A 69,739-nucleotide genomic window follows, 5' to 3' on the forward strand; every position below is an offset into this window, starting at 1 on the left:
TGAGTCGCTTTTTGAGCTTGTGTCGTAAAATCGTTTCTGCCGCAGAAAGGGCACGGTTGTCTTGTGCCTCATCTAGTAGTAGTATGATTTCTCGAGCCATGTGCATCTTCATTTTCATGTCCGAAAGCATGGATTTGCTCCAGCGTCTAAGTGCCTGCGATGTCACGTAAAGCTTATGGCCCAGTCTGTGAAAAGGCTCCGTGTGATGAGTCGGTCTGTTCCAAGCCGTGGAGACGGTCTGTTGGAAGTTTGGTAAACGTACCCAGAAGTTTTCGAATTTGAAGGTAGGCGGGCGTCGGAGGGTGGCATGGTTGGTGATAAGCAGTGGAGAGTGGTCAGAATGGTCCGATGATAGTGCATGTAGAAGGCAATTATCAAATCGGAGATCCCAGCTTTGATTGTAGAAAACTCTGTCGAGGCGGACAAGCGTCGGTGTAGTACGTTCGTTACTCCACGTGAATTTTCGGTTTTGCAGGCGGAGCTCCTTTAATCCACAGTAAGCAATGGTGTTTCTGAATCTACTCATAAGGCGCCGGTTGAGGTTCGTATTGTTTTTATCTCTTGCGCGATAGATTAAATTGAAGTCCCCTAGGATTAGCCACTTTGTGTCGTCCGTTGGTTTTAGTCGCCGCATATGCCTTAGGAAACTTTCCTTCTCAGGTCTACGTGTCGGGCCATATACCGCTGTCAGTTTGAAGGTAGTCATGCAGTGTCGGACTGTAACTTCCGCCGATATGGAATATCGACCAATAGTTACGTTTTGCATTTGTACCGCCGTATCATTCCACAGTAGGAGAATCCCTCCTTTGTTGTTAACACATGCAGCTCATAAATTTTCTTTGTTCTAAGTATAAATTAAGTCGTGTAATTACTGTAAAATAACGAGATACTAATTCAATAGAAATTGTTTGCTATCTTGTCTAAAGATTATGTGAGAATGTATAAAATCATTATTAAACAACGCCAATGCAGTGGATTCCCTGCTAGGCAGGGTGCTATTTAACTCGACAGTAAGTGCGACGCGTACAATTGCCCACTTCAATTTAATTTGACAGCCATGCGTATCAGTATTTTAACTTCCGGAGAATTCGCACAAATCTTTCGGAGAATTCTCATCTACGGGGGTGTTTGGGAGGAGGGGGCTAAATTTTAGCCCCCGTCACATCGAATGTTTGGACACTAATTAGGAGTATTAAACCTAGACTAATTACAAAACTAATTACACGACCTCTAGGCTAAATCGCGAGACGAATCTATTAAGCCTAATTAGTCCATGATTTGATAATGTGGTGCTACAGTAATCATTCACTAATGATGGATTAATTAGGCTTAATAGATTCGTCTCGCGATTTAGCCTAGGGGTTCTGCAATTAGTTTTGTAATTAGCTTATGTTTAGTCCTCCTAATTAGTATCCGAACATCTGACCGATGTGACAGGGCTAAAGTTTAGCCCCCTCCTTCCAAACACCCCCTACGTAGTTTCCGAAAAATTCTCTGGTGAATCCGTAAAAATCTCCGGAATTTTCACAACTCCAAAAACAGCATGCGTGAAGAAGTTGGAAAAATCCGAAACTTAATCAAACGACCTCCAAAACTCACAAAATTTGAACCGTAGGCTCACAACAACATACCAAGGCTATTCCCAAATGCTCACTTCAACAAGTCCAAGAATTGATTACCAGATTCAAAATATTTGGAGAGGAGCGCAAAGAGTTCAAGAACTTGAAATTGAGTCAAACGGGATTCAAAACGAACGAAACTTCAGCTGTAGCTTCACATATACATGGTGAATCTTTGTCCAAAAGATCTATCCAAGAAAATCAAGACTTCATCATGAATTTCATATGCTTGGCCAAGAACACAAGAGAAAGAGAGTTTTGGTGAAAACCAAATCGAGCCAAGTCTGAGAGGGATTGGAGGAGGGAAATACTTCAATTGTGAGCAACAACAAAAGTCCCCAACAAATCTCACGAATTTCGCAGCCAAACGCGAAGAACGAAAAATCTCAAAAAATACCTTCGAAAATACCAAAAAGATAATTTTCAGATTCAGAGAGGATGGAATAAGATGGCACGAAATTGATCTTTGGATTACTCCACCATATTTGGTTACAAGCCACTCTTAAGCACAATCAAAGCTAAGATGGTAAAAAGATCAAATCAAAGATCTCTCATCTCTCTCCCTCTCTCATCTCCCAAAGGCTCTCAAACACAAATGAGAAGCCCACCACCTAACAATCTCTGAGATGTGGCTGCCCTAACAGCCCACTCCTCATATATATAGACATTTCATAAATGTCCAAAATACCCTTACATTAAGCATACAATCCAAATACCCCATAGGGGTAAAAACGTCCAACTTTTTATCGGTACATCGGACGGACCCGATACTTTCACGACTTCGCTTCACCTAGAGGCAAGCTTCGCGATGATGCCACGCATCCTTCGACTCGACGCTGTCTAGCCGCACCGGACTCGTCCCCCGGTTTTGAGGTCAAACCGGTCAAACCCTCTTGCACACCCCGCAAGCGTGACTCGGGGATTTTGAGGTCAAACCCTCTTGCACGCCGCACACGACGTGACTTACCGATGTCGACACGTGTCCGGTCTCCGCCAAGCCTTCGACGCCTTCAAGTCTTTCGCTCCCGGCTCCCGGGCTGCCTACTCGACTCGCCTCCGTCACGTTTGACTCGACCGACGCCGTCTCCATCCTGTCCGTGTACTTTTGCTCTTCCGTGCACCATGTGGATCACCCATAACTCCGTCCGAACTCCTAGGGTCCCTCGGTCCAAGCCTACTCGTGTCCACCTTTCACAACCATAGTACATCGGCATGAATCTTTCGCTTGACCTTCACCTCATGCCGTCGATGGCCATGTCGCATCCTACACCTACACGTCACAAGTCAAGAGACACAACACAGAAGATATGTTTTACACACACCACAACACAACATCTCCGGTTAGCCTTTAGCATAAACATTCACATATGAAATATGGACTCAACCGAAAAACCTCAAATTATCTAATCAATCACTTATCATAAATAGACTAAGACACTCCCCCAACTTATCTCGTGCGAATACAGGGATCCCTGGTAGCATCACTGCATCCATCGGCAATTGTTCAACCTCGTCTTACTCGTTCTGCGTGATACTTCCATGTCCGGAGCCATTCCAAAGAGCATCGGCAAACCGGCAAACCTGGTTGGTTGGGTTTGTACGACACCGATTTGTCAGGCCCCGTACCTTCATCCATTGGAATTCTCTCAAAGTTGACAGACCTTTCGGCATACAGTACACACCTGGAGGGGCCAGTTCCTACAAGCAAAGGGAAGCTGCAGAATCTATATATCCTTGATTTGTCGAGGAACCGCCTGAACGGATCAATTCCCACCGAGACTTTCAATTTGACACGCCTCTCTTTCTACTTAAGACTTATCATACAATTCACTGTCAGGATCCCTTGGTTATGAGGTTAGTAGCTAGGTGAACCTTAACAACTTATATATCTCAGGAAATCAGTTGTCGGGTGAGATACCTGAGAGTATTGGTGGCTGCACCGTCCTACAGCTTATGTTGGACAGTAACTCATTTGAGGGGAGTATACCTCAATCTCTGAAGAACCTAAAGGGTCTCAGTGAACTCAACCTGTCCGTTAACAAGTTGTCTGGTACAACTCCTGATGCCATAGGAACTATAGATAACCTACAAGAGTTGTATTTGGCACACCACAGCTTGTCAGGGCCAATCCCCACATTTCTACAGAATCTAACATCATTCTCAAAAATGGATCTCTCCTTCAACAACAATCTGCAAGGTGAAGTGCCCAAAAATGGAATTTTCACAAATTGGACTAACTTTATAATCACAGGAAATAGACAAATAGAATACGATATCTTCAATTTAACATGACACAGCATGTTTTCATGTTAGCTCAGAAGACATCAGTAGAATACGATATGTTGCAGATGCATGCAGTTACTTAAATAATTGAAGCCATACATGCTGTATGAATTAGGCTCTTTTTGTTCCTATGGACTAAACTTTAGTCCACTGTTTTTATGCACTTTCCCTAAACATCCAAACAGGTGGACTAAAGTTTGCCTAAAGACTTTAGTCCTCCAATCTACAAAATTGGACTAAACTGGAGCAAAGGGTGTGGGGATACTCCTACCCCTCATTTACTGCCCTTCCTTCCACCCGGCTCCCTCCAGCCGCCTCCCACCCCCCCTCCCGCCAGCGACGGCGGACCGCTTCCTTCGTGCCGTCGACGACCCGCGCCGCCTCACGTCGCCGTCGGGAGCCCGCGCCGCTTCTCCTCGTCCTCGTGGTCCTCCTCTACCACGGCCGGGAGCGACGCCGTGCAGGTCGCCATGGCGCAGCGCAAGGATGCCGCCGCACGCCGGGAGAGGCGCTGCCGCCGCGGCTTGCCCGTCCGCGCTGGACCTCGCTCCACCGCCGCTTGCCCGGCCGCAGCTCGCCGTGCTCCGACCCGCCATCGATCCGAAGCTGGCCGCCTTGTATGCAAGACTGCAAACCTCTTGGGTCTCCGCGGATTTGCCAGGTCTGTAGAAGACAATCTTGCTCTTGGTGCGCTGAGTTAGGAATGGGCTCATCACCTTGTTTGCCGCAAGGGACCACCACGGCACATTGATGAACACCTGCAATTGATCAATGATCCGACCAAATCAATTTCCCCGATTCAGAAGCTCATTCAACACCTGAGTGACATAGCTGAAATCACAGTAGCCTCGCAGCAGAAGTATCTGAATGCCATTTTGTGGCCAGAAGCATGTGGGGGAAAAGCAGTTACACAAGACTGGCAAGCAGCAGTGTGTAAAAGAGGGAAACGGGAAGGGGGTGAAAATGATTTCAGCTCTGCTTGCACCGCCATATGTGGTTATGGTACTAGATTACTGAACTTTACTAGGCAGAAAGAAGCAAGACGAATGGAGAATGAAAGATCCTATTAAGGGATAAGGGAAGATAGGTGAGAGGTGGGAGGGGTAAAAAAGTCTTTGTTCAACTACATTAATGGACTTTAGTTCATGGAACCAAACAGGGTATGGACTAAAGTTTAGTCTTTGGACTAAAGTAACCATGCCCCACCTTAGCATCTCTTTTGGATCCCTATTTCTTTTCATAAGTGTGAACATGCATGCACATGAGCTATTTAATGTTTGTATCTGCACATCGACATAAATCATAAATGAAAAGCATTAACTAACCATTGACATTTTTGGATGGGAAAAGCATTAACGACTTTTGTGTGTTTGCGAGAGGCCGCGGATCTTCCTATCTCAATCACGGCCCATCCCTGTGCAGTGTGCCTTGACCTTTCGTCTCTCCACCTAATCACCTTCTTTCGGACCGACCATGCCAATTGTCAAAGAGCTGACAACTTTCAAAGCTGGCGAGCAGCCCTACACATGTCCCTGACAGTACGTGTCATGACCACGGCGTCCCGTACAAATCGCATCAGCAACAAAGCCCCATTTCAGTTGCCGATGACCGACAGAGGCCAGCCCACGAGGTCGAGCTCGAGCACCTACCTACCAAAGCAACCGGAATGGCAACGCGCACAGGAACAGTGAGCTCGCTGCTGCTTCTGCTCCTGTCCGGCTCGATGTCCGTCTGGACCATCTCGACTCTAGCGGTGGCGGCCGCAGAGGCCGACGACGAGGCCGCGCTGCTCGCCTTCAAGGCCGCGGCGATCGGCAGCAGCGGCCACGGCGACCTGCTTCCTTCGTGGAACGGCAGCAGCAGCACCAGCGCCGGCGGGTTCTGCGGCTGGGAGGGGGTGACGTGCGGGGCCAGGCATCGGCGGCGAGTGGTGGCGCTGCGCCTTCCCTCCCACCGGCTCGCCGGCGTCCTCTCCCCTGCCATCGGCAACCTGTCGTTCCTCAGGGTCCTCGACCTGAGCTCCAACAGCTTCGCCGGAGAAATCCCCTCGGCCATCGGGCGCCTGCGCCGCCTGCGGTCCCTCAACCTGAGCAGCAACGCCTTCGCCGGCGAGCTGCCGGCCAACCTGACCTCATGCGCCGCACTAGAGGTGATGACCCTCCAGACCAACCAGCTCCGCGGGCACATTCCCCCGGAGCTCGGCAACAAGCTGCCGCGCCTCGAGGTGATCGTGCTGTGGCAGAACAACCTCACCGGCGCCATCCCGGCGTCCTTGGCCAACTTGTCTTCGCTGAGGATCTTCGCCGTCGGATTCAACCAGCTCCAGGGCACCATCCCTCCGTTCTTTGAAGGTACCCTGGGCCTCCAACACCTCGACCTTGCATACAATCGACTCTCCGGTGAGCTCCCGCAATCCCTGTACAACATGTCTTCGCTGAAATCGCTGCAGGTTCAGGGGAACATGTTCCGTGGACGCATCCCGGCCGACATCGGCAGCAAGTTCCCCAACTTGCCGATCCTTAGTTTTGGTGTCAACCAGTTCACCGGATCCATCCCTGCTTCACTCTCCAACCTCACCAATCTCCAAGTGCTCGACCTTTCAAGAAACAGGCTTAGTGGATATGTGCCTCGCACACTTGGGAGGCTGCAAGCTCTGCGTACCTTGAGACTGCACAACAACAGGCTAGAAGCAAACAACAGGGAAGGGTGGGAATTCATCACTTCATTATCAAACTGCAGTAACCTCAAGGTATTAGAAATTAATGGGAACACTGATTTCACCGGGCAGCTGCCAAGTTCAATAGCGAATCTGTCGACAACCTTGCAAATCCTCCTCCTGGGTAAAACTGGGATCTCAGGAAGCATCCCCTCTGCCATAAGCAATCTGATCGGCCTTCAAGTCCTCGCTGTGACAGATACTTTTATGTCAGGAGTTATTCCAGAGAGCATAGGAAAGCTGGAAAACTTGGGTTCACTCGGTCTATACAACACTAACGTGTCAGGCCTCATACCCACATCTATTGGCAATCTCTCAAATTTGATTGAATTGTATGCAAATAATGCCAACCTAGAGGGAGCGATTCCAACAAGCTTAGGGAAGCTCAAGAATTTGATAACCCTTAATTTGTCCCTAAACCGCTTCAACGGTTCAATTCCGACTGAAATTTTCAAACAACCCCAGCTCTCTAGATACTTAGACTTGTCATACAATTCACTGTCGGGACCCCTTCCTTCTGAAGTTGGTAGCTTACAGAATGTTAACCAACTATTTCTTTCTGGAAACCAATTGTCTGGTGAGATACCTCATAGTATCGGGGAGTGCACCGTGCTGCAGGAACTTTGGTTGGACAATAACTCATTCGAAGGAAGAATACCTCAATCTCTGAACAAGATAAAGGGTCTGAGTACACTCAACTTGTCCATGAATAGATTGTCTGGTTCTGTTCCTGACGCAATTGGAAGTATCCAAAACTTGCAACAATTAAACCTGGCACACAACAATTTATCAGGGACGATTCCTACAAATCTGCAGAAGTTGACATCACTGACAGAATTGGATCTGTCCTTCAATAATCTGGAAGGGGAAGTGCCAAAAGAGGGCATTTTCAGAAATTTGGCTAACTTATCGATCATCGGAAATAATGGGCTTTGTGGTGGAATACCTCAGCTTCACTTAGCTCCATGCCATATGACCTCTGTGAAAAATAATAGAAAGCGGCGGTTGGTGTCTCTTCCAATAGCTCTGACAGTAATGGGTGCACTCTTGTTCTTAGTGTTTGTTGTTATCCTCATTCTGTTTAACTACAAGAAACTTAAACAAAAGCAGAAGAACCAATTCCAACCACCAATGCTTGAGGAACAGTATGGTAGAATTTCTTATGATGCATTAGCAAATGGAACCAATGGCTTTTCAGAAGATAATTTGCTTGGAAAAGGAAGCTTTGGGGAGGTCTATAAATGCGATTTTCAGGATAACAGAACTATTGTAGCTGTGAAGGTTTTTAACCTCAAACAATCTGGATCTGCTAGAAGTTTTGTTGCGGAATGTGAGGCACTGAGAAGCGTGCGTCACCGTTGTCTCATAAATATCATCACATGCTGCTCAAGCATCGATCACCAAGGTCAAGAGTTCAAGGCACTAATTTATGAGTTCATGCCAAATGGTAGCTTAAATGATTGGATTCATCCAAAATCTGGCATGCCCACAGTGAGTAACACTCTCAGCCTAGCACAAAGGCTCGATATTTCTGTTGATATCATGGATGCATTGGACTATCTTCATAATCACTGTCAACCACCAATCGTTCACTGCGATCTTAAGCCGACCAACATCCTTCTTGCAGAAGACATGAGTGCCCGAGTTGGTGACTTTGGTTTATCAAGAATCCTTCCAGAAAGTGCAAGTAAAACCCTGCAAAATTCAAATAGCATGACTGGCATAAGAGGCTCCATTGGTTATATTCCTCCAGGTAGCTGAAAATTCTATAGTTGTTTCCTTGTACCTTGCTCCATGCTACAGATAAAATTTATGATAAGATATTTTTGCAATTTTTGTAGAGTATGGTGAAGGCGCTGCAGTCTCAACTATAGGTGATGTGTATAGTCTCGGTATATTATTGCTTGAGATGTTTACTGGAAGGAGTCCCACAGATGACATGTTTGGAGACACGGTGCATCTGCATAAGTATGCCGAGCATGCCCTTAGAGAAAGAATCTTGAATGTTGCTGATTCAACCATCTGGCTGCATGTAGAGTCAAAAGATAGCAATATAAGGAGCAGAATCAAGGATTGCTTGGTTTCTGTTTTCAGGCTTGCCATATCCTGCTCAAAGCAACATCCAAGGGACCGGATGATGATGAGAGATGCCTCAGCAGAAATGCACGCAATCAGAGATTCATATACCACATGTTTTCCTGCTAGCTTGAGATCACAAAAACTGCAGTAATTTACAAGAGCAATGATCTCAGCTATAGGTAGAACAGGATACACGGTATATGTAATCTGTTACCTGAAATAAATGAAGCCATATATGCTCAGAGCCGTCATTCTTTCTGTAAGAGAGGTGAAAACTAAAAGGTAACATTATGCAAATTTTACATACTTAGACATGCAATGTTTGAAGCTACAGAACAGCATAGGAGAAAGCATAGCAAACCGACACTATTTCTGGGATATTTAAGTTAGCTATACATGGACCAGCATGCAAGAGAACTATGTGCATTTTTCAGTTCAAACCTACCTAGCCATGCGAGCACTATGTGGCCTTTTTAGTTCAAGCCTAGTCATGCGAGTAGCAAGCAAATAACATTCTTGCCCAGATATTTGCCACACAGTTCATTATGCAATAGCTTACAATCAAGTTCATTCACACAGTCAGACCATTATATAACAGAAATCACAAAAGACAAAACCATAGAATAGGTAACATTAATCACAAAAATCCATGAGGAACTAGTGGCCCGTAAGCACCGCCACAATTATCGCAAGGCACACAGAAACCATCATCCATCCATCCAATTTCATTCACACTTCAATGCTTCTGCAATCAGATAAAATGCACCACAACAACCAGCAGCGCCCAACAAGTACCAGTGGCGAGAGGGAGGCAACCTAAGGGGATGTGAACCTGGTGACAACCTTGATGCCCTCGGAGATGGCGTGCTTCACGAGCTCAAGGACAATGTTTACACTTTAGCTCCGTTAGTTCCTCGAGGAGAAGTAATAATCCCTGTGTGCGGGATCTACATGACATGGCTAATGGGAACAATAGGACACTTGTAAGTTGTAACAAAGTATCTTCAGTTGAATTTTCTTTAGTCATGAACATTGTTATTCTTGTGAAGCTTCATGTAACATGATTAGTCGTTGAATTTGATATCTTCTATCATGCATGTATAAGACCAGGCTGAGCTGGAGACACTTTGTTTTCAATTTATTTCTCATTCTCAAATCCAACTAACCAAATACTGGTGGATAAGCTAATAAAATACATGGGGATAAGGCTAGCCATAGCACGCTGGTTTGACTTGTATGCCTGGTCAGCATTAGCTCAACACTCAATCATTAACTATAAACAATCTTACACTAACACGCTACTCCACTAGTTTAATTACTAAAACGTTGTCCATCTATAGTGATTGGGCTTTGTCTGTAGTAATTGGGAAAAGAGAAACAAAAAAGGCAGGAAAAAATGATACTTATACTCCCTCCGTTCCAAATTGTAAGTCATTCCAAGAATCTTGGAGAGTCAAAGTATCTCAAGTTTGACCAAATTTATATGATAATATAATAACATTTATGATGTCAACTAAGTATCATTAGATTCTTTATCAATTATATTTTTATAGTATATCTATTTGATGTCATAAATCTTTATATTTTTCTCTATAATTTTGGTCAAATTTGAGATGCTTTGACTCTCCAAGATTCTTAGAATGACTTACAATTTGGGACGGAGGGAGTACATAGTTACAAATACTAGGCCTGGAGTGGGAAGTGTGGGTCTGCGTATGTGGGACCAAAAAGGAACTGCTACAACCGGAAAAATGTGGAATGCCAGCGTGTAGAAAATGCCACGCGGACTCTGTCCAAGTCAAGAGTAAACGCTATGCGGTGATCACTATAATATTTTGCAAGCAAATGCACGTGTCATGATGATACGATCAAGGCTTAGTATAAATAGTAACACCAGCAAGGCAGAATCAACTTACCAGATAGCACCCAGACACCAATCACTGCCCTTCGATCATCCTCGCGTATAGTACAAAGCAACCGGCATGGCAATGGGCTCACTGAGCTTGCTGCTGCTCTTGTTGATATCCACCGCATCAGCAGACGACGAGGCCGCGCTGCTGGCCTTCAAGGCTGCGGCGATCGGCGGCAACAGGTACGGAGACCCACTTGCTTTGTGGAACAAGAGCAGCGCCGGTGGGTACTGCAGCTGGGAGGGGGTGAGGTGCCAGCAGCGACAAGTTGTGGAGCTGAGCCTGACCTCCCGTGGGCTAGAAGGTGTCCTCTCGCCAGCCATCGGTAACCTGTCATCTCTTAGGGTTCTAAACCTGAGCAACAACGCGTTCCACAAGGACATACCCGCGAGCCTTGGGCGCCTGCGCCACCTCCACACCATTGACCTAAGCAGCAATGCTTTCTCCGGTAAGATCCCTGCCAACCTCAGCTCCTGCCCCAACCTAACCACCCTGTTATTCTACTCCAACCAGCTCAGTGGGTCCGTACCTTTCGAGCTTGGTGACAAGCTAACACGCCTCAAGAATCTCATAGTGTACAAAAACAACCTCATCGGCGGCATTCCAGCGTCGTTGGCTAACTTGTCATCATTACTTGTGCTGTCTCTCTCATTCAACCAGCTCGAGGGTACCATCCCTCCGGGCCTTGGTGGCATCCTCAGCCTCCGGCACCTCGACCTCGCCTTTAACAGACTCTCTGGTGATCCCCCAGCCTCACTGTACAACCTATCTTCATTGGAGATGTTGCAAATTCAAGGAAACATGCTCCGTGGAAGCATTCCTGTGGACATTGGAAAAAGGTTCCCCAGCATGTTGATTCTTAGACTTGCTACGAACCAGTTCACCGGGTCCATCCCTGCTTCACTTTCCAACCTCACAACACTTAAAGAACTTGAACTTCAAGAAAACGGGCTCAGTGGACATGTACCTAGCACCATGGGGAAACTTCAAGGGCTGCGACGTCTGAACCTGCAGCACACCAACCTAGAAGCAGACAATAAGGAGGGGTGGGAGTTCATGACTTCACTATCAAATTGCAGCCAGCTCCAGCATTTACTTATCGGCAGTAACACTGCCTTCACTGGGCAGATTCCTAGTTCAATAGGGAACCTCTCAACAACCCTGCGAACCCTCATGTTGGCCGACACTGGAATATCAGGGACCATACCCTCATCCATTGGCAACTTGGTGAACCTTGAATACCTCCATATGGCGAATAATACCATCTATGGTGTGATTCCTGAGAGCATCGGTATGCTAGGAAACTTGGTTATGCTAGCTTTATACAACACAGATTTGTCAGGCTTCATACCTCCATCTATCGGAAATCTCACAAGGTTGATTAGCCTTAATGCATACAGTGGCAATTTGGAGGGGCCGATTCCAGCAAGTTTAGGGAAGCTGAAGAATCTGGTAGCCCTGGATCTATCAATGAATCGGCTAAACGGTTCCATTCCCATAGAGATATTCAGACTACCACTTCTTTCTAGGTACTTAGCTTTCGTATACAATTCACTATCAGGACCTCTTCCTTCAGAAGTTGGTAGATTAGGGAACCTTAACGCCCTGGCTTTGACTGGAAATCAATTGTCCGGTACGATACCTGATAGTATTGGGGAGTGCACTGTGCTACAAAGCCTTTGGTTGGACAATAATTCATTCGAAGGAAGCATACCTCCATCTGTAAGAAATTTGAAAGGTCTGACTACACTCGATCTGTCAATGAATAAGTTATCTGGTATTATTCCTGATGCCATCGGAAGTATCAGCAACCTTCAAGTGCTATTTCTTGCTGACAACAATCTTTCAGGACCAATCCCTACACTACTGCAGAATGTAACGTCACTGATAGCATTGAATCTATCATTCAATAATCTGCAAGGGGAAGTGCCGAAAGAAGGCATTTTCAGATATGTGGCTAACTTTTCAATCACTGGAAATAGTGAGCTTTGTGGTGGAATACCTCAGCTTAATTTAGCTCCATGCAGCACAATATCTGTTAAGAATAATAGAAAAGGGAGGTTGCAGTCCCTTAAAATAGCTATGCCAATCATCGGTGCACTCTTGTTATTAGGTATCATTATTGTACTCTTTCATCTGACCAATAAGACTAGAAGAAGGCAGAAGAGGCCATTCTTATCACCAATAACTGAGAAACAACATGAAAGAGTTTCTTATCAGGCACTAGCAAATGGTACTGATGGATTTTCAGAAGCCAACTTGCTTGGTAAAGGAAGCTTTGGGGCGGTCTACAAATGCACTTTCCAAGATGAGGGAACTATTGTTGCAGTGAAGGTCTTTAACCTCGAACAATCAGGATCCACTCGAAGTTTTGTGGCTGAATGTGAGGCTCTGAGCAGGGTACGGCATCGGTGTCTTATTAAAATCATCACCTGCTGCTCAAGCATTAATCACCAAGGTCAAGAGTTCAAGGCATTAGTTTTTGAGTTCATGCCAAACGGTAGCTTGAATGCTTGGCTTCATCCAAACTCTGACATGCCCAATCTGACAAATACTCTAAGCCTAGAGCAAAGGCTAGACATTGCTGTAGATGTCATGGATGCTTTAGACTATCTTCACAATCACTGTCAAACACCAATTGTTCACTGCGATCTGAAACCAAGCAACATCCTTCTTGCAGAAGACATGAGTGCCCGAGTTGGAGATTTTGGCATATCTAGAATCCTTCCAGAAAGTGCAAGTAGAACCCTGCAAAATTCAAATAGCACAATTGGAATAAGAGGCTCCATTGGTTATGTTGCGCCAGGTAACTGAAGTCCCTTTGTTGTTTCCTTTTAATTAGCCCCATGATATAGATGAAATTCATGATTAGGTATGTTTGCAAATTTTGTAGAGTATGGTGAAGGCTCTGCGATCTCCACTATTGGCGATGTGTATAGTCTCGGTATATTATTACTTGAGATGTTTACTGGAAGGAGCCCCACAGATGACATGTTCAGAGAGGTGGATCTGCATCAGTATTCCAAGCAAGGGCTTAGTGAAAGAATATTGGATATTGCTGATTCGACAATCTGGCTGCATGTAGAGTCAAAGGATAGCATTATAAGGAGCACAATAAAAAATTGCTTGGTTTCTGTTTTCAGGCTTGCCATATCCTGCTCAAAGCGAAATCCAAGGGACCGAATGATGATGAAAGATGCAGTAGTAGAGATGCACGCAATCAGAGATTCTTACCACAAGTTTTCCTGCTAGGTTGAGAAGACACACCACTTAGGTCATTTGCATGAGAAATGATCACAGCTGGAGGTAGAACAGAATATGCTGTAGATGTAATCAGTAACCTGAAATAAATGAAGCCTTATGTTCTCTGATCTGTAGTTCTTTCCATATGTGTGAAAACGAAAAGGTAAATTTTATGTCATATTTTCCTTCTTAACGCATGCAAATATGCAGTGCTTGAAGTTCTGCAACAGTGGGTATAACATCCCTCAAATAAAATGTGAAGCAATAAAAAAACAGATGATTGGTCTGAAAATTTAATGATATATGACTACGGTTCAGAATAACCACCTTGCACAAAACAACAGCACTGCCCACCGAAATTTGATCGCTAATCAAGTAGGCAACGTCCAGCTCAAACTGACATTATGGCAATCTGGGTGTGCACAAAAGCCAATAGTAGCACTAAAAGATGCTTAAATTCAGGACCATTCTGTTCTCTTTTGACTTGCAAGAGAGATGCAGAGGTGGAGATTACTGCAATTAAATTACCAATTAGCAGATAGGAGAATATCGAGAGGAGAGAGAGAGAGAGAGAGATAACTCAGCAGAGAATCACAATAGCAGAAAATCTATACGAAACAAGTATCACCATGGATGTCCACAAGAGTACCTAGGTTAAATATCTTTTGCATGTTCTCAAGATTTCAGAATGCAAATGTTGCCCAAATTTATCGTTCAATTCACAAGCATTGCTTTTTTTTCTAGAATACGCAGGAGAGTTGCGTATCTTTTCATTTAACAAGAAAGTTTTGTTACAGCGCGGGCCAACCGGGCGCGCACACATGGGATAGTGGTAGATGTTCGGTGTTACATGGTTACACGACACAACGGTTACGAAGATCAACAAAAGTACAAAGCTAGCTCCCTAGTGGCTCGGTACTTCCGGCCAACTGAAATGCGTTAGGATGCTGGCCCAGTCGCACACCAATGCGTCGCTTCCTCCGCTATAACTCGGGTCAACTCTGCGGGATTCTTCTCTGCTGCACGATCAAAGATGCGAATGTTGAGATTCGTCGTATCCATGGAACCTGATCACGACCGGTTGTGTTGCTTGCCGCGCCGGCGGTCACACGCTCACCGTTCCAGCGCTGCTCGTGATCTGCATGAGTTGATCATTAGTCAGATCGTTAGCCAGCGGAAAGATGTCCCGTAGCGCTGCAAAATGTTGCGGCTGCATCGTTGTCTTTAGAAACTTGTCAGAATCTTTTGCGGCGACATGGTCGGCATCTGCATCGCGATCGATTATCCCTAATTTGCGCATGGCGAGCACCTCACCCTTCTTTGAAGGTCGGACAGTGATGTTCAACGGCTTGATAGCGAGGCGGCCGCTTCGTCTTGGTGTCGGCACCGTGCTCTCAGCTGGCGGCCTGTCCACGAGAGGGAGCTGTATTGCTAGACGGACGGAGCTTATGAAAGCCGCTGTCTTTTCTTTGGCAATCGTGGAGGAGCCTGGCGCCGCCGTCGGTAGTGGGGTGGCCTGAGCAGCGGTTAGAGTCCGTGGCGTGTTTCTGAAGCGCTTCGTGATTGCGACGCCGTCGGCCCCCGGTTCGCCAAGGGTGTCCAGGAACCATTCTCCGTGGGCGCCTGCGGGGATGGCTGACCGGCTTTAACGTGCCTTTCGCGTTCCGCACCACAACGTGCCCGGCAGCAGTAGGTTCGAATTGGCGTTGCAAACTTTGCTAACTCGGGAATCACACGGAGAGAGGCAGCGGACCCGGTCGCGCTCGGGGTGGCCACTGGGGCCGGTTGGATCCGGAGGACCGCTTCGAATTTATCGGGTCCACAGCACGGCTATCTGAGCAGCGGCATGGCGGCAGGAGCTGTTCAGGCGCTAGCTCAGGGCCATATTCCGTAGGTCCCCGTGACCCGCCAGCACGCTTGCACCGTGGCGATGTGGGTGAGGTAGGTGATGGGCTCGGCGCAGACTGGGGTGCACCGGTCGTGCACGTCGCGTCGCGGCACAGGCGGGGGCACGGGTTGCTGCAGCGGAGCGGCGCATTTCAAATTGGCGCCGAAATGGCTTGTCACGTTCGTTGCCCTCGGGGATCGAGCCAAGGATCGTTGCCCCGCCATCGTTGCCGTTGGTGAGCGTCTCCTGGTTGCGGAGGGGTAAGCTGCGCCTGCCAGCGGCGCCGTGCAAGACGGCGGCGGCCCAGACGCAAGCCCCCTGGAGCGCTCCCCCGCCGACGCACCCTCAACAGCGGCGCAACTGTCCGCCACGCCGGCTCTGGTGAAGAACCCATGCAGACGAGGCCCGCAACCCCGAGACTCACCGTAGCCACGGTCAGGGTCGCCATCATGGCCGGAGTCGCCGTCGCTCGACGGCGGTGATGGTCCCGGCGACGGAGACGGAGAACGGGAACGAAAGTCGGCGATGTGGCGTAGGCGGACGATGATGTCGTAGGTGAGGACCTTCTTTTGCCGTAGGTATGGGGGCGGATTACCAAACACTCGCCGCATAACCGGATCATCGTACTCGATCTGTTGCTCATGCATGCTCCGCGATCAACAACTTCACCTTTCTTGGTATGCGTCTGGGGTCATCCGTCCATGCCTGGACTTTCAGCTTGCTCATGTCCGTGCGCTCTTCTTCCACTTGTTCAACTCGCTCGATCCAACAGGACGTAGAGAGGAGCTTTCGAGCGGTGCGAGCGCAGCAGGCATGTGCCGGCACGCCGTCGAGCTCGGAGACACGGAACTGGAGCGTCTGCGCGTCTGCCCGAACAAGGCGCGTCCACGGCCGGAAAAAGAAGCGAAGCTCGCCGACGGGGACACTGCCGGCGCTCATGGCCGCATTCCCGCGCCCGCTGTGTCGTGAAGGTCACGATGAAGCTCTCCGGGCAGAATTTTTTGATGCTGAACTTGTCCACCCCCGTGATTGGTAGGTCGGAAATGGCGCGGCGTAGCCCATCAATCGACGCATCAGGCGGGGCACCAGGCGGGGCACCTGGTGCCGCCGCCAGCAGCGAGAGCCGCAGTCGACCTTCCTCGGCGTCTAACGCAGCGTCCCGGCTAAGGTAGCATACTTCCTCCGTCGGGCGAGAGTCGGGATGACCAGGCGGCGTGTCATCGTCGACGTAGAAGAGCGCTCCCCGCGTGTCGCCGTCATCGCTTCTAGAACCTGACGGCCCCTCCCTCAAGGGCGGCCGCGGCAGGTTCGTGGTTTGATGCGGTGGCGCGAGCCCGCCACGCTGGGTGCGTGCAGGGCTGCCAGCGCCGGAGCGAGCACGGACACGGCCAACCTGGCTAGCGTCTCTAACAGCCGGGGAGTGGGTCCTGCCGAAGGCGTCCCGTCCTTGTGGCGTTGGCGGTGAGCTGCGTCTCTGCCGGATAATGCGTCGTCCGCCACCCTCTGCTGATGAAACCGAGCTGACGGGGCTGCGCGGGCGTTTGCAGTCGCGGGCGAGGTGCCAAAAGCCGTGGCAGCGGAAGCATCTCGTCGGCCGGCGGCATTGCGCAATGAAGTGGGTGGACGAAAGGCAGTTGAAGCATCTGCCTGAAAGTTCCGGCGGAATGCGCTTCACTGGCGGCTGCGCTTGTTCTACCGCCATCCATTGTTGCTGAGCCAGGATCTGGTGCGTCTGCTTTCAGCCTTCGTCCAGCCGTCCTCGTCGGTCTCTGGGGCAGGCGCAGGAGCGGGCTGAGCCAGGACGGATTGAATCCGGCCGTGCTTCCTGGCGTGCTCCGTGATTCACAAGCATTGCAGCTGCAAGAAACAAGAATTTATCATCTCCATAAAAAATCAGTACAATCAAAACCAGTGCATATTGCAAAACCCCACAAATGCACAGACATGGACCAGCATGCAAGAAGAAGCACAAAAATTGCACATCTCTTATAAGCATTAGAGGAATTTCACATTTCAATCCAAGCTCATAAGAATCTTGATACCAAAATTTGCCAATCATGTTGTATAATAATCACCATTTCAGTAACGATGATGACACAATCAGAGCAATCTATCATTAATCTTAATTTTTGTTTTTTTGCATAATAATCATTAGTGTACAGAAATCGCGTACTATCACAGATGCATAATAGGGACCAGTGTCTAATAGCACAAAACTACAAAAGCCAGAATGCCAGATAGAGACCCAGTTACGCACAAACCATTACCCATCAACTTCCATTTCCATTAACTTCTGCCACTTTTGCTAGCAGATAACCTGCGCTACCGCTAGAAACACCACCCTGCTACTGGCCTACTGCAACAAGTACCAGAGGGGGGGATTGGGAAAACCTAAGACGGTGAGACTTGAGAGCACGCCCTTGTAGATGGCGAGGACGAGGCGATGCGGGCGGCCTCCTGGCTGACCTTCTCTCGAAGAAGTCTCCGACGAAGGAACTCGAGATGGTTGGCGGCGAGGTAATGGGCATGGAGCCCGACAAAAAAAAAATTCGTTTTTTTTTTTTTTGAGAAGGTGAAGTTGAGTTTTTTTTTTTTTGAGTTGAGAGAGGGGACGGCCAGAAAACAAGAAATTCTGTCTGGATGACGAGTGTGGGCTGCAAGGCCCAAAAACTTGGACGTCGTGGCCACGTGCGCGCACGCAGAGCAGACCGTTTTGCTTTGTATCGAAAGGCCCGGCCCAAGTTTAGTCTGTTGAAGCATCAAGTTTTTGAAACGAATTTAATTTTTTTTTAAACGAATGTTGAAGCATCCAGTTGTTTATCAGAAAGAAAACATCAAGGAATGGCGGAGAAGTCAAATGGTCAGACGTTGACGATATTTATTTCACTGTACGGAATAATGCCAATGAACTCAAGACACCTCCAAATTGACAGATAATGCAAGGGAATAAGGAATAACGATAATGATGCCGAAAATATGCAATAGACGGAATATTGGTTTTACTCAACGACCATGGAAGGCCTCATGTTGGCTGACACTGGGATCGTTGGAAGCATTCCCTTGGCCATTGGCAATCTGTTTAACCTCCAATTCTTCAGCATATCTGGAGAAATTCCAGATAGCATTGGCAAGCTGGTAAACTTGGTTCAACTAGGTTTGTGCATTACTCACTTGTCAGGGCTTATACCTTCATCTATTGGGAATCTCTCAAAGGTGACTGCGCTTGCTGTATTCAACACCAATCTAGAAGGGACCAATTCCAAAAAGCATAGGGAGGCTAAAGAATCTGTACGCCATTGATATGAAAAGGAACCGTCTCAATGGTTCGATTCCCATGGAGATTTTCAAACTACCACTCCTTTCTAGATACTTAAGCTTGTCATACAATTTACTATCGGGGCCCCTTTCCTTCTGGGTCTATCCGGAAACCAATTGCCTGGTGAGATACCTGATAGCATTGGGGAGTGCAGACACTTTGGCTAGACAATAACTTATTCGAGGGAAGAATACCCCAATCTTTGCATAAGATTAAGGGCTTGAGTACACTCGACTTGTCCATGAATAAGCCATTCCCGAAGGCATTGGTAGCAATCGTGAGCTTCAACAATTGTATCTGGCACACAAACAATTTGTCCGGGACAACCCCAAAAGCTTCAACAATTGTATCTGGCACACAACAATTTGTCCGGGGCAACCCCAAAAGCATTACAAAATTTGGCAATCTGCAAGGGGAAGTGCCAAAAGAGGGGATATTCAAAAATTTGGCAAATTTTTCAATCACTGGAAATAATGATCTTTGTGCAGTGGTGGGATACCTCAACTTCATTTAGCTCCATGCCACATGAACGCTGTGAAAAGTAACATAAAAGGGAAGTTGAAGTCTCTTACAATAGTGCTAGCAACAACAGGTGCACTCTTGCTTTTAGCTTTTGCTATTCTGTGTCAATTAATCAATAAGAAGCTTAGACGAAGGCAGACTAGCCCATTCCTACCTCCAAAAATTGAGGATCACTATGAAAGAGTTTCCTACCATACATTAGCAAATGGAACCAATGGATTTTCGGAAGCTAATTTGCTTGGTAAAGGAAGCTTTGGGGAAGTATATAAATGCACTTTTCAAGATGAAGGAACTACTATTGCTGCTCTGAAGGTTTTTAACCTTGAACAGTCTAGATCTATCAAAAGTTTTGTGGCTGAATGTGAAGCACTAAGAAGGGTGCGTCACCGTTGCCTCATAACTTAGTATCCTTTTTCTTATAAAAAGAATGTCAATATAATATATGAGTCGAATTCTACCATATAAAAGCTGAAAATTTCCATGCTCCCTCACTAATCCACAGATCCCATGAACTAATAAATTCAGCAAACATTCAGACCAGTGGCGGAGCTTGGACGGGACATTTTGAGCTCGAGCTTATTAATAGGTTGCTTATTTTGGTTTTGTTTAAGAATGTGAGTTCTTCGTATTTGAGTTTTGCTTCATTAGAGGCCTGTACTGAACTGAGGGTCTCAGTCTGAATCTGCATTGACAAAGCTCAATCTTTGTGATGAGCGTGCAAGTCAGCGAAAGAAATGGCATGCAGCCTTACTTTTCTTTCAGCAAGACAGAAAACATCATCAAGTGAAAGAGCCATTATATCTTGCCCCCAACGTCATCGACGTCAGTCACCGCGCCGGCGGCTATCTGCTATGGAGCCGAAGAGCCTTCGTAAACCATGACTCCTCGCGAAGAAAAAGATCCATGATTCAACGACGCGTCCACGTCATGCGCTGCAGTCCTTTGACACATTCTAAGTCCACTACTGCCATACGTGTAATTTTTGACATATCTACGTTGATACCTGAGTTCAACTTTCCAACTATGAACATACATATGTTATAATTTCTGTTAAAAATCTTAGTCTGATTGGATATGAAAAATCTAATAAAAAAATGAACGCGAAGAACTGGTGACCAATTAATTTGTCAACCACGCGCGCCTACATCATGTCACGGCTGCTCATGATGTATTAAGTTCAATTGTATAATCTAGATATCATATAATCTATTTTATAGGCTCAATCATTATTAGTAACAATGGCTCATTTGATCGAATTTGCATCTACATCATCCACTAATGCCCACTTATGCTATTATTAGCATACGAGAAAAAATAGTCGTTTGATTGGGTACCGATTCAAAGTCAAATATCAACAGCATTATTTTTTTTTCGAGAATACGCAGGAGAGCTGCGTATCTTTGTATTAAGAAGAAGAGAATAGTTCAAATTACAACGCGGGCCTCCCGGGCACACGCACACGGTTCATTTTTCATAGGTATTACATTTTGGAAACAAACAACCGGAGGGCTGTGGCCTTAATACGTTACTGACGTTGAGCTTCCACTGGTGCCGGCCAGCCTATGATGGATAGCTGCTTAGCGGCTGCGCAAGACCATAGCAGCGCCTCCTCCAAAATACTTTGCACCAATTGTGCCGGTTGCTTGAATGAGCCTCTGGTGAACACCCGATCATTTCGTTCCTTCCATAATTTCCAAGAGGTTAGCATAAAGGTAGAATCCAAGCCTTGCCTCAGCCGAGCATTCGTTGCCTCTCGTTTGTGGATCCACCAGTCCATGATTCCCATTCCATCGTTAGGTGCATGATGTTGCAAATGCAGGAGTGCATCGATGTTCTGCCAGACTTGTTGGGAGTAAGGACAGTCAGACTTGTTGGGAGTAAGGACAGTGAGTGAAAAGATGATCAACTGTCTCAGATTCCTGATTGCAAAGAGCACATGCTGTGTTGTCCTGTAACCCACGACGGTGCCTTCTATCTGCCGTCCAAAGGCGATCCTTGGAGGCCAACCACATGAACAGCTTCACCTTTAGTGGAGCCCAAGCTTTCCAAATCAATTCTCCCCCGGCAAATGTAGCTGCGCCATAGAAGAGAGCCCTATATGCTGAATTGAATCTGATCCATCGCGTGCCATAACTGAACATATTGGTGCAGTGCGGCTACTGTAGCCAATCCAACAATATCAGAAATCCATTGCTTCTGGTTCAGGGCTTGTGCCACAGTTCGCTTCTTTTTGACGCGCGGTCTTATTAGATTGCACAAATCCGGCGCAATGGTATAGGGTGAGCAATCCCCGTTCCATTTATCACACCAGAAAAGGGCTAGATTGCCATCTCCGATTTGGACCTGAAAGAGATGCTGTAGCACCCTGTCGTTCGCAAACTGAAGCTGCAGGTGTTTCTAGGGTCTGCTATCCTCTGTTTTCTGTAACCAAAGCCAGCGTATGCGCAAAGCCTGAGACATGAGCCTGAGATCCGGAATGCCAAGTCCTCCCAGATGAGTTGGTCTACAGGCTACTGACCAAGCCACCAAGCATTGTCCCCCGTGTGCAGATGGTTTAGCTGCCCAGAGAAAGCCACGCCGGCGTTTGTCAATCTCATGGAACACCCAATCTGGGACTTTCAGAGAGATCAGTGTATGTGTGCATGAGGAACTCATTACTGCCTTCACCATAGTCAAACGGCCAGCTTTGTTCATGAGACTTGCCTTCCATGTTGGCATGCAGTTTGCAACTTGATCCACTAGTGGCTGCAAATGTGATTTCTTGAGCCGTCCCACTGTCAGCGGTAATCCCAAGTACTGAATTGGAAACTCAGTAACTCTAGCCGGCATAGTGGTGTTGATTTGCTGCAGTTGTGCATCAGAGCAAGCAATGGGGGCTATCTGACTTTTGTTCAAATTAGTATTGAGGCCTGAAGCGTTTCCGAAGAACTTGAGGATTTCTCTAATAGTGATCATGTCTTGGACAACAGGCGCAGCAAAGAGCACCACGTGGTCAGCATAAAGCGAACACTGATGATGTATGGCCGTGTCTGCCGGTGCAGTTGTTAAACAGCATCGCTATCCAACATGTCATCTCTGAACTTTCTTGCTCTAGGTAGAAACCAGCTCGAGGGGCCCATACCATCCGAACTTGGCAGCATTGGAGGCCTACAAGCCCTTGATCTCTCCCGGAACAACCTCTCAGGTGTGCTTCCACACACACTGTACAATTTGTCCATGCTGAAAGGCTTCTTGGTAAACAGTAATTTGCTTTCTGGAACTATTCCTGCTGATATTGGCAATAGGTTGCCCAATATTGGCTTCATAAACTTCTCTTCCAACCGATTTCATGGAACTATCCCACCTTCAGTCTCCAATCTCTCTGCCCTCGCAACCCTTGCCCTTGATGGTAACAATCTTAGTGGGTATGTGCCTTCTACTTTGGGGAGGTTGCAATCTCTTATTGGCCTGTACTTGAGTGACAATAAGCTAGAAGCAAATGACAGGGAGGGCTGGGAATTCGTCGATATGCTCGCAAACTGCAGCCAGCTTCAGAGACTGATTCTTCGCAATAACTCTTTCAGTGCGAAACTTCCCAGTTCAATTGCAAACCTGTCGACAACTCTCAAAGTTCTTGATCTTTCAGACAATAGAATCTCCTGATCTATTCCACCCAACATCGATAATTTGGTTGGTCTGGAAATACTTGTGATGGCGAATACTTCTATATCTGGAGTGATTCCGGAGAGCATTGGTAGGCTAACAAACTTGGCTACATTAGGCATTTACAACACTAGCTTGTCAGGCCTCATACCTCCATCACTAGGAAATCTCACACAGTTGAATATTCTTTATGCATACTATAGCAACTTGGAGGGGCCAATCCCAGCAAGCTTGGGAAAATTAGAGAATCTAATTGTCCTTGATCTCTCAACAAATCGACTCAATGGTTCAATTCCCAGAGAGGTCTTAAAACTTCCCGCACTTTCATTCGTTGTCTGGGCCACTTCCTACTGAAGTTGGTAGCTTGACAAAACTTAACCAACTGATTTTGTCAGGAAACCAAATGTCTGGCAACATAACCGACAGTATCGGAGAATGTACATCGTTGGAATGGCTCTTGCTAGACCATAACTCGTTTGAGGGAAGCATACCTCAATCTCTGAAAAATTTACAAGGTCTAGCTCTACTGAACCTAACAATGAATAAGTTAACCGGCAATATTCCTGATGCCCTTTCTAGTATTGGTGGCCTAAAACAATTATATCTAGCACACAACAACTTGTCCGGTTTGATACCCTCAGGTTTACAGAGCTTGACATCCTTGTCCAGACTGGATCTGTCCTTCAATGATCTCCAAGGTGAAGTACCAAAAGGGGGTGTTTTTGCAAATGCAACTTACATATCAATTTACGGAAATGATAAGCTTTGTGGTGGAACACCTCAACTTCAATTAGCTCCATGCTCCATGCCTGTTGTGGAAAAGAAGAGGAAAATGTCAAAATCTCTTATGGTCACTTTAACATCAATCAGCACACTTGTAATCTTGGTTTTAGTGGCTGCTCTTGTTCAGTTGATCCCCAAGAAGCTCAAAAAAAGGCGTCAAAGTCAAATCATACCCACAATCGAGGAACAATGTGAAAGAGTTTCTTATCAAGAATTGTCAAATGGGGCCAATGGTTTTTCAGAGGACAATTTGGTTGGACAAGGAAGTTATGGCGTGGTTTATAAATGAACTTTACAAAATCAGGGCACTACGTCAGCTGTAAAGGTGTTTAACATACAACAACCTGGGTCTGCTAGGAGTTTTAAAGCTGAATGTGAGGCATTGAGAAGGGTGCGTCACCGTTGTCTCATGAAGATCATCACCTGCTGCTCAAGCATCAATCATCAAGGTCAAGAGTTCAAGGCACTTGTTTTTGAGTTCATGCCAAATGGTAGCCTGAATGATTGGCTTCACCCAAAGTCTGACACATTTGCTCAAACAAACACTCTTAGCCTAGATCAAAGGTTACACATTGCTGTAAATATCGTAGATGCTTTGGACTATCTTCATAATCATTGTGAGCCATCAATCATTCATTGCGATCTCAAACTGAGCAACATCCTTCTTGCAGAAGACATGAGTGCTCGGAGTTGGAGACTTTGGCATATCAAGAATCCTTCAAGAAAATCCTAGTAACACAGTACAAAATTCGAATAGCACAATTGGAATACGAGGCTCTATTGGTTATGTTGCCCCAGGTAATTGTAATAGTCTTTTTTGTATTTGTTCATTATTCCTGGTTCCTATATGAACATGGCATGATTTTTTTTTTCATTTTTATGTCTTTTCCCAATCAGAGTTTGGTGAAGGTTCTTCGATCTCAACTCTAGGTGATGTTTATAGCATTGGCATATTGCTGCTTGAGATGTTTACGGGAAGAAGCCCAACAGATGAGATTTTCAGTGGTTCGTTAGATTTGCACAAGTTTTCAGAGGATGCTTTTCCAGAAAGAATATGGGAGATAGTTGATCCGACAATATGGATGCACATGGACGCCAATAACAGCACTATAAGAAGTGGAGTTCAGAATTGCATGATTTCTGTAGTTTCTCTAGGCATATCCTGCTCGAAAAAACAGCCTAGAGTGCGGATACGGATACAGGATGCAGTCATTGAGATGCACGCTATTAGAGATTCATACCTCAAGTTTGCCAGATCCCTTGTGGTGGATCATGTAGTAGCAGCATGAACTTCATAGTGACTTTCCACAACAGTTGATGCATAGGACTGAAAGTGGGAAAGATACCAGAAGGTGATCAGTTCTGAAATAACTGAAAATGTATATGACACTTCAGCTCTATAATTCTTCCCTCCATTTGTTTACATCAGATATATGCAGGTAAAAAAGACATTTAGAAAATGTGCCAAATATATTAGATCCGGAGTTTTACCTGTTGTCTCTGTGACACGTTTTTGCTGAGGGATTCAGTAAGATGTATGTGTCGAAATACAATATAATGCTCTGAAAAATTCAGATGCCACAATTGGAATAAGATATCCTTTGTTTGTTACGATCCTCCAAATAAATCAAGTTTTTGTTGTTCCCTGTAGTTTGCTATGTTATGGAGCAAATGGTTGATGTGATCAGTTATGTTTGAGTTTGAACATTTTGTACAGTAAGGGGAAGGCTCCGAGGTGTCAACTTAGAGCCTGCTGGATCTGCATATACTCCCTCTGTTCTGAAATATATAATGTTTAGGACAAGCTAACGTTAAGGTAGTGTATTTGAGAACGAAGGTCTTGTGCTCGTGGGATGCCAGGAATAGAATTAACACTACTGCTGGAGTCAGACGGACAAGATATCACTTCAGTTGTAGAGAACAAGTTCAGATGATGAATTATATTCAAGATGCACGGTGGTGAAGCAGAAGCCTGCTCTGCTGTTCACGGGCAGGCCGTTAGGAAATCAGTGGAGCTTGCCAGCGACTGGCAATAGTAGTGCTGCAGGATTGGTTGATGCCCTTAACGGTCAAGAAGCCGATGGATCATTTCTATCAACCGTTGTTGTTCCTGACGGGAGGGTTTCCACATTACTTCCCATGTCATTTACTTCCGAGTTAAAATGTTTTAAAAGATCACATCAAATATTATACCTGATTCTTTGTAGACTTGGCAACATTTCGTGACGTGTGACGTTCAATGATCATTGAAAAAACAGCCCCACTTAAAAAAGGTCCATGATCTAGAAAAGCAAGACACGGGAGGATTCTCCCTGCATGCTGATGCCCGGTCGTAACTTCAGTCTTCAGCTAGCAAGGACTTCAGAGGTGCAGTGGGCCTTCACCAAATTTCCACACTCACCAAGACGATGTGAACGAATTGCTTCTGCCACCAATTTCCAGGAAATTCATTGCGTCAAAGACTGCGCAGTGAACTCTAGACCCGTCAAAGAAGTAACGATATAATTTATTCCGCCTAGGAATCAAGGAAGAATGGCCCTCTGATGGTCCTTGCTCCTGCAACAGAAACTAGTACAAGTCAAACACGATGTCCCCATCACTCTTTGGCAGCTAGCCACTCACATATATGATCACAGGATCAAGATAGCACATCAAGCAACATAGTTACCACACCAACAGATATGGACATGCAGTCAGCAACGACCTTGCTCCTGCTATCCGCCTCCATAGTCATCTCCATCCCAGCGGCTGTAGAAGCCGACGACCAGGCCACACTGCTCGCATTCAAGGCCGCGGCAACTCGCGGTGGCCATGGCAACGCACTTGCTTCGTGGAACAGCAGCAGCGCCGGCGGGTTCTGCAGCTGGGAGGGTGTTACCTGCGGGAGCAGGCACCGGAGAGTGGTGGCGCTGAGCCTGCGTTCCCACGGGCTCACCGGCGTCCTCTCGCCGGTGATCGGGAACCTGTCATTCCTCAGGACTCTCAACCTGAGCAAGAACGGGTTCAACGGGAACGTTCCCGCGAGCCTTGGCCGTTTGCGCCACCTGCAGGCCCTCAACTTGAGCTACAACGCCTTCTCCGGTGAGCTCCCAGCCAACCTGTCCTCATGCACTAGTTTAACGATCATGGCCCTCCAGTCCAACCATCTCCAAGGGTACATACCTCCCGAGCTCGGTGACAATCTAGCACGCCTCACGAGGCTCCAACTGCGGGAAAACAACCTGATTGGAACCATTCCAGCATCACTTGGCAACTTGTCGTCACTGCGTATGCTGGACCTCGCATCCAACCAGTTCGACGGCGCCATCCCTCCCAGCCTTGGTAGCATCCTAGGCCTCCAGTATCTTAATCTCGCCTTCAACAACCTCTCCGGCGAGTTCCCCAACTCATTGTACAACTTGTCTTCGTTGCAAGTGTTGGAAACTCTATCCAACGTGCTCGAGGGAAGCATTCCTGCAGACATCGGAAGTAGATTCCCCAAGATGTGGTTACTTACCTTTGCTCATAACAGGTTCACCGGAACCATCCCATCTTCGTTCTCCAACCTCACTTCTCTCCAAGGACTAGACCTCTCTGTAAACATGCTCAGTGGATATTTGCCTCCCACACTTGGTAGGCTACCAGCTCTGCAAGGTCTATACTTGTACGGCAACATGTTGGAAACAGACAAAATGCAGCTACGGGAATTCATCACTTCGTTGTCAAACTGTAGTCAACTCCGGCTATTAATGCTCAATGACAATGCCGGTCTCGCTGGGCAGCTGCCAAGTTCAGTAGTGAATCTCTCAACAAGCCTCCAAGTTCTCCGCTTCGATTTCACAAATATCTCGGGGACAATTCCCTCAGCCATCAGCAATTTGGTCAACCTCCGAATCTTCATTGCAGGGGCTACTTCCATATCTGGATTAATTCCAAAGAGCATTGGAGAACTGACAAACTTGGGATGGCTAGGTTTGCACCAAACTAACTTGTCGGGTCGAATACCTTCATCTATTGGAAATCTCTCAAATTTAGTTAGCCTTCTTGCGCACGACAGCAACCTGGAGGGACCAATTCCAGCAAGCATAGTGAACATGACTAATTTATTGAAACTCGATCTAGCAATGAACCGTCTGAATGGTTCGCTTCCCAAAGAGATTTTCAAATTACCAGTAATCTCTATTTACTTAAACCTGTCATACAATTCACTATCAGGATCACTCCCCTCTGAAGTTGGTAACTTCGGAAACCTTAACAGCCTGGTTCTCTCCGGAAACCAATTTTCCGGTGAGATACCAAATACTATTGGGGGATGCATTGTGCTTCAACAACTTAGATTGGACAATAATTTATTTGAAGGAAGCATACCTCAATCTCTCAACAATATAAAGGGCCTGAGCGAACTCAACCTATCATTGAATAGGTTGTCTGGTTCTATTCCTAGTGCCATTGGAAGTATATATAACCTACAACAGTTGTATCTAGCATACAACAATTTGTCAGGGCCGATACCTTCAGTTCTGCAAAATTTGACATCATTATCAAGGTTGGACCTGTCCTTTAACAATCTGGAAGGGGAAGTGCCAAAAGATGGCATTTTTAGAAACTTGACCAACCTGTCGATTTCTGGAAACAATGAACTTTGTGGTGGAATACCTCAGCTTCATTTAGCACCATGCAAAATGGACTCTGTGAAAAAGAATAGAGAAGGGCGGTCAAAGTCTCTAACAATAGCTCTGACAACTATTGGTGCGATCTTTTTCTTAACTTTGGTTATAGTTTCAATTCAGATCATCTCTAAGAAGCTTAGACGAAAGCAACAGAGCCCATTCCAACCACCAATAGTTGATGAACAGTATGAAAGAGTTTCTTATCAAGCAATAGCAAATGGAACCAATGGATTTTCAGAAGCCAATTTGCTAGGTAAAGGAAGTTTTGGCATGGTCTATAAATGCACTTTCCAAGATGAGGGAACTATTGCTGCAGTGAAGGTTTTTAACCTTGAGCAATCCGGATCTACTAGAAGTTTTGTGGCTGAATGTGAAGCGCTTAGAAGGGTGCGGCACCGTAGTCTCATAAAGATCATTACATGCTGCTCAAGCATCAATCACCAAGGCCAAGAGTTCAAGGCTCTGGTTTTCGAGTTTATGCCAAATGGTAGCTTAAGTGATTGGCTTCATAAAAAATCTGGCATGCCTACGGTGACCAATACTCTCAACCTAGCACAAAGGCTTGATATTTCTGTTGATATCATGGATGCTTTGGATTATCTTCACAATCACTGCCAGCCATCAATCATTCATTGCGATCTCAAGCCAAGCAACATCCTTCTTGCAGAAGACATGAGTGCCAGAGTTGGAGACTTCGGCATATCAAGAATCCTTCCCAAAAGAGCAAGTCAAACCCTACAAAATTCAAACAGCACAATTGGAATAAGAGGCTCTATTGGTTATGTTGCTCCAGGTAACTAAAATAATGGTGTTTTGGTTTTTGTTATAATTCCTAGTTCTTAATACACATTCATGCTGATTATTTTTTTTTGGCACAATTACAGAGTACGGTGAAGGTTCTTCTGTTTCAGGTCTTGGAGATGTTTATAGCCTCGGCATATTGCTGCTTGAGATGTTTACAGGAAGGAGCCCAACTGATGATATATTCAGAGGGTCACTGGATCTGCATAAGTTTTCAGAGGATGCTCTTCCAGATCGAATCTGGGAGATAGTTGACACAAAAATGTGGTTGCATACAGATGCCTATGACGAAACCACAAGAAGTAGAATTGAAAATTGCTTGGTTGCTATCGTTGCTCTCGGAATATCCTGCTCAAAGAAACAACCAAGAGAGAGGATATCGATACAAGATGCGGTCACTGAGATGCATGCTATCAGAGATTCATACCTTATGCTTGGCAGACCTTTGCGGTAGAACATGGAGGAGTAGCAACAATTCTGCGGTAATTTGCAATGCTTCAACTTTATTATTCTGTAATTAACATTTAACAATCTGCAATTCTTTACATCAGATTTATGCAAGTGGATTATATTGATTATGTAAAATGTTCCCAACAGTACATAAAACAAATAAAAGAAATGTGTTGTTTCCCTGTAGTTTGCTCCATTGTATAGATGAACTCTAAGATCAGTTGTTGCACATTTTGTAGCGTATGGGGGAATGCTCTGAGATCTTAGCGACTAGTGATGTATATAGTCTGATCATATTTTTGCTTGAGATATTTACATGAATCCCAATGGATGCGTTTGGAGATTGAACCTTAGGCATTGCTGTTTTGACAATCTGTTTGCATGTGGAGTGCAGATCCAATGACTGAATGATGATGAGAGATGCACACAATATCCTGTTAGCTCGAGAAGACACCATTTGCAGTCTTTTGAAAGAACTATGATCACAGCTGAAGGTAGATTAGGATATGTTGTAATCTTGTAGATATATGTAGTCACCTGAAACAATGGAAGAGAAAGCTGTATTTGCTGTCAGAATTGAAGTCTCCATTTGGTTCTGCATCTTCTTTCCCATTAGAGTGGAAAAAAAAAGGAAAGTAAAATGCATCCAAATTTATGAAATGTTTGAACCTCCCTCAACAGTGGACATGGACTGTCTCCACATCCTCATATCAATCATGGACCAAAATTTGAAAATGAATGACTTGAAAGTTTATATATGGAATGTTCAAATCATGGATCAAAAATTATGAAAATGAATAGCTTGTAAAATTAGACATAGACCTTTCAAATGACTACAGGTTCAGGGGAAAAAACACCGCGAACAAAAGAACAATAAAGTTTCAACAGGAATTTAATCAATAACCAAGCAGCCTACAGCTCAAATGGCAACCAGGAAGCAGACAGATGAGATCAGTACAGGATGTTAAAATTCAGAAAACATCCTATAGGCTACGGGATTACTAGCCGAGCACGTCCATTTTTATTCACAATTTCACTTCCGGTGCTGGCTGCTGCTTGCAGTCTGCAGATAAAAATGGAGCACAACGACAGTCACAGCACCGAACAACCACTACAAGTACCAGAGGCGCAGAAGGAAGCAACCGAAGGGGATGTGAACTTGGTGATGACCTCGGTGCCCTCTGAGACGGCGTGCTTGGCGTCTGGCAAGTTCGCTGGGGGACGACGAGGCGGCGGACGGAGGTTCGGATCCGCGGAATGTGATGCTAGGCTCCTTGCTATAACGAGCAACCGGCCTCCGCGGCCAGCTTCTCGACGACCCCCCTCGCCGCCGCCGCACGCCGCCATTTTCGCCCTCGCCCGCGGCGACTTCCGTGGCCTTCGTTGCCAGCAAGTTCAGTATTTGGGCCTACAAATTATCTATGGGTTCCAGAGAGAAAGAGATACGGCCTGGTGGATTGGAAACACGTTTGCTTTGTACACTGCTGGGCCCAAGCCATGAGGCCCATTTTGCTCGGTCCACTCACTTGTTTCCACTTCAGTGGGCATACCACTAGGGACATTCTCGCTGCATATATTTCCATGATTCCAGGGCACAAAGTTATTGGGAAGAATTCATCAGAGTGCAAATCTCAACTGACCCAGAGCTGCATGTACAGATACAACTACAGCTTAAATCTGGACAACCACAAGAAGGAGAAGACCCCAACCCAAATTTGCAGTAGTCACTAAATTTGCAGCTTGAACAAATTAAACAACAAATTTTATCTCTCAAAGTGTAAAACGGACAATACGGCAATCTGGATGCACTCAGAATCCAATGATAGCAGTAGATGCTATTATTCCATGAATATTTTGGTTGTCATTGAGGCCTGGTTTGGTTCCGGTTGCTTATTTTTAGCACCCGTCACATTGAATGTTTAGATACTAATTAGAAGTATTAAACGTAGACTATTTACAAAACCCATTACATAAGTGGAGGCTAAACGGCGAGATGAATCTATTAAGCCTAATTAGTCCATGATTTGACAATGTGTTGCTACAGTAAACATTTGCTAATGATGGATTAATTAGACTTAATAGATTCATCTCGCCGTTTAGCCTCCACTTATGCAATGGGTTTTGTAAATAGTCTACGTTTAATACTTATAATTAGTATCTAAACATTCGATATGACACGTGCTAAAAATAAGCAAAGGGAACCAAACGGCCTCTAAGATTGCCAGCTGGGCTCTAAGTGATACCCCAGAGAAAGTATACCAGTGCACGATGTAGCCATATATAGAAAGCTGATAGGAGAAGATCATGAAAAAGAAACGACATCACTAGGAGAAGTGGAGAACTACAACTGCACAATAAACAATAGGGGCTGATGGTTGAGCAAGATGCACGTTTCAAGCTTCCCAGCGAAATTTTTATTAGGTTAGATTGCCAGGGAGATGGAACAGAGAGCGAAGCCTCTACACAGCAGACATTTCGAAACAGCAACAAAGAAGGATGCTGGTGGTACCCTGGTACATGATCCTAAAATAACCAAAGCCACATGTGGTACATTTCAGTTAGCATAGCTATGTTCTCTGGAACATCAGAAAAATTATAAATGGCAAGCAATTTAGCAATACACGTCAAAATTAAAAGCTTCACGATATATAGCAGAAAAGCAACCAATATACGGTATACAATTGTAAATAAGCTTATCACACATCCTTAAGATTTGATAATGCAAATGATGGCGAAATGTACTGCTAGCCTTGCCAAAGCAGTACAGCTGCAAAAGACCAAAACTTCTCCCCTCCAAGCAATTCTAGACTCAGAAATTTAAGAATCCAAGAAAAAAAAATCCAAAGTATGAACGGACAAATGCAAAAAACAATATCAAGCATGCAGCAGTAACCTCTGAAATTTTACATTTTACAGCACTTCAGAAATGTAAAGATCAATTGAAATGCAACTACCAAGCACAACACTTCTGGTCCAAATTTTTGCCATGCAGTTTTTCACATAGCAAAAACTAACCACCAAGCACAGCACAATCACAATAAGCTGCAGAGAAGAACTAAGAAGCTAATAAACAGGAACCGCCACTATTCCAGATCCATTTAGGAACAAAATCTCAGAATTTGAAGCTCCAGAATAGCAGAACAGCAATGCCCAGCCGTAGTCCATAGATCACCTAAAACCTAAATGGCGAGATAACAATATATAAAACGGTTTGTGTGCACCCATGAACGCCTAGTTAGTTTGTGTCTTTAGGCTAGGCATATCCTGCTCAAATCAAGTTAGTTTTGACGACGAATGCAGCAGCAGCAGCAGAGACGCACGCAGTCATCAGGGTTCAGGATATTACATTAGTACTTACAGTAGTTTGCAAGAATACCCGATGCAATGGCTTTGCTCGTCTTTGTTTTTGGATTCGTTGTGATGTACTAGTGAGTGTTCTTTTTCAATAAAAAAAGGGGGGCAATCATCCCAGGTCCCAGCCTTCTTTGCAGGCTATTTTGTAGGTGCCACGAATGATGTTATACACAGATGGTAAATTTTAAATTAATATATGATGTTTCATTCAAGCTCCACAACAATGGGCATACCAAAGCTTAGGCTTATCATACATACCTGGAATAAATTGAGAAGCAAAATATAATAGATGATATGGCAAAAAATAATTTGACTTATGTTTAATATAACCACCTTTTTTTTAACAAAGCAACAGTAGTGTCCACCGAAAGTTCACCAGTAATCCAGCGAATGGTGGCGCTGAGCCTGCCTTCCCGCGGGCTCACCGGCGTCCTCTCCCCTGCCATCGGCAACCTGTCCTTCCTCAGGACCCTCGACCTGAGCTCCAACGGCCTCAGCGGGGGCATCCCTGCAAGCATCGGCAACCTGCGCCGCCTCCAGACGCTCAACCTCAGCGACAACGCCTTGTCCGGCGAGCTCCCGGCCAACCTGAGCTCCTGCACCGGGCTCACGGTCATGGCCATCCGCCTCAACAGGCTCCAAGGGCGCGTGCCATCGGAGCTCGGAGATAAACTGGCGAGCCTCCGAGTGCTCGACTTGCGGAACAACAACCTCACAGGCACCATCCCGGTATCCATAGCCAACTTGTCATCGTTGAGTTACTTGTCACTCGCATTCAACCAGATTCAGGGAAACATACCTGACCTCGACGGCATTCTGGGCCTCAAGGGTCTGGACCTCGCCTACAACAGTCTCTCCGGTGCCCTCCCAAGCTCCATTTACAACTTGTCTTCCCTGCAAATGTTTCAGATTCAGGGGAACATGTTCCATGGAGGTATTCCTGCCGACTTCGGCAGCAGGTTCCCTGGCATGAGGATCCTTGACTTCTCTAGGAACCAGTTCACAGGACCCATCCCAGCTTCATTCTCCAACCTCACTAATCTGCAATTTATCTTACTCTCTTCAAATAGGCTTACTGGATATGTGCCTCCCACACTAGGGAGACTCCAGGCTCTGCAAGGCCTATACCTGTATAACAACAGGCTACAAGCAGATGACGAGGCAGGGTGGGAATTCATCGCCTCGCTGTCAAACTGCAGCCAACTCCAGCAATTAACCCTTGACAGCAACGCTGGTTTAACTGGGCAGGTGCCAAGCGAAATAGGGAATCTACCAACGACACTACAAGTTCTCCTCTTGGATGACACTGGAATATCAGGGAGAATCCCCTCCTCTATCGGCAATCTGGCTGGCCTACAAGTCCTCAATCTGGACAATACTTCCATAACCGGAGTGATTCCAGAGAGCATTGGTAAGCTAGGAAACTTGGGTGTGCTCCATCTGTACAACACAGGCTTATCAGGCTGCATACTATCATCTATAGGAAATCTCTCAAACTTGTTTCAACTATCTGCATACAATACCAGCCTTGAGGGTGCAATTCCGGCAAGCTTAGGGAAGCTGACGGATCTGCAAAGCCTTGATCTATCAATGAACCGTCTGAATGGTTCGATTCCCATAGAAATTTTCAGACTATCAATCATTTCTATGTACCTAAACTTATCACACAATTTGCTATCGGGATTCCTTCCTGCTGAAGTTGGTAAATTGAGTAACCTTAACATCCTGGATCTGTCTGGAAACAAGCTGTCTGGAGGGATACCTGATAATATTGGTGAGTGTATTGTGCTGCAAGGACTTTGGCTGGACAATAACTCATTCGAGGGAAGCATACCTCAGTCTCTGAACAATATAAAGGGTCTGACTACACTCAATCTATCCATGAATAAATTGTCCGGTAAAATTCCTGATACAATTGGTAGTATCCGCAATCTGCAACAACTGTATCTAGTGCATAACAATTTGTCCGGGCTGATACCAGCAGTACTACAGAATTTGACATCACTGTCAGAATTGGATCTGTCCTTCAACAATCTGCAAGGTGAAGTACCAAAAGAGGGAATATTTAGAAATTTGTCAACCTTGTCAATCACCGGAAATAATGGACTTTGTGGAGGAATACCTCAGCTTAATTTAGATCCATGCCACACCAGTTCTATCAAAAAGAACACAAAGGGGTGGTTGAAGTCTCTTACAATAGCTTTGGCAACAATCAGTGCATTCCTGTTCTTAGCTTTCATGATCGCACTCATTCGGTTAAAAGGTAATAAGCTTAGACGAAGGAAGAAAAGCCCATTCCTACCACCAATCACTGATGAGCAGTATGAAAGAGTTTCTTATCATGCATTAGCAAATGGAACCAATGGATTTGATGAAGTCAATTTGCTTGGTAAAGGAAGCTTTGGGGCAGTTTATAAATGCACATTTCAAGATGAGGGAACTATTGTTGCAGTGAAGGTTTTCAACCTTGAACAGGTTGGATCTACTAGAAGTTTTGTAGCCGAATGTGAGGCACTAAGAAGGGTGCGTCACCGTTGTCTCATGAAGATCATCACGTGCTGCTCAAGCATCAATCACCAAGGTCAAGAGTTCAAGGCTCTGGTTTTTGAGTACATGCCCAATGGCAGCTTAGATGGTTGGCTTCATCCAAAATCTGAGACACCCACTCAGACAAACACTCTTAGCCTAGAACAAAGGCTACGCATTGCTGTTGATATCATGGATGCTATGGACTATCTTCATAATCACTGCAATCCACCAGTCCTCCATTGCGATCTCAAGCCAAGCAACATCCTTCTTGCAGAAGACATGAGTGCCCGAATTGGAGACTTTGGTATATCAAAAATCCTGCCAGAATGTGCTAGTAAAACCCTGCAAAATTCAAATAGCACAATTGGGATAAGAGGCTCTATAGGTTATGTGGCTCCAGGTAACTGAGTAGTGTTTTTGGTATTTGATTATCAATCAAAGTTATTACATAAACATTGCATGATCAAAAGTTTGTTTTGGCACAATTGTAGAGTATGGTGAAGGTTCTTCTGTCTCAACTCTTGGTGATGTTTATAGCCTCGGCATATTACTACTTGAGATGTTTACAGGAAGAAGCCCAACAGATGATATTTTTAGAGGTTCATTGGATCTGCACAAGTTTTCAGAGGATGCTCTTCCAGAGAGAATCTTGAAGATAGCTGATACAACAATGTGGCTGCACACAGACACCTATGACAGCACTACAAGAAGTAAAGTTGAGAATTGTTTGGTTTCAGTTATTGCTCTTGGGGTATCCTGCTCCAGTAAACAACCAAGAGAGAGGACACCGATAAAGGATGCAGCCATTGAGATGCATGCTATCAGAGATACATACCTCATGTTTTCCACACCTCTTGTTGTGGAACAAGGAGTAACAAGAGATCTGCAGTGATTTCTAGCAAGCAGAGGTTAAAAATGGGCAAGATGCCTGCAGAACGTAACATGCATTTATTTACATCTACACTCTTTCTGTCGAGAACTGTCGATAAGATGTTTGAGTCGAATCCACCATTCCTTTCTGACCAATCCGCGTCTGTTTGAATCAGATAAAGGACATTATGTAAATGTGTCACATAGAGAAAGAAAATTCAGAGTTCTACAAGCTACCAGTATGCATCTTCTGTTGACAATTGTCAATAACTTTTCAAGTTTGTGTCAAATTCTATCATTCCTCTATTTTTTGAAAGCGCAGCAAAAGCTTTGCTGCAAATTTATTAGAAGGAGAAAAAAACAAAGTGCTAGCCCAGTTTTTTAAGGAAAAAACCGAGCCCATTGGTAGTATCCGCAATCTGCAACAACTGTATCTAGCGCATAACAATTTGTCCGGGCTGATACCAGCAGTACTACAGAATTTGACATCACTGTCAGAATTGGATCTATCCTTCAACAATCTGCAAGGTGAAGTGCCAAAAGAGGGAATATTCAGACATTTAACTAACTTTTCAATTAGTGGAAACAATGAGCTTTGTGGTGGAATACCTCAGCTTCATTTATCTCCATGCCACACAAATTTCACGGAAAAGAAAAGAAAAGGATGATTAAGGTGTCTTACAGTAGCTCTTTCGACAATTGGTGCAGTCTTGTTATTTGCTTTCATGATTGTACTCATTCAGTTAAAAAGTAAGAAGCTTAGACAAAGGAAGCAAAGCCCATTCCTACCACCAATGATTGAGGGGCAGTATGACAGAATTTCTTACCATTCATTAGCAATTGGAACCAACGGATTTGCTGAAGCCAATTTGCTTGGTAAAGGAAGCTTTGGGTCAGTCTATAAATGCACATTTCAAGACGAGGAAACTATTGTTGCAGTGAAGGTTTTCAACCTTGAACAATCTGGTTCCACTAGAAGTTTTGTAGCAGAATGTGAAGCACTAAGAAGGGTGCGCCACCATTGTCTCATAAAGATCATCACATGCTGCTCAAGCATAAACCATCAAGGTCAAGAGTTCAAGGCACTTGTTTTGGAGTATATGCGCAATGGTAGCTTAAATGATTGGCTTCACAAAAGATCTGATATGCCTGCTCCAGGAAATACTCTAAGCCTAGAACAAAGGCTAGACATTACTGTTGATATTGTGGATGCTTTGGACTATCTTCATAACCGTTGCCAGCCACCAATCATTGCGATCTCAAGCCAAGCAACATACTTCTCGCAGAAGACATGAGTGCCCGAGTTGGAGACTTCGGCATATCAAGAATCCTTCCAGAAACTGCAAGTGCAACCCTGCAAAATTCAAGTCGCACAATTGGAATAAGAAGGTTCCATTGGCTATGTTGCTCCAGGTAATTCGAAGTGTTGTATTTTTGTTTTTGCCACAATTCCTAGTGAAAGTTTGTGTGTAAACATAGCTTACTAATCGAGACAAATTTTGCACAATCACAGAGTGCGGTGAAGGTGCTCCCGTCTCAACTCTTGGTGACGTTTATAGCTTCGGCATATTGCTACTTGAGATGTTTACAGGAAGGAGCCAACGGATGATATGTTCAAAGGTTCAATGGATCTGCACAAGTTTTCAGAGGATGCTCTTACTGATAGAATCTGGGAGATAGCTGATATGACAATGCGGCCGCACATTGAAGCCAACGACAGCACTACATGAAGTAGAATTGAGAATTGCTTGGTCTCCATCATTGCTCTGGGGATATCCTGCTCAAAGAAACAACCTAGAGAGCGGACACCAATAAAGGATGCAGTCACCAAGATGCATGCTATCAGATATTCATACAAAAAATTATTGAACTCGAACATGGAGCAACAATAACAACTCTGCAGTGATTTACAAGAGCAGTGATCAAGTAAAAGCTCAAAACAAACAAGATGCCTGTAGTTGATCCCCTTACCTCAAATAACTGAAGACGCACTCAAGGCTTCATCTCTATCATAGTTTCTCAACATTCTACCTTTGTTGTCGGAACATGATCCTGAGATAATAGAAGCAAAAAAGGCTAGGCATATCTTTACTACAACTATGTTTCTCTGAAACACTGAAACAGCACCAGAAATTTGTAAAATATCAAATAAATTTTGCCATTGATAGCAGAACAGCAATGTTCAAGTCATAGGATCACAGCCTCTTACACATTCTCAAACGTCCACAGTATGATGCCTAAATTTAGTGTCTGGGAATTCATTCCCTCCAGGGCTCAAGGCAAATGTGTCTATGAACATGCAAAATGCAGTTCCAACTTTGCAGCACTATACAGTTACACATTTCAAATGTACCAAGAGATATTACAACTAGCAACTATTAGATAACACCCTTGATCCAGAATTTGGCATATAGCTTTGTGCATATAGTTATCAGTTCACTGCCAGGCACCTGACAATTACAAAGCAAAAGCCTACCATCCTGACAGAAATCACATGTAGAACAAGCATCACCACAATTCTTACCACAAGCATCCATTTCTAGTTTCACCAATTTTGAAACATCCATTTCTACCCATTAGCATCCAGAATATAAGAATAAGGATTACCAATTTTGAACTACAGAATTTCACATTTCCATGCACTCAGATGTTTCAACTAGCAACTATCAGACACTTGTTTCGGAAACTTGACATTAGTTTTACACATATGATCATCAGATCACTGCTGGCAAAAACACGCAGTAAGAGAATCCATCCTGACAGAAATCGCATATAGAACGAGCACCGTAACCAATTCAAGATCCATAAACAAACAATGTTCCACAAGCATCACACAATTCTTAGTCTCTTACCGCAGCACAACTGCACACAGGTCAACAACGATCCATTTCAAGTTTCACCAACTACTACTACTACCACTAGCCCTACCGGATAAACTGAGCCACATCTACCAACACCACCGAGCTACTACTAGCACCAACCTAAGATGAGGTGAACTTGGTGACAGCCTTGGTGCCCTCGGAGACGGCGTGCTTGGCGAGCTCGCCGGGGAGGACGAGGCGGACGGAGGTCTGGATCTCCCGGGAGGTGATGGTGGGCTTCTTGTTGTAGCGCGCGAGCTTGGCGGCCTCACCGGCGAGCTTCTCGAAGATGTCGTTGATGAAGGAGTTCATGATGGACATGGCCTTGGAGGAGATGCCGATGTCGGGGTGCACCTGCTTCAGCACCTTGAAGATGTAGATCTTGTAGGTCTCCACCGACTTCTTCGCCTTCTTCTTCCCCTTCTTGCCCTCGCCGCCCTCCTTGCCGGCGGACTTGCCCGCGGGGAGACGCTTCTCCGCCTTGGGCTTCTTCCCCGCCGGGGCCTTCTCCGCCGCGGGCTCCTCCTCCGCGGGCTTCTTCGCCGCCGGCTTCTTCTCCGCCTTGGGGGCCATCGGTGCGGATGCCTGGGTTCGCGGCTGGGAGTGATTCGCTCGGTCTCGGTCGATTTGGGGACGGGGAATTTCGATGGCTGTGAAGAGAAGAGGTGAGGGGTGCGAGACTTTTATAGAAGGGAGCGGCGGGTGCTGATTGGTGGAGGGGTTGGTGCCGCGGATCGTTGACGTGGAGGGGTGCGATGCGCTGGGAGCTGTCGCAGCGACGGTGTGGGATGAGTTTTGACGTGGTCAGAGTGTGGGCGGGAGCCGGGAGGAAACGGAGGGTACTGGATTTCCCGCGCGCAGAGGTGGGCGGGCGGGCTAGACGGCCTTGCTTTTGGCGGTTGGTTTTGGCTGTGTGGCTAAGAGGCTGTTTGGATACGAGGTGCTAAATTTTAACAGTGTCACATCGGATATTTGGATACTAATTAGGAGGACTAAACATAAGTTAATTATAAAACTAATTGCAGAACCTTGTGCTAATTCGTGAGACGAATCTATTAAGCCTAATTAATCCATCATTAGCAAATGGTTACTGTAGCACCACATTGTCAAATCATAGACTAATTAGGGGGTGTTTGGATCCCCGGGCTAAATTTTAGCCCCTGTCACATCGAATGTTTGGACACTAATTAGGAGTATTAAACATAGATTAATTACAAAACCAATTTCACAACCCCTAGGCTAAATCGCGAGACGAATCTATTATGCCTAATTAGTCCATGATTTGACAATATGGTGCTACAGTAAACATTCGCTAATGGTGGATTAATTAGGCTTAATAGATTCGTCTCGCGATTTAGCCTAGGGGTTCTGCAATTAGTTTTGTAATTAACTTATGTTTAGTCCTCCTAATTAGCATCCGAATATCCGATGTGACACGGACTAAACTTTAGCTCAGGATCCAAACACCCCCTTAGGCTTAATAGATTCGTCTCGCGAATTATACTCCATCTGTGCAATTAGTTTTATAATTAGCTTATGTTTAGTCCTCCTAATTAGCATCCAAACATGCGATATGACAGGTGTTAAACTTTAATAGGGTGTTCCCAAACACCCCTTAAATGAAGGAAACCGGAACGATGAAAAACTATGAATGACGTCGACAGAACTCTTCCTGCATCCAGAACCTACCCTATTACATTCTTCTCGGTTTTATAGATCGTAATTTTTATACTTTACAATCATTCGTCCTCTTTTATCACTTTATGCAAAGCATATTCGAGGGTATTACATAAACATTACGCCACTTTTTCACACACTTTACAACTTATCGTTTTACAACTAGGATCGTGTGGGCTAGTGTCTCGAAGCCATTGTCACCACTTCGTTGATTGCCGAAACCATGATTATCCTCCCGAGTTCCCACCATGAGCCAATGACTTCGCTGCCATCTCTCCGCCCTGGCTCGTGAGCCCGAAGTCCTTTCGTCGCCTCGACCGTCCATTGTGATCGCACGGTCATCACTTTGCTCCAACTTTTCGTTCGTGCACACTTCTCGGAGTCCTTTTCCCCAATATCCTGGCAGGCCCAGCTGTCGGTAACTACTGGATGGCATGCCCTTGGGCCCAGTAGTCAGTGATGCAAACATTTGTGCTCGTGCATGGCCTCTGATTTGTAGACCGTGCCCGCATTTCCACACAAAACATCAGCTATCACTAAAGTACTGCAATCAACGTATCAGACGCTGCAACTGAAGAAACAAAAAGGTACATCTGTGAAAATGTGATGATCACAGAAGCAGGGGCAAAAGAACAACAGAACAATCAGACAATGGCAATCATCATAGCCAGTGAGCCAGCGTTGTCAATGGCACTTCCATTTCCATGATTCCATGAACCAACAAAAAGAACATATATTCCCTGAGTCCTCGAGCAGCTGACCGCTGAAACATTGATTCGGTTCCTGAAATAAAATTAATTTACCTGTACTTCTTATAGCCCATTTTACCACGAAAGCTACTGGTTCATTTCGTTTTCGTGTCTCTAAGGGTTGAAGCATATACAGTACAATGTTACAGAATGGTAGTTGTTCCTACATGTAACAACAATCTGTACAGATAATGAAGAGATCTGCTGGAGCCTCCATCTTGGACGGATGAGGAGCCTCCATCTTGGACGGATGAACGCAAACCACCAAGGGAGTCCGGTATCACTTAGCAGTATTCCTGAAACCAAGCAACAGTTGAAAATTGTTTATCAGATTCAGAAGTACTCCTTTATTGAAGGTGAAAGTAACTGCTGTAAACAGAAGCAAACAAAGTTGAAAAAAAAAATGGTGCTACAAAAATCACCTTTGCTGTAGTAAGTTTTCAGTCCCAAGAAACAAGAAAAGTTGCTTTGCAGTGAAGAAACTAATACACTGGGGACCTGGAAGTTTGGCGGCTGTATGAGTGACCGGAAAGATGTGTGGAAAATCGGCATGTTCAGTGTTTCATGGAGCAAGACGTACCATTCAACGAATAGTGTCCTGTTACAAATTACAATACACACTCAGTTTTCTTTTATTCAGCAAATAATATATTAGCTTGTTTTCATGGCTATGACGCACTGACAGGCAAAAATGTATAGGATGTAGTGATACACCGTGCAGGTATTGAAACCATGTTTGTGCTTGTTGAGCTTAGATGAGAAACAGCATATGCTCGGATATATTATCTTATGGCAATATCTTGCTGAAGCATCAAAAGTTCTGCAATCACTAAGATTCCAAGCACCAGGTTTCCCTCTGATATGCTTGGGGCCTCAAGCAAACCAGATCACTGCTGCAATGATAATAGTATGAGGTGTCACCATGTTGAACAACATGTATCTTAAAATTTCGTTCAAAAGAATGTTCAGCACATAAATCCCAGCTTGATATTTAAGTAAATGTTTAAACATGGATTTCTCCATGTCATCCATACAGTTACAGACATCAACAAAGATTTAATTAAGATGAAGTCTGTCCTATCCTTAATTCCTAATCAGCTTATTTTGGGCCAAGCAGGGCAATTACCCGCTATGCAAAGTGGCAGAAAGGAAAACAACATCAAAACATGGCTATGTTTAAACGGCAGACATCAAAAGCTGGCTATAATGAAACAGCAAAATACAATTCCCTAAACACCAATTGCAAAATACCAAGTTGATAGAAAAGTGATGATCTCAGATGTCTTACCTTAACTACCAGAGTCCATCTGTTAAAACATAGAAAAGAGTCAATATGCACATGTATGGTTTGGGCACTTGTATATGAAGCAACAGTTCAGTGACTGAATGATTTTGCCATCTGGCACCCCTTCTTGAATCAGCCGATTCCAGTATATGAGAACATGAAAAAAAATTGCTCACATCAGGTCGTCAACAGTAAAGTTTTTCCCTTCCTGGTTATCAAAGAAGCTCCTATGAAAAGAGCTCCATATGTATCCCAGTTTGGTTGCACCCCATTCTTAAGCATATCACTGTAAATTCCTAAACCCTTACAAAATTCACCATGGATACTGCACCAGCGTATCAAAATATTGTATGCCACAATATCAGGCTTCAGTCCCTTGTATAACATTTCGTTCCAAAGCTCAAATGCTTTATTTGTGTCACCCATCTTACAGAGCTCATTTATTATTGTAGAATAGCTGATGCAATCAGGAAAGAAACCGCTTTCAGTAATCTTCTGCATAAGGTCAATTGCCTCTTGGATCTGCCCAACCTTACAGAACCCTTTGATCAATGTGTTAAATGTCACTGTGTTAGCTAAACAGCCTTCAAGCATGGCTGCATGTAAAACTTTAGCCTTTTCCAGCTCTCCTTCAGTTGCCATATAATTAAGAAAGCAATTATAAGTAAAGCTATTAGGTAGAAAGCGCCCAGCTAACATTTCTTTACAAAGGATCTCTGCGCTGCTCAAATATCCAGACTTGCAGAGATTATTTATTAAAACTGTATATGTGACAACATTAGGAGAGCATCCATCAGCTATCATCTTATCCCAGCAGTTTAAAGCTTGAACTATATTTGCTTCCTTTGAATGCACATCAATCATGCATGTATGGAACACATTGTCTGGCTTCACACCTTTTTCTTTCAGTTGCCTAATCAACATGGTTGCTTTTTCCTTGTCATGCTGTTTCAGAGCTGCATATACAATTACAGTAAAACTGATAAGATCAAGGTTGAACCCCCGTGCTCCCATCTCATTCCAAACATGGTATGCTTCAGTTAACCTTCCTTCTTTGCACAATCCGTGCAAAAGTGCTGTTAAGCTAAAACTATTTAGCATGGCACAGCTATTTTCTAGATCATCAACAAATTCCTTTGCTTTCGAGGCACCTAGCGTCAAACAAAGTACACTGATCAATGACCTGTAAGTGTAATTGTCAGGTGTTAGGCCCCTATCCACCATCTGATCATATAACTGGAATGCCTTCCTAACATTGCCTACACGGCAATACCCGTCTATCATGACATTAAAAGTCACTTCATTTGGTACTAGGGAGCAGTCAATCATCTTATCAAACAACCTAGCAGCTTCATCCATATTTCTGTCCTTGCAGAAACCATTGATAAGCGCTGTAAATGTATAAACATTCCCTGAAACACCATTCCTGGCCATCTCATTGTGGAGCTCCATTGCACTGGCTAGATCCCCTTTCCGGCATAAACCAGCTATAAGGGGGGAATATGATGCTGCACTCAGTGTTAATCCCTCCTTAACCATCTCATTCATTAACTTCCTTGCCTGGTCAAAATCATCGCATTGGCAGTAACCATTAATTAAAGAGTTGTATGGATAAGCTGTAACTCTGATTCCATTCTCCCTCATCCTATCAGACATGCAAAGTGCGTCATCCATCATTCCCCTCTTGCACAGGGAATGTATCAATATAGCATAGGTCACTTCATTTGGCTCTAGACCCCTGCTTCCCATCCCTGTGAAGAGCCTTTCTGCCTCACTAAATCTTCCATCCTTACACAGTTTATCAATCAATGCATTACACGCAAACAGGTTTGGTACCATGCCCAACTCACCCAAGTGACAAGCTAACCTGAAGGCCTCCTCGACACACCCTCTCTTCCGTAGCCCATCGAGCATAAAGGAGCAACTGGCCTCTGATGGCACAAACCCCAGCCTAAGCATGTCATCAGTCATTTCCAATGCCATTTCCAGTACCTCAGTCCGACAAAACCCATAAACAAGAGTCCGGTATGTAACTTCATCAGCCGTAACTCCTCTCTCCACCATGCCATTCTTCACCTCCACTGCCTCATGAACACGATTGTTTTTGCAGAGACCATACATTAGCACATTGTATGGCACAGCACTGCCCTTGATGTCCTTGCATTCCATCCTTGCCAATAGCCCCCTTGCACCATCCAAATTATTTGTCTCACAATAAGCTCGAATTCCAGCCGTGTAAATGTACTCGTCCACGCGAACACCTGTCCCAAGCATTTGATCGAACAGGTCGCGGGCAAGAGCAAACTGCCGGATCTTGATGAGAGCGAACAGTATCTGAGAAGCGGTATATTGCTTCACAGCAATGCCGGACGATAGGGATAGGCGTAGGACGGCGGCGGCGTCGCGGGCGCGGCGGAGTCGGAGGTACGAGGAGGCGAGCAGCGTGGTGGCAGCGGTGGCGGCGCCAGGACGGAACCTGGCGAGTGAATTAGCATGTGAGAGTGACGAAAATGAGGACGACGCGGACGGAGTGGATGACGCGAGGGAGAGCAGGAGGGAGGCGGCGTGCGGGGAGGATGCAGAAGATGATGGGGAGGGCGAGGAGGAGAGGAAGGAGAGGGCGAGGAGGGAAAGGGAGACCGGGGAGACGAGCTCGGGTGGCAGGAGGAGGAGGAAGCGGCGGGAGAGATCGGGCCGGCGGAGAGAGGCCGGGAGGAGGAGGAGGGAGGAGACATGCGCCGGGGCGAGGCGGCTGCGCAGAAGCGGCGCGGCGAGGGCGGACGACCAGGTGGATGGGGCGGTATGGTGGAGGATGTCGCCTAGGAGCTTAACCATACCTGAATCTGAGGTAGTGGGCCCGGCGTTAGGGTGGCCGGCGGGGTGCCGGAGTGGCGGAGGAGGCATCGGGGACGGCGCGGGGGATCGCCGGAGGTCGCGCCGCCGCGGGGATTTTGGGAGCGAGCTCCGGCCTCTGCCGCTGGAGACTGGAGAGAGAGAGAGAGAGAGAGAGAGAGAGAGAGTGGGGATCCCGATTCCCGAGTGGCTGTTAGCGCGATCACCGGTACTTGATGCGTGAACCACTTAAACATGATTTGAAATCCAACGTGTAAACAACATTCGAATTTTTACCATTTTTCTAATTGTGTAGAAGTATTTTTCATCCATAGCGTTGTCAATATGATTGAAATCCTTTTTCACAAAAAAAATATATATATAATTAAAATCCAATAATATCTACAAATCAATTACAACCGTCTACGTGCAATTTACCATCAGTAACGGGTTTAGTAGTTTACTATCAAACTTATAGCATGTATATAAATTGCTAGATCTGATGAAATTCAGGTGTTACGACTTACGAATTGTCTCTCGTACCATAGCATATGGCAGGCGGCCACACCACACGGCTACCCCGTATAATTCGCACTCAATCCACCCAAAGTTTCCTATCCTTGAAGCATTGCTCCTCCCAGCAATTGGGCTTTCTTGTCCTTACATCCGGCAATATTAGGCAATGGGTTTAACGGTGATAAACATGATTTTTTTTATTTTATAATTTTGCAGAAATAAATACTCGATCAAAAATTTGCAGGATAGGCCCTACTGCTGGATCAAACGGCGAGTACACTTTTAAAAAATCATAACTAATTTATATGAACTCAGATGGAAATAAACTTTTATATAAAAATTATAGATCTCGATGAGGCATACAACTTTGTAGTTCAAACTTTTTTCATTTGGTATTATCTTGGTGCTCAAATAATCGATACAAGTTTCAGATCTAAAATTCAAATTTTAGATCTGAAACTGGGCAACACACATTCAAAAAATTATAACTAATTCATATGAACTCAGATAAAGATAAATTTTATATAAAAATTGTAGATCTCGACGAGATCTACAACTTTGTAGTTCAAATTGTTTTCATTTGGTGTTATCTTGATTTAAAGTGTCGATTATTTGAGCACCAAGATGACACTAAATGAAAAAAATTTGAACTACAAAGTTGTATATCTCGTCGAGATCTACAATTTTCATATAAAGTTTATCTCCATCCGAGTTCATATGAATTAGTTATAACTTTTTGAAAGTGTATTATCTATAGGAGGGAAGTTACCGTCGGTTCAACTAGCGGTAACTCGCTTCCGCCGTTTAATCCGGCGGTAGGGTTCTATTTCTATAAATTTTTAAATTATCTATTTATTTCTACAAAATCGTAAAAGAAAAGGTATAAAAATAAAAAAATTCGATAAACATGCAGCAAGTGACACCTGAGCCCTTCTTCCTTATGGTTGTCAATAATTCTTTTGGCTCCCTCCCTGCAGCTAACCATCACCATTGGCACAATAATTCTTTTGGCTCCCTCCCTGCAACAAACCTTCATCATTGGCATGCATTGCTCCTCTTTTCTGGCTTTTCTGGTGGCGTGGTGGCTACACCAAATGCACAATAAGGGTGGCATGAAGAATCCTTTGTTGATTGTTGGCAAAGCTCCATAGATTGTAGTGGTAAGGGTCCCTGTGCGATCGATACTAGGGCGCCAGTGCTTCTAGGCAATGAAGAGTTAGGGGGTGTTTGGGAGCACTTCACTTCACCAAAAATCACTCCACTCCACCAACTCCAAAAAAATCGCAGCCAAACGCGTTCGGCTCCAGCAACTCCGGCTCCAGGAAAAAAGGTGGAGCAGGGGGTAGATCCACGTTTTTGGTGGAGTACCTCAAGAGGTGCTCCAAAAACCCCCTTTACAGACATCCTCGTGGAGTTGGTGGGTATTTACCCACCATTGCCACTCGTTACACACATGTACCGGTTCGATTCACGGAAAAGAAAAGACTCCCGTCGCTCCTCCATCCCGTCGTCCCCTTCCCTGGCGCGCGCCGCCCGGCCGCCGCTCCGCCCGCCGCGCCCGCCCGGCCGCCGCCCGCCCCGGCCGCGCGCCGCCCGCCCGCCCCGGCCGCGCGCCGCCCGCCCGTCGCCGGCCGCGCGCCGCCTGCCGCGCCCGCCCCTGCGTTTGGGCAGATCAACTTGTATTGTAAAATATCTCATCTATCCGGTGTTCTTCTTCAGGCACTGTTTCAGGGATTAGCTAGCTGGATAGCTAGAGATGCCGATTTACCAGTACCTAGCAAAGCACCATGCATGAGATTTGATAGATCGATAAGGAAGGAGCAATTTGAAGGGAGCAAACATGTTTATTGGCATGCGTTAGTTTTTAGAACACTGCTGGCTGCCTTCATGAATGATCAATGTCTTTTAGAAGCTCATACTGATTTCATCTCATCATGATGGACTCACCGTTCAGCAGAGGCCAGAGGGTGCATGGACACATATAACTTGCGATAGAGGAGAGACGTGTACAGGAGGAAAGAAGGGGAGGAGAGAGAGGAGAGACAGACATGTGGGTTCGTTCACAAAGGGTAAAATAGGCTATTCACAAGAAGTGCTCATGTTTTTGGAGCTGGAGCACTGCCTCCAACCAAACACGTGCAACAGCTCCATATTTTTCTGGAGTTGTTGGAGTGGAGCTAGGAAAGTGTGGAGTTGGTGGAGTGGAGTTGGTTTTTCTAAAGTGAAGTGCTCCCAAACAGCCCCTTAGTGGCGTTCATCCTTAAGACCTAAACAAAAAAAAAGTACAACGAGACCTAAACAAGAAAAAAAATACAACAAGAAGGAGGTGGAGGCATTACGGAGGAGGAAGATGGGGGGCCGCAAAGCACTAGTCTACTGATAGCATTATGAAGTCAAGAAAAAAAAAGAACAAAACTCTAAAAATTAAAGATAAATGGCCCGAGGGGTCATTTAATCCTTTTGCATTGTATGGTTTCCTGAATGAATTTTTTAGATGCGAGTTTCATCCAAAGGGTAGCATTTTCTGATGGAAGTTGAAACAAATGGACCTAACCAAAGAACATTTATCTATCCTTAGTGTTTTTTAAATGGTAAACTATATTCTCCATCATGTATGTGTAACTATGTAGAGCTATGTATGTAACTCTTGTATGACTAGCCTGCCACATAGTAGAGCATAACAATCCCCATACATGGAAAAGATCAAAACCTACTAGTATATCCAACATGATCTCATCCATGACCATTTTGTACCCATACATCCTTGGCAACAATTCATTACAGCTGGATTTGTACGCGACTATAGTTATGACTAGACTAGACATTAGTGGCTATGTGCTTACACTTTTGCTACTATGACATTTGATTAAAATCTCAAGATATGGTATGTGCCCATATTTGAAGAACTTGAACTTTGTTACATATGGTTGACCCATTGACCATGGCAGATTTCATCTTGATGAACCATGCTATTCTTTAAATTATATCCAAGGGGTTTCTTTTGCTTGTGCCTCATAAGCAATATCCATGTTTTTCACTTGCCCTGGTTCTTCTTTACATCTCCAAAATTCTATTGTTTAGGCAGCACACTTCACGCTTTAGTTGTTTCTTTTAAGCCAATGACCATAGTAGCAAGTTATGAAAGCTCGAAAAATAGAGAGTGAAGTACTTAGAAAAGGCGTAGGAGATTTAATAAATTTAGGTGCATTTCCTATTAAATGTTCTAATGTAAATTTGGGATGGAGTATAAAAGGATAAGGAATATTGGAATGGTTTCCGATCTAAATATACTAAAAAACACATTCGAAGGTTAGAGTTTAAATCTAATATTGATTTTTTTCCATCTTTCGATGATTGTCCATTTTACTAATGAATCTATCAAGGTATTAAGGATTTCCCTAGCCAACTGAAATGGTTGGCAATGTCATTTTCCCAAAGGTGAAAAAATAATGGCCTAAGCGAGAGGTGGACATTCTCCCAAATGCCAAGGACCATATTTGTCTCCCTATTTTTTGCAAAATATTCAAAAGATACCTTAAAGATGACAATAACAAAAAAAAGTTATTAGTGTTTGATTACTAAATACAATAGATTAGCACTATTTGACACCGGCATGGGCATACACCACATATATACATGACTATCGCAATTTTCCATCACAATATGTATTCCAACAAAACACTATTTGGACATATGGACGACCCATACCAACCATGACTCGTAGAAACATGACTATATGATATTGTTTAATGCAGATCTCTAGTAACAACTGATATGGCATGGGATGATCTCAATCTTTCGATGAGAGTGAGGATAACTCGATTTGGTGGAGGATCGACGTTGTGCTGCCCGACTACAACGACCAACAGGGGCGTTGTGCCTTAGCGATAATTACACCAGCTCCGATTTGTTATTGTTCCTGCCATGCCAAGAACAACCTTGAACCTGCAAGCAATCGAATGACAGGTAAACAAGCAAACAACGCACAGACCTTGGGCATCTGATATACATAGATTTGGGGTTCTGAATCAAGTAAAACAGATAGTCTAGCTGACACACGCATTTACAAGGAAGTAGTAAAGCTAACTTGCATCTAAACAAAACCCAAGTCTCAAATGGTGGCTGCTAGTTTTATTTATAGGGCGGCTGCAACCAGGAGGTCCTAGATGAGCTCTCCTAACCCTAGGATACCCTCCTCATGGGCCTGACTGGATATAAGGCTCAAATGCCAAAGGTGAGGTTGTGTTCATCCTTGAGGTCCGAACGTTCTTTGGTCGATTCCTCCCAACTCCGGTCAAATCTGTGAAACTAGACTTCAAGATCTTTTCAATGAGTACTCATGGACCTCAGGCACCCTTCGGATTTAAGAGTTATGATCATCTCAATCTGGAGCTTCCTGCAGATCCGAACGCGTGGTCCGAATTTCATGTCCAATCTGCAGCCTCTTTGTTCTAATCTGGTTGTTCTCTTAGCTGCCTTTATGTCGATCTGGTTCTTCCCCATTGTTCCTAAAGACAAATAAATCATCACTATGATTTAGTAGCATCCAATTCTAAGAACAATATGTATGGATAGCTAGGAACGAATTACCTGAGAGTGAATCATGTAAGCTTAGGGGGTGTTTGGAAACACTTTGCTAAACTTTAGCACATGTCACATTGGATATTTGGATACTAATTAGGAGTATTAAATATAGTCTAATTACAAAACTAATTGCACAGATGGAGTCTAATTCACGAGACGAATCTATTAAGCCTAATTAGTCCATGAATTGACAATGTGGTGCTACAGTAACCATTTGCTAATGATGGATTAATTAGTCTTAATAGATTCGTCTCGCGAATTAGACTCTATTTGTGCAATTACTTTTGTAAGTAGCTCATATTTAGTCCTTCTAATTAGCATCCGAATATCTGATGTGACTCTGCTAAAGTTTAGCACCTCGTATCCAAACACCCCTTAGTGTCCCATAGGTGTGGTTGTATCAAGGGCAGTGTTGTCCACATCAACAACACTTAACCATACAAAAAGCTATGTACAATCATATTTTACAATGCTTATACCAACAACACACAATTTTCTCAAATTGCCACGTGTGGATCCCTAAAATATACTCCGTACGCTCCAAAATGAAAGATGTTTAAGTTTTGTCGAAGATAAATTTCTCTAACTTTGATCAAGTTTTTTTAGAAAAAAATGTGTCGACATATACAATACTAAATCAACCCACTCTCACAGCATATTTTGACTAATAAAAATTACTTACCCAATTGGTTAAGTAAAATAAAATAAGTACCACGAAATCTACCATCAAATGTACTTTAGGTCCGACTTTAGATTCACCTGTATGTATAAGAATTTAATACAAGAAACAAAAAAGTGAAGCAAATGAAAAAAGATACCAATGTGTTATGTTTAGGAATGGGTGTAGTATTATTACTACCTCCGTTCTTAAATATATGATACAATTTATTTTTTTTCCATTTGTTTGGCTATTCGTCTTTTCTACAAATATTTTTGCAAATAGATAAATCTACAAGTTAAATCTAAAGTACATTTAACAATAGACATACTAATACACATTTTACTTTAGTTAACTAACTCGTTCAATAGACATTGGTGGTCAAAGTTGTAGTAAAAAGTCAACGACGCCATATATTTAAGAACGGAGGGAGTATATATCTTGTACCCATATGATAACTATCATCGACCAATGCACGATAGTTCACATCAAGTTGATGATACAAAAATTGTTCTTTAATGCTTCAAGAATCATACAATGTACTCCCCATTTCACATTTTCTTTAGGTTTTTATCTCCGACCACTTTTCTTAATAAAATATAATCATAATATCTAATAAGCATGGATTATTAAAAAACTTTTCAAGACAAATCTAAATAAATAGTTGTTTCCAAACAAAGTATTTGAAGACTATTGGTGGCCAAAATTTTAAAATGTCCGACAAGATTTTGATCAAATTGTGAAGTATTTGTGATCGAATTGAGTATATTGTTAGGGTGTTTTTTATTATCACAGGGTGAAATTTGATAAGCAAAGAAGTGGTTGCCTTGAGTCTATATCACAAAACTATAAACTCCTAAAAAAATCCGAATTGAGTGGTCCATAAACAAAAATAATCGGAATTTTTTCCTAAAAAAGATCGGAAATTATCTCCCAAAAAAGTTTTTGACTTCTCGTGGCTGTGGCTGGGACTTTTTTTAGATCTGCTCTGGCTTGGACCTGTGGTTGTGGCTGGGAATCTTCACCGACACCTGGGACCCGTGTGCAGATCCGGTTGGCGTCCACACCACGCGCCAGCACAGGAAATGAATTTCCCGCTTCCGTTCCTATGACCAGTGGGACCATCGGCCGAAGACGACGCATCGCGCGCCGAAAACCAATTCCCCTCCGCCTCCTTCCGCCATCATTTTCGCCACGTCAGCAATCCGCGTCTAAACCGCATCGCAGCCGTCCATCCAAAGACGCATCAACGGCCCACACCGCTCGGATGTAGCGATCCGCGGCAATGCCTCTCCACCAATCAGCGCTCGCCTCTCTCTTTCTATAAAGTCGTCGCCCCCGTCTCCTCTTCTTCCAACAACCACCTCTCTGCCTTCGCCGCCGCCTCTTCTCCCAAATCACCGACCCACATCCCAGCCACAGCAACCCCGAGCGCAGCCGCGTCGATGGCCCCCAAGGCGGAGAAGAAGCCGGCGGCGAAGAAGCCCGCGGAGGAGGAGCCCGCGACGGAGAAGGCGGAGAAGGCCCCGGCGGGGAAGAAGCCCAAGGCGGAGAAGCGTCTCCCCGCGGGCAAGTCCGCCGGCAAGGAGGGCGGCGAGGGCAAGAAGGGGAAGAAGAAGGCGAAGAAGTCGGTGGAGACCTACAAGATCTACATCTTCAAGGTGCTGAAGCAGGTGCACCCCGACATCGGCATCTCCTCCAAGGCCATGTCCATCATGAACTCCTTCATCAACGACATCTTCGAGAAGCTCGCCGGTGAGGCAGCCAAGCTCGCGCGTTACAACAAGAAGCCCACCATCACCTCCAGGGAGATCCAGACCTCCGTCCGCCTCGTCCTCCCCGGCGAGCTAGCGAAGCACGCCGTCTCTGAGGGCACCAAGGCCGTCACCAAGTTCACCTCGTCGTAGACGATAGGCTTCCCCCTTAGCTCGTGGCCTGTTTTTCCTGGTAGTGATGCCTACTTCCAGGAATTTGGGTGGAATGGATGGTGTAGTTAGATGTTGGGGTTCCTGATCGTGTTCTTTCTGTATGAAGTGGAATTAAGTTTGTTATCTGATGGAATAGTAGTGGTGCTTGTTTAACTATGTGTTCAATTTAGTATATCTGCTCTTGATTCTGGGTCTATTTTAAGTTTTGTCCATCCCATTATTATGAGACACTCGCCCTTGTGAAGATTGCGTTACTTTGTAACTTCTGATCTGTGGTTTTGTGACTGGAGCAATTTCGTTTTGGTTTCTGAATTCTGATTTATTTTAGCTTTTCTGCCTGTGATCTTGTTGCGGAAAGGGTTACCTCTTGATGCTCAATCTGCCGGTCAGTTTTAGGGGTTAGTAAATTTCGCGTTAATTGGGCGCCATCTGGATTTGGTAGCTCAATTTTGACAGCCCAAGGCCTACCATTTTGGGTTTGTGAATTTGGGAGACGGAAGGTTCTGTCCTGAAATGTTTGGCGGCACCAGAATTTGGATCCACAATTCGAGAACAAAGTTACAAACAATTTGGTCTCTCCTAATTTACTTGCAGGCTTGCTGCGTCGGGTTCAAAATTTGGGAGATGGAGCCATGGAGGGCTCGTGAAATGTTTGGCGGGATTTGTGTTTGGAATTGTGAAACCGCCATGTGCCAGCGTGTTTTGGCGCCTCTTAAAAATTTCATAGATGGAACCCGTCTTATGAGACGTAAACCTTTTTTTGTAATATGCGTGCCGGAGGTTTTTCTCGATCACCAAATCCCCAAACCCCAATTCCCTTCGCCACCATCTCCAATTGCCGCCGCCTCCGCGTCTCGCCTCTCCTGGTTCTAGCTCCCATCACCTCCGCAGCTGCCTCCCCGCTCTCCACCTTACCTCACCGCTATCTCCATCATGAGCTCCTTCATCAAATCTTCGAGAAATTCGCTGCGGAGGCCCCGCCCAGCTCCCCTGCTACAAGGGGTAAGGGGCCCATCACCGCCTCTCGCGAGATCCGCTACTCCGCCCGCCTTGTCCTCCCGGGTGTCCGAGGGCACCATTGCCGTCAGCAAGTTCCCTCCTCTTTGCTAGGTTGCCTCTACTTGTTTCAATACTACTTGGGTGGGTGTTGGCAGAGTGCCTCAGTTTATCAGTTAGCAGTTGGTAGCAGTAGAAACAGTGAATGGAGCTGGAAAGGGATAAATGGTAGTTTGTGCTTAGTAGGGATGCGGTGGGTTGTGCTGCTACTTCACATGGGTCTCAATTCTGAAATACTAATGTTGCCTGTTATACTATTTTGGGATTACTGTTTCCTGATGGTTCAACTTCGTGATTGGGTTGTGCTTTGTTGTGGATTGATGATGATTGCTGCTCAAATAACTAAAACGAGTTATGGAACATCTACATGTAATCTCCTTTCCCCCCACATTTTTACTGCTTAAGATTTGATGTACTGCATTTGGCCGCCCCTCGGCCCGTAATGAAAATCAGGTGGGGTGCTCCCCCCCGTTGACCCTCAAAAAAAAAAATTCCTCTAGTGATCTGGAGCCTGAAATTTATGCAGTAATGAGAGTTCCTATTCATGCAACCATGCCTACCAGGCTACTAATGCTTTCTGAGCTGTCGATTCGATAGTTTACACGAGGTTAATTTGTGATGACCTGCTTGCAGAGGATGAATTATTAATTTTGGCCGCTGCGTTGAATTCGGACATTAAGTTTGAACAACATTTGATTCTGATTTATTGACAGTGCATCAAAAACTATTTTTCTGTGCAAGGCTGTGCGGCAGCGCAATAGCTTTAGTGCGTGGAGCTTCAAATTCTGACATCTATGGTAAATTTGCTTGACAACAATTTCCATAGGAGCATCGCTAAGCTAACTGAATTATACAACACGTGGCATTGGTTATTTCAGGTTATGCCCCACTAGGACCATCTTTGCTTGCTGTTGCTGTTCTGAATTTCCATCCCTCCTATGAGTGCTGGTGATCTACCTGAAACATTTAACTGGCTAGTATGAGGTATGTATTGTGCCCAACATTCAGCGCTGATTGTTTGTTGCTATCACATTTCTCTGCACTGTGATATATCATCTTTCTGTTAAATGCTTTCCTATAGCTTACTGGAAATTGATTCCCATCATCCCATGTATCTCGATTCTCGACGGTCTGCATTCAACACTGGTATGCGCCATCTTAGGTGTCCCTTAGAGCATGTTTATCATGTCCTGATGTCCTGGTATGCGTATGTAATGAAATGTGAAATTTGCATACATTATTAGGCCCCGTTTGGTAGAGCTTCGGCTTCTCATAAAACGGCTTCGACTTTGGCTTCTTCGGTGGAGTGGCTTTTTTAGTGAAGCTGAAGTCGTTTTGCAAAACGTTTGGTAAAACGGCTTCTCAATGGCAATATATGTAATTTTATGATCACTTAATGCTTGGAGAGAGAGGAGAAGCCGGTGAAGCCACTTTTTTCGGCTTCTCCTCTCTAGTGTAAGCCGTTTTGCGGCTTCTCCACGGCTTTGGTGGTGAAGCCGTTTTAAAATTGACCCTTTGGTAGGGCTTCATCAAAAGCCGGTGGAGAAGCACTTTGAGAAGCCCTACCAAACGGGGCCTTACTTTTGTTTTCAATCTTATGGATAGATATGCAATTCAAAGATGGAGATGCTAGTTCAGACTTCAGAGAGCATATGTGGCTTGAGTTATTTCAGGTAACTATATATGCTATAGTACGTTGTGTTCTACTTTCTGCTGTGATTGTTCCTCCTGCAAATTGGTGTAATTGGTGTCTCCTCAAGCTAATAGGATATTAATCTACATGTGCAAAAATTTGTGCTGCTTTAGTGGGTTCAACGCCTCCAACTGAACACCGTTCGGAGCATCATATGCCTCAGCCAAACACACAACTCAGGTTATCAAATGCTGTCGCACTCGCACTCCACTCAAGTTGGTGGCGCTCTGCATAAGAACAGAAAAGGCTGTCTTGTGTGCCTAGTTCTGAATTTGAGAGGCTTTGTACGTAGACCAGGAAAAAGAGGAACTGTCGGCTACGGTCTGTAGCTGCTCGAAGGCGTAACCTTGTCCTTAAGATTCGTGCGGAAGGAGCATCTCCCCTCTTCCTCGAATTCTCAAGTCCAAAACCCCACTTCCCCAATCCCGCTACCTTCCCCATCTCCGGTCTCCGATGGCGTCCTCCCTCCTCCGCGCCTAAAGCCCAGGCCATCCGCCCTGCGCCTCCACCGCCTCCTCCCGCTTTCCACCACCTCGGCCTCGGCCTCGCCCGCCGGCCCCCGCGCCCCAGCTCCGAACCTTAGCGGCCGCGGCAGCCACCGACGCCGCAGCGAGCCCGCCGGAGGAGGCGGCGGCGCCAGCGGAGGCTGGTGCGAAGGTCGAGAGGCTGCAGCCGCTGCAGTGGCCGCCGAGGGACGCGCTGTGCGGCGAGCTCGGCGCCGGGGACGCCGGGCGCAGGGTGCGGCTCTGTGGATGGGTCGCGCTACGCCGCGCGCACGCCGGGCTCACCTTCCTCACCCTGCGCGACAGCTCCGGAATGGTGCAGGTGGGTCGTTTTTTAAGTCGTGGTGGCTGCGTTAGTGATGGTTTCCTGCAGTGCTGACTATGCTGGGAGTTGTAATCGTTGTTAGCTGCTACAGTACGTTGTTTTGTGATATCGTATTTGTTAGCTCGTGATACATTGATGTAGCTGCTGCTTCTGTACAGACAAACTCGCAATTGATGTTAATTTCACATTTCCCCTAAAATTTCCACTGCTTGATGTGTGTTTTCTGGAATGATTGTTGCATCACTTATTCCTGTACTGTTAATTGTTGCGCTCGGCCACTAGCTTCAGCTATTGTTCCCTACCCCCAAGTGATCGGTAACCGCTTGCAGCTAACAGAAGGGCAATGGAGCAGCAGTTTGCTGTTATTAACGGCACTTGTCTTTGAATGATTTCTGCTCAGAAAGTGTGTACTTCTACGGTTGCTTATGTTTCCTTATTGTGCTTGCTACTGACGCCAAATGATCTGATATCTTCTATAGCCAAACAAGTGTTCACATTACCACTACATTACTGGCAATTCTTGTCCTATCTGATTTGTGGCTTATGGTAAAACCGTCGGCATTGATTGGCATAGTGATAATTCTTACATGATTATGTATGTAGTTGTTATGGTTGTTGATGTTTATGTTATTATTGTCAAATGATCATAGGGGTTTTTATTTGGTACTTTGTGTAGGTGACAACATTGCCAGAGTACCCAGAAGTTTACAATATAGTAAACAAGCTGAGATTGGAGTCAGTGATTGCTGTTGAGGGGGTGGTCCGGCCACGCCCGGCAGATGCCATCAATGCAGATATGAAGACTGGGGCTATAGAGGTATTTGCTGTTACATAGCACCTAATTACAATTGTTTTGAGATCAATAAGCTAGAGGTGACTTTTCATGGCTTGAATTTGATATTTACATTATCTACTATATTAATATTTCTGTTTAAGAAGTCCCCATTTCCTTTATGATGTATGTTTTGGACATGCAAAATGTATGGGATAATTCATAATTTTTGTTGATTTGATTGGCATCAACTTTTCTATCTTCTTTTATGTTCACCCAGAAACCGGCATGATTCTAACTATATTGCCGATGTTGGTGCTTTGAAGGTTGCTGCAGATCGTGTTTTAGTGCTTAACTCAGTAACTCGTTCACTGCCATTTCCAGTTACAACTGCTGAAACTGTAAAAGAGAAGTTTCCGGAAGAAATTAGATTGAGGTAAATCATTTACAATCTATGCTCTCTGTCTCTACAAATTTGTTTTTGCACCTGCCTTTTTGGATATATGTGTAAGAATGGTGAATCACTCAAATTAGCCACACTTATCAAAATTGTGCTGATATGTGATTTGATGGTGTATTGAAGTACACATAAGACTTCAGGTGAGATAATGCTTATGCGGCTTAGGCATTGTCAAGCACTTATTCTAGCATACCTGATATTTGCTAACTATTGGGAGCATGGCATTTGTATTTGGTATAATAAGATGCATTGTGAATGCTATGCATAGATGGCACAAATTTGCATGATTGCCTATCATACTTTGTAACTGTGAGATTGCTGTAGTAATATTCACTTCAGTATACTATATGCTTAATTATGTTCATGTATATATTTGGATTTTATTCTTTTAAGTAGTAGCTTATTTGATATTGTGATGGAGGTGTGTAGATGCAGTTTCGTCAGGTTTGCCATCATTCTGACTATGCTAACTTGTAGCAACTTATTTAACTATGTCAAAGTAGTCAACCCAACCATTGGATTCTGCTGGACTAGGCTTCTTTCCACTGTCTGTAATTTGCTTCTTGACCTGCTCAACAACTCTGTTCCAGATATTAATGTTCTTGTCAAAAGATAGAGCATTCCTCTTAGCTGAAAGTTGATCGTATTGTTCTTATTCTTTTCTCCTTTTGGCACTTAATATTACTGTTATGATAAAAATTATATAAATGACGTGTTTATGCTCTCCCACTTTACGTAATGTGCTTTTCTGTAACTTCCTATCATCGAATATTTTAGTTTTAGAGTGCTGGACTTGCGTCGTCCTCAAATGCAGTCGAACTTGCGGTTGCGCCATAATGTTGGTAAACTCATTCGTCGTTACTTGGAGGATGAACATGATTTGCTGAGGTATACCGATTAATCTATTATTACACATTGATTTTACTTGAATTACCACAATATGTCCTACTTCTTGTCATATACCTGTTATTTTCATTTAGTAATTTAGTGCTAGATGGTCAATCTTAAATCGGGGCTCTAATATTTCAGCCTCTTATGGTAGCATCATCTTTAAAGTCTGCTATTGCTTGTATCTTTTAACAATGAATCACTAAATTTAATGCACCGCTAGTTGCTAGGACATCTCAACTACCATGAGTCCATGACTATAATAGCATTACAATTTCTACATTTTTTTACTACTTAACTTTAAAACCTTCTATTATTTCTGATCTAAAGTTACATGTTAAGGTAGATTGAAACTCCAGTTTTATCCAAGTCTACACCAGAAGGTGTTCGGGACTATCTTGTACCATCAAGAGTTCAGGTGATTAAGCTATGTACAACTTTTCTGTTTCTTCACTGGCAAATTTTCGTTTCCTCTGTTAAAAGACACATTATGCCCTTTGCAACTTTGAAGATTTAATGTCTTATGTCATGTTTGGACTTTGGATGTTTTTCTGCAAAAGCAACTTTGTCCAATATCGAATACTCTTGTCACAGTTTAAAATGAACATATTTAGTTACATTCTTCCTTTTTCATTGTGCTTGTTGACTCTGATGTTTGAGAAAATTACTTTTGAGGTTTTAGTTCTGGAAGACTTACCATGAAGTTCCTTTTTGGTGTTGCATTCACTTCTGTTTTTCCATTCTTTACGAAGTTGCTCCATTCGAGCATGTTACAGTAGTGTTTATAAACCATTCCAGCATTCCCTCTGTCCATCAACCTAAGGCGTATTTGAATTTGAAAATGTCGAACTCTATAACTTTTAACCAACAAAGTCAAATTATATACATTTTTAGTGTACAAATTCATAAAATGAATTATAAGATGATATTGATTTTCTATCATTTGATACTGTATTGCAAGATACTGTATCTCAAGTGAAACTAAGAGTTGAAATCTAGTTTTGAAGAGTTTCTCCTAGAAAAAAAAATACAACTTACACTGTTGGAACTTGGGACAGAGTGAGTACACATTATCATGCATCAGAAATATGTTGCAAGTAACTGTTGGTGGGTTGGTCTAATAGCTAGATGGTGGTGTTTCTTACCTTTTCAATTAAGTGCTACATGTTCCCTGATTTCTTCCAATATGGTTTCTGAAGCCAGGAACATTCTATGCTCTCCCTCAAAGCCCTCAGTTGTTCAAGCAAATGTTGATGGTTTCTGGCTTTGAAAAATACTATCAGATTGCAAGGTAATTGTGCTGTTTTCTAGATATAATTGTGCTTTTGCTTGTTTTACAAATTACAACTCTTCTGCCATTATCTATGTTTAGCATCCACAATTTTTTGCATATGTCAATGAGCTGATTTTTTTTAAATTTTTTATTTCCAACTCTTCCAGACTATAGGCAAAAGGCTCATGGCACATGCATATATGATCATATCCAGTTGGCATATAGTAGTATTAAACCAGTTAACTACTCTTTTAAAAGCTGCATTGCATGATTCTTATAGGTGCTTCCGGGATGAAGATTTGCGTGCAGACAGGCAACCGGAGTTTACACAACTTGATATGGAGATTGCCTTTACGTCAATGGAGGATATGTTGAAGTTGAATTAAGATTTGATGAGACATGTATGCTGGTTTTGACATACGTTTGCCCTCTTTCTTTCCTATCAAATTGAAACTTTATTTGAGAGTACCTGCCCCTTTGACCCTTGCCTGTCAGTGGTTGCCATGTGTTAACTACAAATAGTGTTAAAACATGTTCTTTTTTTTTTAAAAAAAATGAGACAATCTGTGACTCCATTTGCTGATTGTGTGAGTTAGTGACACATTAAATAGTTTTAGCAAATCAAGCTCTTGGTTCGTTGTTCAGAAAATGTCATTTTTTCTTCACTACCACCACTGTTTATGGTTGAATTAATGAATGATAGAAGAATTCATATTGCAGGTTTTTCAAGCGGTAGGAGATATCAAGCTGCCAAATCCATTTCCAAGGTTAACATATGCAGAGGCAATGGACTGCTATGGCACAGATAGGCCTGACCTTCGGTTTGATTGGGAACTGAAAGATGTGAGAATTTCTGACCTTTCTGCAGACCTTTGTAATTGTGATATTAATGATTGAAGTAGTTAACTTGTGTCCAGAATTCACATTAGCACTGTTTGTGCTGTACTCGTATTGCTGTACGGTTTTTTAGTGGTCTATCCTGCAGATCTTATGCTGCTTTTGCTATGCAGCATACACGTCGAACATGTGCTAAGAACTTTTCTCCTGGTTAATTTAGTCACAAAATTGATCCCCTCATTCTTATTTGGTCCAGGTTAGCGATGCATTTTTGGGAACTAGCTTCAAGGTTTTTGCCGATACATTGGAAAATGGAGGTATAATAAAGGCACTGCATGTTCCTGGTGGTGCCACAGTGTTTTCAAACACTGACCTAAAGAAAGGAACTGTTTACACTGAAGCATCCAAAGCTGGAGCCAAGGCCCTGCCTTTCCTCAAAGTTATGGAGAATGGTAAGACAAAAAAGTCTTTGCTCTTCTGTTAGACAAATTTTATGGCATTGCTTACACAATTGTTTTGTATATAAATTTATCTGCTTTCACAGGAGAGCTTGAAGGAATTGGTCCGCTGGTATCGAGTCTGAAACCTGAAAATAAAGAACAGCTTGTGGAACTTCTGGATGCAAAGGCGGGTGATCTTATCCTGTTTGCACTGGGTGACCGATCATCAACTAACCGGATTCTTGGCCGGTTAAGATTATTTATTGCTCATAAGCTGGAAGTGATAGACACGGTGAGTCACGAACTGAGGAATATCCTTATTGTTGATTTGTTGTATACATTACTCATGGCATATCAATGAGATGCTGTTGTTCTTTGACATTTTTTAATATATTTTGAGAATAGTTCTGTTTCTTCTTTAAACTCCTGACATCTACCTTTGCATTTTCTAGTCAGCACATTCAGTTCTTTGGGTGACAGATTTTCCAATGTTCGAATGGAACAGTGATGAACATAGATATGAGGTCAGTTGTTTTTAATCTTCTATCAGGGAATTATACTGCTTAATTATTTGTACTTTTCCAAACTAACATGGTTATTACTTACTGTTTCTGATCACATTATTTTAGACAGCTCTCTATACTTTGTATCTCGAAAGAGCTCGATATTATATCATGTTGGCACTTGACATTACACCATTAGTAGAACTTGGTGCAGTAGGTTATGACATTTTACCACCAGAATACCCACCATTATTGAAATCAGTCTTCAGAGTTTGTACATGTAATCCTAGCATGTTATGGTACGGCACACACACCAACAACAAACATATTGAAGACATACCACCAGACAATATGTTCCTTATGTTACATGCTAATGTCAATTGATTACAGCAGATGCCCACTGTTCTAAAATTAGGCCCAGTACAGTTAGAATTTGCAAGTCCCTAGAAGTAGCCTTGTCTGATTTTCTCTTTTCGGAGTATGCCTATTTTTCTGCATTTATGAACACAAGGCTCTACACCATCCTTTCACCACACCAAATCCTGAAGATATGAATGATCTACCATCAGCTCGTGCCCTGGCTTATGACATGATTTACAATGGCGTGGAGGTACATTCTGTTTTCATCTTTCTCAGTGTACATGCAAGCTAACTTTATATATTGCCTTAATCTCTTTTAGTCATATGATGCACCCTAAAGTTCACTATTACTACTGATCTTAGTTATTCATTTTTTTGTTTATTATTTTGCTTAACAAATTTTCATACCTTCTCACAGATGCAAGTCTCATCCAGCACGTGTTTCAGAAAAAAAGACTAATGCACACATTTTATTTACATATTTTACCCATGATCTATCGAATCGAGTAGCCCTTTGATTTCAAACTAATGTTTATTGTAGCATTAGACCTAGGATTTGACATAAACTTTGAATCAGGAATCTTAATCAAGTTACAGCTGAGGATACATATTGCATGCTGGCTGGCATTTGGACATATGAATCAATGTTCAATACAATTTATTTTTTATGAAGTACAAGCCGAGTTCTTATTTGATTTCTGTTGAGCTTTTCTTGGATACAATATGGGTCCCTAAATGAAGATAATATTCATAAATACTTACAACCTTGACCTTACACATGGTAACTCACTTCTTTATTGAACTGCCTGAGTGTGTGCCCCCTTTTTCTTGTACTAGCAATAATTTGTCAAATATATGATATATCTGTGTTACTGAAATATATGCAAAAGATTGCTAGATTTAATGATGTAGAGATAGTTGAAAAATATACGAAACATCTAATATTTGGTCCTGTTATTAATAGATTGGAGGTGGCAGTTTGAGAATCTACAAAAGTATGTACAACAAAGAATTTTTGAGATCATTGGTATCTCACCTGAACAGGTATGACTTCATCTGTCTGCTTGCCCTTCATAAGTTCATGCCCCCATTATGGTAACAAGCATGCTTTTAGTTCTCAAATATCGCATACATTGCGTTAGGTGAAACTGAAAAAGGCAGTAATAAATTTGTTGAGAAGAGAATGTGTCCGGCTGCTACATTTTGCCTGCTTTTGCTCACTCAAAGCATAGCAAGGCATAATTCTGAATAATGACACGTTTAAAACTTTTTATGATAATTCATCACATGACTCCTTTTCTGCCCCTCCCCACCCTCACCCCACCCACCCAACTGTTTGGTTCATATATGTACCTCTAAATTCAGGAGAAATGCAAGTTCCCCAATGGGCTTTCATATGGCTGCATGTTAAACTGTTTACCAAGAGTGTGCTGGTAACTTTGATATTGTACTTGTATGGACAATTTGTTTACTTCAAGTACAAGGTATCAACTTATGGCACCCCAGGGAATTCGAATTTGTTCCTTGAATCTTTAAATAAAATGCTCCAATCAAGTTTTGACACTAATTGTTTGGCAGCCTTGAATGGCTTATTAGATGACCAAGTTAACAGAATCGAATTCACTGTAGGTGTTTATGTTCACAAATTTGATGGCTAAAGTAATAGAATCATCAGCATCGTAGGATAATGGTATCTGAACTGGCAACTTTCTGCGAACATTGCATTTTTTAGTCCAACATTCTGCTCAAGATTGTTAGTGTGGTGCTCATTATTTCGTGATCTCTTAACATATTGTTTCTTATTTCCAATGCAGGCAGAGGAGAAATTTGGCTACCTTTTAGAATCTTTTGACATGGGCGCTCCTCCACATGGTATGCGTGTTCATTGTTGTACTTCAAAAAAAAAAATCAATATTGTATTCAGTTTTACAGTTCAGCTAGCGTGCAGAACTATCTCTTGTGTTTCTGTTGTTTCACTAAGCTGTTATTGCCCTCATATCATAGCAGTCCTTTCAAAACAATTCCACTTGTCATATGCCTTCTGACACATTCTTGATTCTTTGATAGGCCAAGGCTCATGCTCACTATTCTAGAGCTATGTATATCATATGTTGCTGTACTAGTGTTTCTGTTTCCTTATTATTCTGGTGCATTGGACATTTTACTGACCCTCAGCAACTTAAGGATCTCGCCTTCCCAAAGCCTACTTCGTGAGACACTGTTCAAAAATTTGGGGGCTGAAGGACAGCTATAGTTGGTTCCAGTTCCTTCTATATTTTGAGCACATTCTAGTTTTCCATGGTAGGGAATGTGCTTTGTTTCACGAGAATTTTCTGACCCTGGAAAATCTATAGAAGATGCTAGACGCAAAGTTTTGGAAATATGGAATCGTGAGGGTTCCGATAGATGCTACGCGTTTGTGTACATGTTTGTCTCTGTAAATTATTTAACAGAGTGTGCATTTTTTTTTTTTGCAAAATGTGAACTGTAGTGTCCCGTTTGTTGCATAAATGACCGGGTTTTTTTTTTCGTGAAACCAAGATTTTTTCCAGGCATGCTTGGGAATACCTGGTAACAAACAGCTCAACTCCATTTGCTTGGAACACAAATCCTGTACCACGGTTACCGAAACATGCTTCATGTTTCACTGTCAGTTTTCTCACTACAGGTTTCGTAGACTCGTATATCGGTGATGTTTTACAGATCATCTGGATGAAAAGCGTTGCCATTTGCCATTGAAAAAAGTCCATTTTGCCTCCTTCAACTATCACGAAAGTCAGGTTTTGCTCCCTCAACTACAAAACCATATTACCCACCTCCCTGAACTCACTAAAACCGGTTATTTTTCCTCCCAAGGTGGTTTTATCCTAGTACTAAGCTGATCTAGCGTTGACTTGCTCAGATTTGATGAAGTTGGAGTTCGATATGAATATAGGAGTGTTCAATTTGGTAGAATTGGACCTTAGTCTGGCTAGATTTAGTAGTATCGGAGTGAAGGTAGAGGGGAATGGGCAGAGAACAGTGTATGCGAGCTCATCACGGGCAGCCTCCAACGTGCGCTGATGGACAGCTTGGATGACAATATGGATGAGGTCCTGCATGATGTTCTCCTCAAGTGGGCAGGCGGAGCTTGGCCACTCTGGAGCCATCACGGGTGAGGTGGGATGGTGTGTGGACGTGGACAGAGCACAGTTGTTGCCAAGCGCAGGGTGGAGGCAGATGTGGAGCACAGTCCCCCATTGTGGAGCGCTAGGAGGATAAGTGTATTCACGAGGCACGGAGCAGGGTGAGGCAGGCCGAAACAAGTCTGGCTCCGGCGGATCCACGACCATCAAGCTCGGGCCAAGGCGAGGGTAGAGGCTAGGCAAAGCTCACCGGGTAGTCGCGTGCGAGCCGAGGTAGATGTGCTAGCGCGTAGGTGGGGCTGCAACTGTCCAACCACCGTGGTTGAAAAGTTAAGCGGAGCAAAGACCCCTCTGAGCTGCTGGCGCAGGGCGAAGCTAAAGTCACTAGTGTGGAACAGCTCAAGGAGTGGCTTTCGGCTTGGGAGATATCGAAAAAAACGAGGGGATAGTATGGGAAAGAGAAGAGGTATGTGATTAAAAAATACTGACATGTGAGGCCCATTACCACATGTCAAAAACATTGCCATGCCAACGTGGTGTCAGCTCAAAAATGGTTTGATATCTGGTTTAGGGAGGTTTGATATTGGTTTTATAGTTGAGGGAGCAAAATATGACTTTGATAGTTGAGGGAGGCAAAATAGACTTTTTCCTTTGCCATTTTACCGAAGAAGGAAATATTTTTGATGGGCCTAAATATGTACCCATACGATAGTTGAGGGAGGCAAAATAGACTTTTTCCTTTGCTATTTTACCGAAAGAAGGAAATATTTTTGATGGGCCAAAATATGTACCCCATACAATCCGTCCGTCTGGCCCGGCCCATAAGCCACCTTGCCGTCTTGGGATCGCGAGGCGGGGGAGGGGAACGCGAGAGACTGGTTACTTGTTTCTCCAGACCCATCATCGGCGAGTGGGCGGGTGATCGTCTTCCCTGCGGCGCCGCCGGCGGGGCGGGTGATCGATCCATTCCATTCCATTGGACTCGGAGGCCAGAGAGGAGAGGGGACCACATCCCACAACGGTAGGCTCCTCGATCCCCTACTTTTCGGATGCGATGCAATCACTTTTTTCGTTCCCAGGACAAGTATTCGAAATCCTCAATCTCATGTGTGCTTCCTTGTTCTTGTTCTTTCTCGGCGGCGGAAAGGCGCGGGACGTGAACGAGAGGGACGCTATGTACGGGTACGGCTGTGGGGAAGCGGGACTGCGGAGCGGCACTGGGCGTTGCCGAAGCATAAGCATAACGAGGTTCACCGGAAGGCCGAGCCGGGAGCATATCGTCCCGCCAAATCAATCCACGTTAGAGATATGCGAGCTTCCTCTACGGTACGCTCCTTGATCCCCTTCCTGTGCGACGGTTAAGTTGTTCGTTGTCGTGAACATGAATAGGAAAAATCCTTAAATCTCATTTGTGCTCATGGCTGGTGCTGCGGAGGAGATGCAGTCGATGAGCAGTGGCAACATTGAAGGGGGCAATATTGGGGATGTGTACAAGATGAGCATAAGCGGAATGTACCAGCTGGCCACTCCGGCAGAGATCAAGCATGGTGATATGGCTGTGGAGGAAGACGAGAAGGAATGGAGATTGGATGAACGGGATAAGGCTCTGATGGTGCCCAACCTCACATGGGAGAAGAAAGTGCTGAGGGTTCTTCACATGGTCCGCTGCCGAGAGTTAATTGAATTCAACCACAAGCTGAATTACTCTACTCCTACCCGCTTTTGTGAATTCAACATAGCCTTCTTCGACCTCGATAAAGAGTGTGAGTACATTCACATCATAGCCTTGTTGATTTGTCTTCCTTGTTCCTCCTCATTGAGTTGCATACATGTATATATCCTAGGATTATTGTATGGATGCATGCTCTTTGGCTATTTGTTCATCATATACATTGATTATAAACTTTTGCACAGAATAATATTCTAGGTTTGTTTTCTGTCTGTGGCTTTAATTTTACAGCGGAAGTTATGCATGGACCACTGTTTTATGATATCCCTGAGTCTGATTAGTGGCGCTTGGATGATTCAATCAATGTCATCTCAATCACGGTCGCTGAGTCTGAATTGAGTGGCACCATCAACATATATGGCACCGTGCTAGCAAGGGATCAGTATGACTATAGATGCATACATTTATTCAAGCGTGGTAGGGAGGATTCCCAACCCATCTCACCGAAGGTCTGTATACGCTATTCCTTTTAGTAGATTATAATACTATTTACTGATCAAATCAGAATGCTGTTGTCAGTACTATTAATTAATTTGAATCATCTTATCTCTAAGAACTGTTTGACCATTTGCTACTATGTAGTTTTTACAGTATTCAATTCTAAAATTTTGACAGCATTATGAAGTGAAATTCAGAGAGTTACGTAGTTTCATAGGGTTCACACAAATATGCTAGTCATGCCGCCCACACATTCCTGTGTTATTTTCAAGAGCAGTACAGTGGTTTGGCTCCTGGTCAGGGAAAATCCTTCTGCCATATATTTAACGATGCCATCAATCTCTTACTGTCTGATCGAATTCCCAAAATGTCTTTGGGTGCATGCTACAATAGCAAAGCTATCGTTCCACTTCATCAATAGAACAGGTTTGTGGATTACTGAGTACAGTTACAAGGACTCTTGCTTCCCTGATTCTTGTGACTTGTGAGATTGAATTGCATGATTCCTATCTCAATGCCCTGGTGCTTTAACACATATTTCTTTATTCCATTGTAAATGCAATGGTTTTTTATCATCAGGCATCATATTTAGACGTTTGGTGGAAATGAAAGAATTTGTCTTGGTGCCTTGTTTGTGTGCACGCGTCTGTTGCTAGCAACAAAATCGATTGTGCCCTTGTTTTTTAGTATAAGAGTGGGAAACATACCACCCAAAGATCCCAACCTTTGAAATTTATACCTTGAGTAGACACTGGCATGGCTTCGTTATCCACCAAAAGAATTGATTCATCCCAAAGAAATACCACCTGTATTCTCTCTGCAAACTTTTGGCTCATTGAAAACAAGATTTGGTCCTCAATGTTTGAGAGAATCTGATTCACACATACATACAGCGCTCTCTCTTCTCTTGGAAAAAGGAAGAATCCTGTACAATAAGTCGCATAATATCATAATCCAGTTGGCTCTCATTACCTGATTTAAAGGGTGAGACAGAAGCTGACAGTTGTTATAATTTATCATGTCTTGTGTCTTCTGCTGTTATTTATGTGAACCTAATTCTTTTCTTGGTAAATACATAGAGCTCATATCTTTGTGTGGTATCTACCCAGGTTTATCATGACATAACCTTGAGTATGGTCTGAATTACATTTGACTTATCGAGCTTGGTTCCTTTTTATGCCATTTTTTTACATGTTTTCACCTAATTTACTTTGCAGGATAATACGCTAACTTTAACAGGCCCAAATCAAGCACTTGCTGGATTAGCCAGTATGTATTTTGAGTTCCATTTAAAGGTCAAGGGCGAGGGGGCAGTCGACCAAGATTTCAGCAAAGGTTTGATGGCTAGCCATGAAAACGGACGGAAACGGGCGAAACCCCTCTCCAGTTTCCGCTCCCGCACTTCATCGTCGGGAGCGGGAGCGGGACAGCCGGGAGCGGGTTATACAGGTGTATGGAAATGAACCAATACGGTCGGAAACTCAATGGAAATGGATGGGAACCGGGAACTTTAGTCGGGACACACAGACCACACTAACCATAGTTAGACACGCACAACACAAAAACACTGCTATTGCCATGCTGTTGCTGCGC

At 44.1% G+C, this 69,739-nt stretch overlaps 8 protein-coding genes, 1 long non-coding RNA gene and 2 pseudogenes across 17 annotated transcripts; 8 read left to right on the top strand and 3 right to left on the bottom strand.

Annotated features, from left to right (window-relative positions):
* The first annotated feature begins 4,427 nt into the window (after positions 1 to 4,427).
* On the top strand, positions 4,428 to 9,794 carry LOC117858566 (uncharacterized). 2 transcript variants are annotated; one of them, XR_004640994.2, is made up of 3 exons: positions 4,428 to 8,371; positions 8,460 to 8,979; positions 9,453 to 9,794. XR_004640994.2 is itself a non-coding variant. In XM_034741649.2 (2 exons), the coding sequence occupies exons 1-2, from the start codon at positions 5,569 to 5,571 to the stop codon at positions 8,846 to 8,848; spliced, it is 3,192 nt and encodes a 1,063-aa protein (XP_034597540.1). In that variant the 5' UTR covers positions 4,428 to 5,568; the 3' UTR covers positions 8,849 to 9,794. The 2 variants fall into 2 exon arrangements, 1 of the variants encoding a protein (XP_034597540.1); XM_034741649.2 differs by having other exon boundaries at positions 8,460 to 9,794.
* A 597-nt stretch (positions 9,795 to 10,391) lies between these two features.
* LOC117856001 (uncharacterized) lies at positions 10,392 to 13,978 on the top strand. The gene is made up of 2 exons (XM_034738404.2): positions 10,392 to 13,413; positions 13,501 to 13,978. Exons 1-2 carry the CDS (start codon positions 10,680 to 10,682, stop codon positions 13,857 to 13,859), a joined length of 3,093 nt encoding a protein of 1,030 aa, XP_034594295.1. The 5' UTR covers positions 10,392 to 10,679; the 3' UTR covers positions 13,860 to 13,978.
* Positions 13,979 to 18,750: 4,772 nt separating this feature from the next.
* Positions 18,751 to 23,240, top strand: LOC117856005 (uncharacterized). The gene is made up of 3 exons (XM_034738407.2): positions 18,751 to 18,873; positions 21,396 to 21,462; positions 22,629 to 23,240. Exons 1-3 carry the CDS (start codon positions 18,751 to 18,753, stop codon positions 23,216 to 23,218), a joined length of 780 nt encoding a protein of 259 aa, XP_034594298.2. The 3' UTR covers positions 23,219 to 23,240.
* Positions 23,241 to 23,569: 329 nt separating this feature from the next.
* On the bottom strand, positions 23,570 to 25,486 carry LOC117856006 (uncharacterized). Its single transcript, XR_004640599.2, has 2 exons — positions 25,243 to 25,486; positions 23,570 to 24,027 (listed from the first exon to the last, which is right to left on the bottom strand). It is a non-coding gene; the product is annotated as an uncharacterized lncRNA (long non-coding RNA).
* Positions 25,487 to 26,672: 1,186 nt separating this feature from the next.
* On the top strand, positions 26,673 to 30,497 carry LOC140223020 (uncharacterized). The gene is made up of 3 exons (XM_072294317.1): positions 26,673 to 29,443; positions 29,535 to 29,933; positions 30,296 to 30,497. Exons 1-2 carry the CDS (start codon positions 26,683 to 26,685, stop codon positions 29,903 to 29,905), a joined length of 3,132 nt encoding a protein of 1,043 aa, XP_072150418.1. The 5' UTR covers positions 26,673 to 26,682; the 3' UTR covers positions 29,906 to 29,933; positions 30,296 to 30,497.
* A 3,123-nt stretch (positions 30,498 to 33,620) lies between these two features.
* LOC117856002 (uncharacterized) lies at positions 33,621 to 36,970 on the top strand. The gene is made up of 2 exons (XM_034738405.2): positions 33,621 to 36,184; positions 36,276 to 36,970. The coding sequence occupies exons 1-2, from the start codon at positions 33,646 to 33,648 to the stop codon at positions 36,674 to 36,676; spliced, it is 2,940 nt and encodes a 979-aa protein (XP_034594296.1). The 5' UTR covers positions 33,621 to 33,645; the 3' UTR covers positions 36,677 to 36,970.
* On the top strand, positions 36,969 to 38,141 carry LOC117856003 (probable LRR receptor-like serine/threonine-protein kinase At3g47570; annotated as a pseudogene).
* A 1,300-nt stretch (positions 38,142 to 39,441) lies between these two features.
* On the bottom strand, positions 39,442 to 40,178 carry LOC117856004 (histone H2B.2). Its single transcript, XM_034738406.2, has one exon. The coding sequence runs from the start codon at positions 40,086 to 40,088 to the stop codon at positions 39,636 to 39,638; it is 453 nt and encodes a 150-aa protein (XP_034594297.1). The 5' UTR covers positions 40,089 to 40,178; the 3' UTR covers positions 39,442 to 39,635.
* A 1,755-nt stretch (positions 40,179 to 41,933) lies between these two features.
* On the bottom strand, positions 41,934 to 46,258 carry LOC117857481 (uncharacterized). 8 transcript variants are annotated; one of them, XM_034740156.2, is made up of 5 exons: positions 43,230 to 46,258; positions 42,625 to 42,834; positions 42,522 to 42,539; positions 42,364 to 42,439; positions 41,934 to 42,237 (listed from the first exon to the last, which is right to left on the bottom strand). In XM_034740156.2, exon 1 carries the CDS (start codon positions 46,128 to 46,130, stop codon positions 43,404 to 43,406), a length of 2,727 nt encoding a protein of 908 aa, XP_034596047.1. In that variant the 5' UTR covers positions 46,131 to 46,258; the 3' UTR covers positions 41,934 to 42,237; positions 42,364 to 42,439; positions 42,522 to 42,539; positions 42,625 to 42,834; positions 43,230 to 43,403. The 8 variants fall into 8 exon arrangements, with proteins under 8 accessions (XP_034596047.1, XP_034596048.1, XP_034596043.1 ...); XM_034740157.2 differs by lacking the exon at positions 42,625 to 42,834; XM_034740152.2 differs by having other exon boundaries at positions 42,364 to 42,539; positions 42,625 to 42,831.
* A 6,905-nt stretch (positions 46,259 to 53,163) lies between these two features.
* On the top strand, positions 53,164 to 53,897 carry LOC117855971 (histone H2B.3). The gene has a single exon (XM_034738375.2). The coding sequence runs from the start codon at positions 53,262 to 53,264 to the stop codon at positions 53,721 to 53,723; it is 462 nt and encodes a 153-aa protein (XP_034594266.1). The 5' UTR covers positions 53,164 to 53,261; the 3' UTR covers positions 53,724 to 53,897.
* A 2,715-nt stretch (positions 53,898 to 56,612) lies between these two features.
* Positions 56,613 to 65,259, top strand: LOC117855970 (aspartate--tRNA ligase, chloroplastic/mitochondrial-like; annotated as a pseudogene).
* Positions 65,260 to 69,739: the final 4,480 nt, after the last annotated feature.

This window comes from Setaria viridis, chromosome 5 (assembly GCF_005286985.2).
Source record: "Setaria viridis chromosome 5, Setaria_viridis_v4.0, whole genome shotgun sequence".
Lineage (NCBI taxonomy): Eukaryota > Viridiplantae > Streptophyta > Magnoliopsida > Poales > Poaceae > Setaria > Setaria viridis.

Excerpts from the sequence above, each read along its gene's own strand:
- LOC117858566 (XM_034741649.2), top strand. The coding sequence starts at position 5,569 with ATGGCAACGCGCACAGGAACAGTGAGCTCGCTGCTGCTTCTGCTCCTG. Across the intron at positions 8,372-8,459 it reads CATTGGTTATATTCCTCCAG|AGTATGGTGAAGGCGCTGCA; the intron begins GTAGCTGAAAAT and ends CAATTTTTGTAG.
- LOC117856001 (XM_034738404.2), top strand. The coding sequence starts at position 10,680 with ATGGCAATGGGCTCACTGAGCTTGCTGCTGCTCTTGTTGATATCCACC. Across the intron at positions 13,414-13,500 it reads CATTGGTTATGTTGCGCCAG|AGTATGGTGAAGGCTCTGCG; the intron begins GTAACTGAAGTC and ends CAAATTTTGTAG.
- LOC117856005 (XM_034738407.2), top strand. The coding sequence starts at position 18,751 with ATGGAAGGCCTCATGTTGGCTGACACTGGGATCGTTGGAAGCATTCCC. Across the intron at positions 18,874-21,395 it reads CAGATAGCATTGGCAAGCTG|GAGTGCATCGATGTTCTGCC; the intron begins GTAAACTTGGTT and ends TTGCAAATGCAG. Across the intron at positions 21,463-22,628 it reads ACTTGTTGGGAGTAAGGACA|CATCGCTATCCAACATGTCA; the intron begins GTGAGTGAAAAG and ends GTTGTTAAACAG.
- LOC140223020 (XM_072294317.1), top strand. The coding sequence starts at position 26,683 with ATGGACATGCAGTCAGCAACGACCTTGCTCCTGCTATCCGCCTCCATA. Across the intron at positions 29,444-29,534 it reads TATTGGTTATGTTGCTCCAG|AGTACGGTGAAGGTTCTTCT; the intron begins GTAACTAAAATA and ends GCACAATTACAG.
- LOC117856002 (XM_034738405.2), top strand. The coding sequence starts at position 33,646 with ATGGTGGCGCTGAGCCTGCCTTCCCGCGGGCTCACCGGCGTCCTCTCC. Across the intron at positions 36,185-36,275 it reads TATAGGTTATGTGGCTCCAG|AGTATGGTGAAGGTTCTTCT; the intron begins GTAACTGAGTAG and ends GCACAATTGTAG.
- LOC117856004 (XM_034738406.2), bottom strand. The coding sequence starts at position 40,088 with ATGGCCCCCAAGGCGGAGAAGAAGCCGGCGGCGAAGAAGCCCGCGGAG.
- LOC117857481 (XM_034740159.2), bottom strand. The coding sequence starts at position 46,130 with ATGCCTCCTCCGCCACTCCGGCACCCCGCCGGCCACCCTAACGCCGGG.
- LOC117855971 (XM_034738375.2), top strand. The coding sequence starts at position 53,262 with ATGGCCCCCAAGGCGGAGAAGAAGCCGGCGGCGAAGAAGCCCGCGGAG.